Source organism: Podarcis vaucheri, assembly GCF_965113315.1.
Source record: "Podarcis vaucheri genome assembly, chromosome: 17".
Classification (NCBI taxonomy): domain Eukaryota; kingdom Metazoa; phylum Chordata; class Lepidosauria; order Squamata; family Lacertidae; genus Podarcis; species Podarcis vaucheri.
The window spans coordinates 9,558,830-9,630,918 of NC_138755.1; the positions used below are offsets into that span (position 1 = coordinate 9,558,830).

A 72,089-nucleotide genomic window follows, 5' to 3' on the forward strand; every position below is an offset into this window, starting at 1 on the left:
TTTCAAACCAAACCAGATAAAACCTTTACAAATGTGAGTGGTAGAATGAGAGCAGAGGGAACATGTATCTAAAATTGGTCTACCACCTCTATTTTAATCAAGTAGTATGAAATATTTGGATAAAGAAGTGGGCTGCATATTTAGTAAATTTACAGGAGAAACGGAATTGTGAAGAGCTGCATAAACTTTAGAACATGTGTCCTTCAGGTGTTATTGGACCCCAACTCCCATAATCCCCAGCTAGCATGGCCAAAGATCAGGGATGGTAGGAGGAAAAATCTAGGAATTTCTGGAGGACTACAGGCCAGCCATCCCTGCTCTACAAGACAGCTGACATTTTTTATTTTAAAAATCTTAATTAAACTGGGCAGTAAACAATTGAATGGACTTTCACAAGTAAAATATGAAATGTTTTGCCTAGCAATGAAAAACCAAATGCAAAAGTGCCATGCAGTTAACAATTTGTAGCTTGTTATTTCTTAACGTATTTTCATACTAAGATGGGAGTGACTCATCACCCTGCATTCTTAAACTAATGCGAGAAAAGTCTGTTCTGCCTGCCACAGAAGTATGGATCAGAGGCCAAGACCTGCTTTTCTGCCAGGTTGGGTATGATCTCAGGAATGCCAGCCATTTTGTTTGCTTTTTTGGTGACCCTGTTCATACAAAACTGCCCTGGGCATGGGATATGATAGGAGACCATCTTATCTCTGCATGAAGAATGGTTGAAACTGGTTCTGTGTTCCAAGGATGCAATTGCCACATGCAGTTGGTGCTGCCACAGTCACTGACCCCGTTCTCAGCCAGAAGCAGAAGGCACAGTGTCCTGCCCAAGGCAACATTGGAAGTCCATGGCAGAGCCAGGAATTGCATCCAGATTTCCCAGTTCAGCAGTACAATCTTACAGTGAGGGGGGAAGGTATTTGATCCCCTGCTAAATTTGCCAATTTGCCCTCTGACGAAGAAATGACTTTTCTGTCAGACAATCTCTGACTTTTGTCTCCTGGGTTTCTGGGGGTTTTTCCTGTTGTTATTCTGTCTCTCATGGCTACAAAAACCTACCATTAAAATTATGGACTGGTCCTTTCTTCGTCTGGGAGCAAACAGGCAAATTTAGCAGGGGATCAAATACTTCCCCCCACTGTACTAGTCTCCCATGCAAACAATGGAAATCCACTGAATCGTTTGATTGGCCTTCTCTGTGCGGACCGAGTTGGACACAAATGCCTGGATCAGTCCCTACCGAGTGTTTATCCTTCATTAGCTAGTTCTTCCGAAGCAAGAGTAAGGAGGAGCACTACTGCTTACATGCTGCAGAAAAACCTCTTAACGCTTTTAATTGCCTCTGCAAATCCTGAGCGGATGGCATCCAAAATGCCCTGAAATGCTTTTCTATTCAGTGGTGGGGGGGGGTTGAGGGCGGATGCAAAAGGGAATATTTCCCCAACCTGCGCAGACGCTGCAGATTTCTTGCCTCGGAGCCCAGTGTGGTTGGAATGATATTTTCGCTCATGAGTGTGTGTGTGTGTGCGTGTGTGTGTGTTTTAATTCATTTCCCAAAGAAGATGTAATGTCTTCACAGAGCACTTGACTCCTACATCTGTGTCTGCAATATGGCATCCTGGCACATCTGTTGGAGCTGAGGCTTGTACTACAAATACAGCCGGCTCCGGCCATCTGGAGTGTGGTTTCCTCCCCCCTCACACACACACACACACCTCCTCTTCTTGCCCGGTGGGTCTCAGGGAGAAGAGATAGATCCATCCCAGGGATAACTGGAGGCATATGGATGTTACTTAAGATGAGCGCCTGGCGCCAGCAGCCACGGCTCTCGCAAGAAGCTTTCGGCAGGTTGGTTGCGTCTATGCCCAGCAGAGCCCTTGCACAAAACACAGCAAACACATGTGCCTGCATGAAAGCACATGGACTTAGATGGCAGGCTTACAGCCATATGCATGTGAGCCATCTGAAATTCTGAATGCACCTGCGTGCAGGGACAGACGTTGCCTCAGTAAGCCAATTCACTTTTTAAGTTGTCTGCCACAGTATACTGGGTCATCGCTCTGCCCCAGATTCACATTGCTGCTCTCCTGGAGCACCCTTAATTCTACATGCAATTAAAACTAACGCATCCTGTAGCAGAATGTGTGGTAATGTTAAGGAAGGTAGGAGAGGATATCTTGTTTTGATATTGTCCCTCCTCACTCACGCTAGTGAGTAAACAGCAGAGCACATTCCCTTTGCTACTTATTGGAAGCAAGTTGGTGATTCATTAGAATCCTTTAATTAAGCAATCCAGTCTGGCTTTTCCAGTCTGGATTGTTCCTGGTAAGTTTTCCCTTTATTTCCCTCTTAAAATAATAATAAGACAACACGGTCTTATTTAAAAGTAAGAATCAAGTTTTACTTACATTCAGTTCACAGCGATAATCTGAAGGCATGCTTTATCTTGTGTTTACAGTGAAGCGAAGTCTGAGCTACATCCCAGACTTTCTGTTTGTGGGCTCCACCCTATGTGAAGGTTGATCCATGCTCTGGCTAAGAGCCAGGAGGGTGAGAGTCCAAGAGTGAGAGTAAGAAAGTAAGAGTCCAAGAGAGAGATGGTTGCATGGCCAACCCTTTTAGCTGGTCAGCTAGGGTCAGGGACATCTACCAGGTCACACACTCAGGGGGAGGAAGCCCCAGAGCAGGTATGACAGGAAGTCCTCCCTGTCTGGAGCCACATTCCCCAGTGTGTCCATTCTAGGCAACAAGAAAATGTTGTACAGTCATACCTTGGGTTACAGACACTTCAGGTTGTGCATTTTTGGGTTGCGCACTGCACCGAACCCCGAGGTACCGGAACGGGTTACTTCCAGGTTTCAGCGCTCGCACATGCACAGAAGCACTAAATCACGCTTTGCACATGCACAGAAGCGCCAAATCATGACCTGCACATGCACATGGGTTGTGAACGTGCCTCCCGCATGGATCACGTTCGCAACCCAAGCATTCACTGTACTAGTAATAATACATCTCACAGAATGCAGATTTGCATACAATGAGGGGCTGCATACACATAGTCAAAAGGGCTCACATATATACACATAGGCAAATGTGTAGATCCCACCTGCTGGGATAGTTCAGTTGATAGAGCATGAAACTCTTAATCTCAGGGTTGTGGGTTCGAGCCCCATGTTGGGCAAAAGATTCCTGCGTGGCAGGGGGTTGGACTAGATGACCCTCAGGGTCCCCTTCAAACTCTACAAGTCTTTGAATACATTCACATCTCAACAGGTCTCATATCGGGGCTGCAGGCAGCATAGGAGGACTCAAGTACCTTACTCACTGCACGGACATGGCGGCTTGTCAGATGGGCGCTGCTGCCTTAGTCTCCACAGTACTTCTGCTTCACCCTCTGATTAGAGGGTGCTATATAGCAGTTACCTGCTTAGCAAGGGTCAGGTGACTCAAGGAGGCCAATTGGACCTGGACTTTCAAAAGCTTCTGACTCTGGCCTAACTTCTTCGAGTGAATTGTTTCTGTCAGGTCTTCCTTGTAACTGACGCCAGGTGGGTGGGGACTGTTTAATGGGCTCCCCAACATCGTTGGCCTCCCTCCCCAAGCAGGTGGGCAGCATCAGTGGGCAGCAGCAGCTTGTCACCGTCTGGAGGGCCAAAAACGCCCTATAACTGCTTTTGTGTTTTGCTTTTTTAGCCTGGGGTTATTGCCTATCTACTCAAAATAGGCTAAACCTAACAGGCAGTGCTAAGCCACAGTGGCGTAGCGTGGGTTGTCAGCACCCGGGGCAAGGCAAGTAATTTGCGTCCCCTAACCCGTGGATTTGCACCCCCTAACCTGTGGATTTGCACCCCCTAACCCCCAGACGTTGCGCCCGGTGCAGCCGGGGCCCCCTGTAACCCCCCCGCTACGCCACTGCTAAGCCATGAAGGTGATTAAAAGTTTGGCACCATGGCAGGTGATGCTATGGAAGAAGCCATGTGTGTGTTGTGGTGCAGAGCAAGGAAGAATGTGAGGCAAGACATTTGCCTTGCCTTAGGTAGGACTTGTTTGAACTCCCTATGACCAGAGATGGAACATATTGTTCTCTCACATTGTTCACAGGTCATCCTGTTCTCTCGAGAGAGGTTTTGCCCCATTGCAACAGATGTTGCAACGGATCCGTTCCAGGTTACATGCAGCTTTGAAACTCGTTGCCATCCTAAGCAATTGCCTAGGTTGCTTTTCCACTCAGGCTGGATTCCACAGCTGATGCAACGGGGATGGTGTCACGAATTCCTCGCGGCGCTTTTAGCAGAACGCTCAGAGTCCCAGGTTCTTTAGTGCAGTCTTGTTTAATGTGAGCTATATACAAGTATTTACAAAAGCAGTTCATACAGAGTACCTGCACCTTGAGGCAAACGAATACTCTCCACCACTCCACCACAGCACAACAACACCACAATTACTGTTGAACAGGCTTTCTTTTTAAAACAGGTGACAGCCAATCACATTACTGCTGAGTCATTCTGACCCAGCACTTCACAGAGTATTGCACCAGCCTGTTGCAAACTGAAGCCTGCAGACTTACTCAGCATCCTGCGAATCCCAACAGATGGCCCATGGTATCTTGGTGCTTGAGGTGGAAAAATCAAGATGTCACTCACCTTTCCACGAATGTGTTGGGAAGCATTCCTGTGGAGCTGTGAAAGAGCTGTGATCTTGAGTAACTTAATAATTCCTACAGGTCAAGGATGGGGAACATGCGGACCTCTGTATAAAAGGTAAAGGTACCCCTGCCCGTACGGGCCAGTCTTGACAGACTCTAGGGTTGTGCGCCCATCTCACTCAAGAGGCCGGGGGCCAGCGCTGTCCGGAGACACTTCCGGGTCACGTGGCCAGCGTGTCATCGCTGCTCTGGCGAGCCAGAGCCGCAAACGGAAACGCCGTTTACCTTCCCGCTAGTAAGCGGTCCCTATTTATCTACTTGCACCCGAGGGTGCTTTCGAACTGCTAGGTTGGCAGGCGCTGGGACCGAACAACGGGAGCTCACCCCGTTGTGGGGATTCGAACCGCCGACCTTTCGATCGGCAAGCCCTAGGCACTGAGGCTTTTACCCACAGCGCCACCCGCGTCCCGGACCTCTGTATATTGCTGGACTAAAACTGCCATCACTTCTGGCCATTAGCCATACTGACTGTGGCCCATGGGAACAGGAATCCAACAACATTGAATGGTGACATAGTTCCTATCCTTGCTATAGGGTTTGCAAAGAACAACTTCCCAACTGATCATGCCACTTGGGTGAAGAAGAAGAAGAAGAAGAAGAAGAAGAAGAAGAAGAAGAAGAAGAAGAGTAGTAGTAGTAGTAGTAGTAGTAGTAGTAGTAGTAGTAGTAGTTTGGATTTGATATCCTGCTTTATCACTACCCTAAGGAGTCTCAAAGCGGCTAACAATCTCCTTTCCTTTCCTCCCCCACAACAAACAATCTGTGAAGTGAGTGAGACTGAGAGACTTCAGAGAACTGTGACCAGCCCAAGGTCACTCAGCAGCATAGCTGTCAATGTTTCCCTTTTTAAAAGGGAAATTCCCTTATTCCGAATAGGATTCCTCGCAAGAAAAGGGGAAAGTGGACAGCTATGGCCAGCAGCTGCATGTGGAGGAGCGGGGACGCGAACCTGGTTCACCGGATTACGAGTCCACCGCTCTTAACCACTACACCACACTGGTGAGATTTGTCTGTCTTTTATTCTGCCACCTTTAAAGGCCCCCAAATCCATATGACTTTGCTTTGTGATACTGTTGTCTTTGTGATGCAGAAATGGCACCTCTAACATAAGTATTGCCTCCAATACTGTACTTATGGTGTTTTCACTGCTCCTTATGCACAGAGATCAGGCAGAGCATCTGGAATATGTAACTTGCAACTCGTAATTCAAGGAAGCTCACACAAAGAGCTGAGCAGATGAGATATGGGAGATCCATTATTAGATTTCCTGACACCTTTTTCTAAGCTTAAAAGCAGCTTGATGGGAATGGAACCACAGTGCAGGGTTTTCCCAATATAAACCCCTCCACCTGACATATCGTTGCCTGTGGTTATATAATGCATGCAGTTCCTGTACCTGCTGTAGTGTCTAATGGTGTAAGAAACCATTAAGTTCTGCTCTGTCACTCTTGGAAGAGCCAAGAGTGATGGAAGCATGAACATTGTATTTTGTGTGTCTACACACACACACACACACACACACACACACACACACACACGATGGATAGATCAATATCATACATGTATGCAGTGGCATTAATGTGTATCAGGAATAGCTAATCTGGTGTCATCCAGACATTATTAGGCGACATCTCCCATCATTCCTAACCATTGGTGATGCTGGTCATTGTTGATGTGTGTCCAGCAACATTTGGGGGTGACCATTTTGGCTACCCCTGATGTGACTTGGTAAAAAAAATGCAAACCATTCAAACAAATACTGACTCTTGCCCGACGAGGGGCTTAAAAGCTTTTTCTCAACAATGAGAGAAACAACTCAAGAATAAAGTGGGAGAGCCAAGGTTTAGCAAAGGATAAATTTGAGCAAATGCAGTTGTAAGATTTTAAGAAGTTAGGCTTTGTTTCAGCCAAGGGTGAGGACTAAGGCTGTAATTAGATATTACAGCACATGTGAGCCTTCCACCAAGAGCAACAGCACCACTTCTCCTCTTTCTTTCCTAATGTCTAGTAATAAAATAATAAAAAAGTGACATGATGAAATTATATTACGAGTTCCACTGCCTCATTTCAGCTTATTGGCCCATTAGAGGGGCATTGGACAGGGAAATGTGCAGTGTGATGACATCACATCACATCTTTTGTACTATGAAACATTGGGGAGGGGATGCAATGCTACTGGTTATAGTGGCACCTGTGTGTGTGTGTGCCGTAATGTCTGCTTTTGGGCTCAGGATTAAGCCAGACATGATCATCTGGGATAGCTCTGTCAGTAGAGCTTGAGACTCTTAAACTCAGGGTTTTGGGGTTGTGGGTTCAAGCCCCACAATAGGCAAAAGATTCCTGCGTTGCAGAGAGTTGTACTAGATGACCCCCACGGTCCCTTCCAACTCTACAGTTCTATGATTCTGTGCTGCAAATAGGTTTTGACACAGGACCCCACAGGGGTGAGATAGAGCAGTGGAACTTGAAGCAAGATCCGCAAAGCAGTTGTGTTCTAGGAATGAAATAGCCAGCATTTGCTTCTGCTGTAAAAAAATTGTGGGAATGTTCAGGGTGGCAGGAGAGGATATATGTGTATTAATATCCGTTTTGAGGGATGTGGGTGGCGCTGTGGGTTAAACCACTGAGCCTAGGACTTGCCGATCAGAAGATCGGTGGTTCGAATCCCCATGACGGGGTGAGCTCCCGTTACCCGGTCCCTGCTCCTGCCAAAATAGCAGTTCAAAAGCATGTCAAAGTGCAAGTAGATAAATAGATACCACTCCAGCTGGAAGGTAAACGGCGTTTCTGTGCGCTGCTCTGGTTTGCCAGAAGTGGCTTAGTCATGCTGGCCACATGACCCGGAAGCTGTATGCCGGCTCCCTCAGCCAATAAAGCGGGACGAGCGCCACAACCCCAGAGTCAGTCATGACTGGACTTAATGGTCAGGGGTCCTTTAATATCCTTTTTAACTTGCGCTAGCAGGTTCCTTTACTTAGCAGAGTGCATTCCCCTTTACACAGCAGAAAACTTGTTTCAAACTCTTGTGAGTTTCTTAAGACAATACGCAATTCAACCTGGCTTTTCCAGATTGAAATGTGTTCTAATATTTTCCTGGTAAGACCCATTGAATCCCTCCTAAAAGAATAAAGACGCCACAGTCTTATTCATAAGCAATAAAAAGAAAGTTTACTCACGATCAGGCAGAGCCTAGTTTGATCCCTGAAGGCAGGCTTAAGGCTTAAAGTTACAAACATGTACAAACAGGTTTACCCCATATGTGGGTTGACCTAATGACTGCAGTTTGCAATCTGGGAAGTTCTCAGGACGAAGGGAAGATGGAAAAGAGAGAGAGTGGCCAGTGGCAGAGTTAGCTGCATGGGTGCCCAGAGCGGCGGCCATGCTGTGCACCCCTGCGGAGTGCCTTTTTGTCACACCCACCCACTCACACACCCCAGGATGACACCCAGGGCGGCCCACCACCACCGCCCCCCCCTACGCCCCTGAGAGTGGCAGCATGCCTTGGGCATTTACCAGGTCTGGAAAGGTCATGCCCACCCACTAGTCACATGCAAGGAAGGATGCTCCAGGCCAGGAGGAACAGGAAATTTGATTGGCTGGACCAAACATTCTCCTGCATGTCCACTCTAGCAAAACAAGGAATGTTGTACTTGACTGCTCCCAGTGTATTACATCCAACAAAAATTAACAAACGCTCTAGATGAATGAGTGCATGGGTGCAACTTGCCATTGAAAAGTAAGAGAGAAACTAAAGGAAAGGGCTTCATTAATGAAGGCATTAAGCTGGTCAGTTCTTTCCAGGCTGTTGCAGGTGAGTTTCTGCCTCTTGTATTAGGGACGAGCTTTTGCATGAGAAAACCAGGAAGGTGGAGGGCAAATGCAGATCATGGAACGCAGTGCAGACTGCATCTTTTCCTTCTTTTCCTCCTGGTTCAGCAGAGAGGAGACAGCGACTCTACTTGGCTGGGCATTTAACATAGCATTAGCCTTATGTGCCTCAGCATCACACTGTTGGCTCATACTCAATTTCTTACTCTCCATAACTCCTATATCTTTTATAGAAGCAATGTAGCTGCTTCTGACAGTATATTTGCTTCATTTTCCCTGCACATGCCTTTTACATTTATCCTCATTGATTCATTCTGCTTCTGCCTACCCAGCTAACCCGTTTGTTAAGACCATTCTGAATGCTTCGGGTTTTAATCCTTTCCAATTCTGAATCTACTGCAGATCTGAGAGGTGTCCTTTCTCACCCAAATCCATTATGGGGATATTAAATTACAATTGCAAAGTTACACCCAAACTGTGCATGTAGCTGTTTTGGTGGTGGCGTGCTTTGCTGCTGAGGCTGTTATGTCTGGGTTATATGTGGAAATGGAAGTAGAGCAATGGGAGAAATGTAGAAAAAGTTCAAGGGGGAAATTGCAATTCCACTTTTGATGGGTCAGTCAGGGCTAAACATCAGTTCATGTTTTCTTTTGCTCTGTTATTGGCAGAGCAGCAACATGGGGACAAAAAACAAACCAGTAAAACAGGTATTTTTTTGGGGGGGGCAATAGTCAAATTCCTATTTGGTTGTTTCAAAAATTCTTTACCATCGATTAAGGCACCTGTCCTATCCACTAACAATTCAGTTTCTGGGGATTAAATGGCACATCCTGATATGCTGAAGAGAACCATCATAACAAGAGCCAGTGTGGTGTAGTGGTTAAGAGCAGTGGACTCGTAATCTGGTGAACCGGGTTCGCGTCTCCGCTCCCCCACATGCAGCTGCTGGGTGACCTTGGGCCAGTCACACTTCTCTGAAGTCTCTCAGCTCCACTCACCTCACAGAGTGTTTGTTGTGGGGGAGGAAAGGAAAGGAGAATGTTAGCCGCTTTGAGACTCCTTAAAGGGAGTGAAAGGTGGGATATCAAATCCAAACTCTTCTTCTTCTTCTTCTTCTTCTTCAAGACATGGGTGGGTCAGTCAAGATCAGCCTCCCAGTCCCTGACCTGTTCTGGAAGAGACGGGCTTATAAACCAGCACTCACCCCAGTACCAATTCAGGGCAAGGCTGTAGGCCACAATCCAGCATGTCATTCTGGATCCCAGTGCAATAAACTCTGGGCTGGATTGTAGCCATGATGTACAGAAACACTTGGACAGTAGCTGAATCTGAAGCTGGTTTGAAGGGCAGAAGATAGGCCTGGTGAGTATAGGCAGTGAAGACAGCTTCACTAAATAGGAGCTGGGAGGGGAAGGGTTGTGGAAACGGGGGAAGCAAATCAGGTAATGCACATCAGGTGAAGACACCCCCTTCTTCCCTCTGGTGAGTAAAGCAACGGGGGGGGGGGGAAGCAACTTGAAATACAGCAAGGGGAAATGACCTCTCTGCATTTTAAGCCACTAATGTGTATGTACTCCTCAAAATTCAGCAGTAGAGAGCATTCTCTGCATCCATGTCTTGCATCCATTCTCTCTCTCTCTCTCTCTCTCTCTCTCTCTCTCTCTCTCTCTCACACACACACACACACACACACACACACACACACACCTCAAATGAGGCCACCAGGGGTTATTTGTTTTGGAGGGCCAACCACAAAAGTAAGAATTCTGATGTACAAATATCCCTGTGTGTCTTCTGAACCAGTGGATCAATTCCTGGAAACCCCGGATGGTGTGCTGGTGATGTAGACTTTGGAAAGAATCAAGGATCTGCATCTGGATGTATAAATTTACACAGAGAAAATTAATAACGTTGTACTGGAGCAAACCCAACACTTTTCTCTTTTCATTAATGCAACAGAGCATAAGGTTTGCCAGTGATCCCTTAAGTCATAGAAGAACCCATTATATTAACACTAGGATTCACTAAGCAGGCCATGGACCATAATCTTGAGCCACAAGTAGGTCCTTTGCTTTAAAGGTGACACCCTTGTAGGTCCTAGGAAGCATCTCATACTCTGCACCCCTTCAAAAGCCTATGCAGATCAGATATCTGTAAAGATAAAGGGACCCCTGACCATTAGGTCCAGTCGTGGCTGACTCTGGGGTTGCAGTGCTCATCTCGTGTTATTGGCCAAGGGAGCCGGCATACAGCTTCCAGGTCATGTGGCCAGCATGACTAAGCCTCTTCTAGTGAACCAAAGCAGCGCACAGAAACACCGTTTACCTTCCCGCCGGAGCGGTACCTATTTATCTACTTGCACTTTGACATCCTTTCGAACTGCTAGGTTGGCAGGAACAGGGACCGAGCAATGGGAGCTCACCCCGTCGCAGGGATTCGAACCGCCGACCTTCTGATCAGCAAGTCCTAGGCTCTGTGGTTTAACCCACAGCGCCACCCGCGTCCCAGATATCTGTAAGTGGTAATAATAACCCCTTTTCTCACTTTCCCCCAGTTCTTTCTCCACCATAGGAAGACGGCATTAATATTGGCTTTGCGAGACCTCCCACTGCTTCAGAGCTAAGCAATTCTGGAGGCACCTATGAAGGCACCTGCATTCATTGTCTGAAGATGCAAAAGAGCCCTGGAGAACAGGCAGAAATGGGAAGAAGGTGGAATGGGGGAAGGAGATTTTGCCCATCTACTTTGACTAAGGGCTTGTCCACATTTCTGCTTGTCCTGTGCCTAGAAAGCACAGGTTGAAGCAGTTTCCCCCTTGCCCTTTGTGCTAAATCGGAGCAAACATCAATCCAGAGAAAAGCCCAAATTGCCATTTCCCCCCAGTTAAATTCAGGAAAAATCACACTTAAGTAGCAGGACATGAAGAAATGTAGATAAGCCCTAACAAGTCTCTCCCTGGCTCGAAGCTCGGATAACCCGTAAGCGACCTTTTCACTGATCATTTTGTTTCTAGATTCATAGACTTGGAATGGTTCTTGGCAATTGTCTCTAATCTGACCCTCTGCTTGATACAGGGGGAAGGAATTCAACGTTGAGTGGACACAGTACAACAGATGCAGCCCAGACAACGCAGAACAGCGTGAAACTATTACTTCTCATGACCTGGACACTATGCATTTGCATACATTGGCTAGGACTGATGGGAGTTGTAGTCCAATTCACCAGGAGCGCATCAGATTGGTGAAAGCTGCCCTGGTGCAAAAAATAAATAAATCCATTTTAACAAATCCTAACATTTTGCAGTTAGGAAAGTGATTGGGAAATGCATTGAAAAGGACAGAGTGGATGAATGGTTAATGGGAACACCCCACAAGCAAGTCAAGATGACTCCTTGGTGAATGTTCATTGTTGTATAACCGCTCCATAAACAAATCAGAATTAAGAAAGACTGGGTTTAATCTAACCTCTGCCTTAGCATTCTGCAAGCAAATCAGGATAAATAGGTCACCTGCAGGAGTCTCTGGTTGGAACTCCTCATAAAACCAGATGGTGCTCCAGAACTTCTAAGGCCTTAGGGAACAGGGGCCAGTGAGCTAGCAAGGAAAATGGATTCTCTGTTTGCTCTCACCTTTGTCTGCTCCTTACCTTTGTTGATAGCAGTGTCATTCTTTCAAGATTCCATATATATTAACCAGAAAAGAAACGGGTTCCACGCTGCAGTCTTTACACCAATGGCTTACACCATTCTGCAATGAGAATCTGTTCCCGTTGGAAGCACTTAATAATAAATCTCGCGCCAAACATATGGCCCATCACGATTGTTCAGTCATTAACTGCCCTCGTAGCTGGACACAATTTCTGCTAATGAAGCACTAATAAATGAGTGTGCTGATTGTTTTACCTGTTACTGCCACTATTATGAAAATGAAAAGGCCCTAGTGACTTTGAGAGTGAATTTGTACAGCAGGTAAAAGTTGTTGCGATAGAAAGAGCTCAAGCTTGGGAAAAGCTGAAGGGTGTTTTGCACCACTGAGCCGCAGAATGGGGCGGGCTTTCTTCACTACGTGGGCCCTATCCATTCCAGAGTGCAACTAGAAGCACTCAGCATTTCTGCAAAGCAAAGACATCTGTAATTCTCTTCTCGTTTGGCAGATGACCATTTACACGAGGAATGTGGAAATAAAAGATCGCTGTCTGGTTCAGTGTTGTTCAGGCAAAAATTAAAAGATAAAATTGCTTGCATGTATAGGGATAATAGGGACGTGGGTGGCGCTGTGGGTTAAACCACAGAGCCTAGGACTTGCGGATCAGAAGGTTGGCGGTTCGAATCCCTGTGATGGGGTGAGCTCCCGTTGCTCGGTCCCTGCTCCTGCCCACCTAGCAGTTCGAAAGCACGTCAAAGTGCAAGTAGATAAATAGGTACTGCTCCAGCAGGAAGGTAAACGGCATTTCTGTGCGCTGCTCTGGTTCGCCAGAAGCGGCTTAGTCATGCTGGCCACATGACCCGGAAGCTGTATGCCGGCTCCCTCGGCCAATAAAGCGAGATGAGCGCCGCAACCCCTGAGTCGGCCACGACTGGACCTAATGGTCAGGAATCCCTTTACCTTTATGGGGATAATAGATGGGCAGCAGTAGCTTGACCCTAACAACAACAACAAAATGGCAAACTAGAGCAGAGCTGGCCAAAGACCTTTTTGGTGCAAGAGGCAGAAACCTCAAATTTCTCCTCTCTTGTTAATGAACCTGGGCTCACAATCTGCCAGAGAGTTCTCCTGTGCCAGCCCCACTGAAATGAAGAGGGGCTGTGCAAGAATGTGCTCTTATTTCTTTCCATGGGGTTTGCTGAGGGGAAAAACAACAACTCCGTGGGTCAGAACTGCCTGACTCTCACACAGCTGTCTTTACTGTCATTCAAGCTAGTGATGCCCTTGATTTGGAATGTTATGGAAAGGAGACTCGTGTTCTTTCTGGATCTCTGGTCCCATGGGACTCCTGTGGTCCCATAAGAGAAGAGAAGCTATGAGTTGGGGGGTGCGGTATTTGTTACAGCAACAGTTTGGGGTGGTGGCCGCAATGGTGGTGGCATCTGCAGTGCTGCTGCGAGGCGAGATTCTCGTTTCACATAGCCAGCTCTGGGAAGGACTTGATGCGGCCTTCTCTATTTACAGATGTTTAGAAGCCTCAGATTGAAGCAACGCAAAGGCTGTTTGCAGACCAGCAGATGTTTTTTTGAGGAAAGAAAAGGGACAGATTCTTATCTCGGCCACGTTTTGGATCAATGCAGGTCAGGCATCCCCTTGACATCCTGCCTCGTTTCTGGCCGGGTCTTGATACACGACCTGGGGGTGGGTGCAGGAATGAAGCAGGCCTTTACGCGCGCATGTGTGTGTGTGTGTACACTCACACACACACTTCAGTGAACAGCCACAGATTGGGGGGGAGCAAGGGGGGTTAGAACTGGAAGCAGATGGTCACTTTGGCAGGGCGCCGGAAAAAAGAATCTGTTCCATACATCGCACACAGCAGTCTCGGCAGAGGCCTCTGCCAGGAAAAACAGAATTACCTCTCTGATTACAGCAAGCGGGCGCAAGCGCTCTTCCTGTAACACTGGGTTTTGTGAGCCAGCCAGGCCAAATATGGGCTGCTTTGGTGTGTTTTTTTTAAAGTGCAAAATAAAGCAATAGTGCTGCACAGCTCAGGCATGGCCTGTAGAAGAGAGATGGTTTTTTTCCCTTGCCCTCAGCTTCAGTACAGACCCTTTTCTAAAAAAGAAAAAGAGAAAGTTTCAGTACAAAGGGGTGAGCGTGATCCGTTGTCACCCCTCTTCCCTTTGCTTTAGTGCTACCCTCCCCAACACATACTTTTGTCCTTGGAGCAACAAGTTCCAATTTTCAAAAATAAAAATTTCTCTCAATCAAAGAAGACTTGATGTTACAAAAATACATTCAAGAGATTATTTATTATTAAATCCAGCTAACCACCATTTATGTGGGGCTTTGGGTCTGGCTTTGGAATGGAAAGTTCTTTTGTTGCTCTGATGGATGACCTCTTCCAAGAGCGAGTCACGGAGAGTGTGCTTCTTTTGGTTCTCTTGCACTTCTCAGCACGTGGTATCCTTCTGGATAGTCTCTCTGGGTTGAGTTCTGGAGCCACAGTGTTGCAGTGGTTCGGCTCCTGCAAAGAAGGCCAATTTTAGAAGGTGGGGCAGAGTTACCTCCTTGCAGTTAGGCTATGCAGTTCCTCAGGGAACTGCAGGTTTTATCCCCGCTATTTAATACCGTATTTTTCTGTGTATAAGACGAGAGGTTTGTATTATTAAAAGATGTTTAAAATTGGGGGTCATCTTATACACGGATAGTGCAGAGGGGGGACAGGCGATTGGAGGCAGATGATTGGTGGCTTCGTGAATGTGTGCAATTGGCAGTGGTGGTTAGCTCAACAACTCTGCACATCCCCTCCAAAAAAGCTTAACAACTTTGGGCAATCTCCCATTTCCTTAATTTGGAGTCCCAAAAAATAAGGGTCATCTTATACACTGAAAAATACGGTATCTATAGGAAAAGACTGGGATTAACCAGAGATGTAGACTTGACTGTCACCAATATGCAGATGGTACCCAACTCCATCCCTCAATTAAATACAATCGTGTAATGACTGTATATGTGATGTATTCGTACAGCCGTACCTTGGAAGCCGAACACCTCGGGAGTCGAACATTTTGGCTCCTGAATGCCGCAAACCCAGAAGTGAGTGTTCCGGTTTGCGAACGTTCTTTGGAAGCCAAATGTCTGACGCTGCTAACATGGCTTCCAATTGTGTGCAGGAAGTTCCTGCAGACTATCGAAAGCCGTGCCTTGGTTGTCAAACATTTTCGGAAGTCAAACGGACTTCCAGAACAGATTCTGTTCAACAACCAAGGTACGACTGTATTGCTAAAGGGGTTTGGGAAATTGCATGGACACTAAGAAGAGCTCTCTGAGTACCTGATGGGTTGATAATTAACTGTGCATGTGTCTCTGCTATCTCTCACGTGGTATCTAACCTAGATCACATGACATTCAGTTGCAAATCTCCATATTGGGTGTGTGAGTTGCTCTTTGTCTCTCAAGCCACTGAAGACAAAGGTGCGCATACATGTGTCCCCTGGAGAAAACCGCCTCGGGCTGGAATGCAGGCTAATGAACTTAGTGGGAGATACAGCTCTGATGATAATACTTCACATTGGTAATACGATGTACAACTGGGAGATGCCATGGGTTCCCCGTTTCTACAAAAAGGCCTTATGTGTCTTCCATCAGAAAAAAAGGTACTGAAGAAGAATCATTTGGATTCACTACCCGAAGGATACTCAAAGAGGCTAACATTCTCCTTTCCCTTCCTCCCCCACAACAAACACTCTGTGAGGTGAGTGGGGCTGAGAGACTTGAGAGAATTGTGAGTAGCCCAAGGTCACCCAGCAGCTGCAAGTGGAGGAGTGGGGAATCAAACCCAGTTCACCAGATTATGAGTCTACTGCTCTTAACCACTACACCACACTGGATATTGAGTGAGGCCAGAGGCGCCAGCTTCTCCAGAATTGAGGGGGCCTGGCCCCCTTAAAAAAAAGATTGGGAGCCATTGTGCCTCAGCCACCAGGAGCCAGCATCTTTGAGTGAGGCTCAGCCCTTGCTTAATACAATTGAGCAGCTTCGCTAGTGGAGGGTGGCTCTGCCAGAGAGGAGACCCAAGTAGGCTCTATGCTATCATACTCTCCGTGTCCCTATTTTCCAGGGACAGTCCCGGAATTATGAAAAAAACAACAACCTCCCTTCAACTTCTGATTTTATCTTGGAATGTCCCCATCTCCCCTGCCAGTGCTGCCACTGCTGAGCTCAGGGACAATGATGAGCCGGCGCTTGTCCCAGGCAGCATCAGTGGCGTGGCGTGGGGGGTGCAGGGGGGGCCGGCCGCACCGGGCGCAACATCTGGGGGTTAGGGTTAGGGGGTGCAAATCCACGGGTTAGGGGGCGCAAATTACTTGCCTTGCCCAGGGTGCTGACAACCCACGCTACGCCACTGGGCAGCAGCAGTGAAGGAGCATCCTATTGCCTCTCCGTAGTCTCTCCATGGCCACTGCTGCAGGCCTCCTCCCTTGGGCAGCTCAAAGCGCTTGCTGGAGAGCAGGCGATGAGGGAAAAGAGGTTGCCACCACCAAGGGGCCGTCAGAAGGCAGGGCTGCCCTGGGCAGGATGAAAGGAGGAACAGAGCAGAACGCAAGGAGTATTTGATTCATTCATTAATTTTTTAAAAAAATGTGTGTCTGAGTTTAACCCCTTTATAAAATTTATGGGTGTGTGTTTTTCTTTTCGTAAATCAGAATTAAGGGGTTCTCTCAGGACAGTGGAGGTCATATGTGTTGTGTCCCATTGGTGTGTAGTGTTTAGTTGCAATCACCCTTCTTCTGATAGGAAATGCTTGGGGTGGGGGCAAGAAATGGGGGTCGAGGAGGGTCAGTTGTGTGGGAGTGAGAAATGACCCTTTTTTCATCAGAGGGATGTTGGCGGAGGGTTATGCGCTATCACAAGTGGTCCTCCCTGCAGTTCTAGCCAGTTTGGGATATATTTGTCTGGCAGGACATTAGGATTTCCTTTTCTGGAACGCTTTGCTCCCAGACATTTTGGAGGGCGATATAATCAGAGACCCTTTTGTATTCTCTTGATCGTGAGTTGATGTTTAGGGAGTTTGTCCTGAGCAGGACCCAGCAGTTGAGAAGGAGGAGAAAGGAAATATGCTAAGGATGTGAACCATGTCTTACTCATAGGCACTAGGGGTGAGGTGCACCCTGGCACCGGACTCTCAGGGGCACCAGGCCGAGAGTCCAGGGCCTGAGAGTTGAGTCCAGGGAATAGCCTGCCCGTTGGCTCTGCACCGTGAGTTTGGGAGCTACCAAGCCAGCAAGATGCTGAGGCGGTCGGCTGGCTCCACTCTCCTGCGTGCCTGGGACTGCACCCTGGCACCGCATATGTTTAAGACAGCCCTTGATGTGAATGAATTTTATGAATAAAGGTCTCCTTAAGCATTATTTGAATCCATTCTTCAGGAACAAAGGGGGAAATACAGAACACACTTTGTTTTGTTTTTTTTATAATAATTTTTATTACATTTTTCCAAATTACAAAAAGAACAGAAAGAAAAAGCAGAATAGAAGAAAAAAAGGAAAAAGAACAGAAAATCACATCCATTTCAACAGCTTATTTCAAATTTCCATTGGACTTCCCCACATCTCCCGCATAATGCATTCTTGATAATAAAGTCATCAGCAAATTATACCCTTATTTCGTGTGTTTCTTTATATTTTCAGTTGCAATTTAAGTTTAGATCTCTTATTCTCCATTTACTCTAAAAATATCATTTTTACCCATTTAAACTTTGATTCTTTCACAAATGTTAGCAATTTCATAGATAATTAAATTTCATTGCTGGGGCTAACGTTCCAAATCATACGACGTCTTATGTTTCATACAGCTTATAATACTTTTGCAAATAGTCTTTAAATTTTTTCCAGTCCTCCTCCATTGCCTCTTCTCCCAGGTCTCGGATTCTTGCAGTCATCTCGGCCAGTTCCATGTAGTTCATCAATTGCGTCTGCCACTCCTCCAGTGTGGGCAAATCTTGGGTCTTCCAATGCTTGGCGATAAGAATTCTTGCTGCAGTTGTAGCATACATAAAAAAAGTTCTATCCTTTTTTAACACCTTCTGGCCGACAATGCCCAGAAGGAAGGCCTCTGGTTTCTTGGGAAAGGTGTACTTAAACACCTTTTTTAACTCGTTATAGATCATTTCCCAAAAGGCCTTCAATCTTGGACAAGTCCACCAGAGGTGAAAGAATGTCCCTTCAGCCTCCTTGCATTTCCAACATTTATTATCAGACAAATGGTATATCTTAGCAAGCTTGACTGGGGTCATGTACCACCTGTATACCATTTTCATAATGTTTTCTTTCAAGGCATTACATGCCGTAAACTTCATACCGGTGGTCCATAACCTTTCCCAGTCCTCAGACATAATATTGTAACCAATGTCTTGAGCCCATTTTATCATGGCTGATTTAACTGTCTCATCCTGAGTGTTCCATTTAAGCAGCAAGTTGTACATTCTCGATATTACCTTGGTCTTTGGTTCTAACAACTCTGTCTCAAGTTTCGATTTTTCCACCTGGAATCCTATTTTTTTATCTAGCTTAAAAACCTCATTAATTTGGGCATAATGTAGCCAATTTTGCACCTTATCCTTTAATTTTTCAAAGCTCTGCAACCTCCAATTACCTCCAATGTTTTCTATTATTTCCCAATATTTCGGCCAATATGCCTCCATATTGGATGTTTTCCGAGCTTTGGCCTCTATTGGTGAAATCCACCTCGGGGTTTTACTTTCCAATAAGTCTTTGTATTTTTTCCAGACCATAAATATTGCTTTTCTGACAATATGGTTTTTAAACATTCCATGTGTTTTCCCCTTGTCATACCACAAATACGCATGCCAACCTAACGAATTATTAAAGCCTTCCAGATCTAGGACATCAGTATTTTCCAATAAAATCCAATCTTTCATCCAGCAGAAGGCCGCAGCTTCATAGTATAACCTTAAGTCCGGCAGGGCAAACCCCCCTCTCTCCTTTGCATCAGTTAGTATTTTAAACTTTATTCGGGGCTTTTTGCCCTGCCAGACAAATTTAGAAATGTCCTTCTGCCACTTTCCGAAACAATCCACTCTGTCCACAATCTGCAAGGCCTGGAACAAAAACAACATTTTTGGCAAAACGTTCATTTTTATAGCTGCAATTCGGCCTAACAAGGATAGTTTCAATCTTGACCAAATTTCTAAATCTTTTTTGACTTCTGACCAACATTTTTCATAGTTATCTTTAAATAGATTCAAATTCTTAGAAGACAGATTGACCCCCAGGTATTTCACTTTTTTAACAATGTTTAGTTCTGTTTCCTTCTGAAACCCCTCTGTTTCAGTAACCCATTTCAGTAACAGAACACACTTTGGAGTATCTTCCTTCAAGGGTCTAACAAAGCTACTACCAAACAGGTAGTATTATATCTGAATGTTGCAAAACCACTTAGACCTGCTGCGATTGTTAGCTACTAACCTGTCAGCTTTGTTCTCCTGAGGCTGTAGGTTTCTATTTGTTTTTTAATACTACTTTTTTAATGGCTGGTTGGCCATAATAAATATTTGGTTTATATTGATGGGTCTGAAATGGGACTATATTCAAACAAGCCATCTGGAAATTACCTTCGTTTATTAAGTTGCAAGCAACTTAGAATCATAGAATCATAGAATCATAGAGTTGGAAGAGACCACAAGGGCCATCAAGTCCAACCCCCTGCCAAGCAGGAAACACCGTCAGAGCACTCCTGACATATGGTTGTCAAGCCTCTGCTTAAAGACCTCCAAAGTAGGAGACTCCACCACACTCCTTGGCAGCAAATTCCACTGTCAAACAGCTCTTACTGTCAGGAAGTTCTTCCTAATGTTTAGGTGGAATCTTCTTTCTTGTAGTTTGAATCCATTGCTCCGTGTCCGCTTCTCTGGAGCAGCAGAAAACAACCTTTCTCCCTCCTCTATGTGACATCCTTTTATATATTTGAACATGGCTATCATATCACCCCTTAACCTCCTCTTCTCCAGGCTGAACATGCCCAGCTCCAACTTGCATCATACAACGAAATTTCGGTTCCAAGGGTTACATGTATACACGGAAATTGCATAGAACCAAAATTACATTTGGAGCAACCCTGCAGCTAGCTAGCCCGCTATCTATATGGCAGCCCATATTGGGGAGAATCAGAGGTGGGAGGAAGCTGGAAGCCCCAAGTTGACCTGGCATGAAAACAGCTTTAAATAGCTTGGCCTTTCTTTCTAGACCAGTCCTACTTCAGTGTCTGTGCAGAGTGCAATGGCTCTGGGAATGGTGGGGTGGTTCTTGTGAGATCTTGCGGGAAGTTGGATTTCCCAGTGGGATCTCATAAGAGCATCCACACCATTCCCAGATCCACTACGCCACTGGCTAAAGGTGCCCTGCACTCAAGGTTCTCCACGTGGGATTTGCCCAGGTGAAAAGGCTGAGAGCGTAAGCTCTTTTTTGTGCCAGATTTACTTGGGGTTTCCACCTTGCACCCACCTCTAATCCTTGCCCTCGCTAGCCTGCCTTCAGCCGCTGTGGCTGAAATCACAACATCAGACTCTCCAAGTGTCCCTATTTTCCAGGGGCAGTCCCAGATTTACAAAAGCCGTCCCAGTTTCTGATTTGATCCCGGAATGTCCCGCTTTTCCTTAGGATGTCCCGATTTTCATATGGGGGATATGGAGTTCTGTGATCCCTCAGCCAAGAAGATAAGTAACTAGCCACCCTTTAGAAGAGACCTGAAGGCAGTCCTGTATAGGGAAGCTTTTAAATGTTTAATGTTTTATTATGTTTTTCTATTTGTTGAAAGGTGCCCAGAGTCAGATGGGCAGGGCATTATTATTATTATTATTTACATCCCTATTTTCATCAGAGAAATGTTGGTGGGTATGTCACATACAGGCAATGCACATAAAATACAAGTTTGCTGTACATGATATTTGTAGCTACTTTCCTTCTTATTTGTTCATTTAGCTTGGTTTATGGCTAAGGTTTTATTTTTTTCATTGGTCTATTTGATCTTTGTTAATACACAACAATTGTTTACATCAATTAGAACAGGAAGGGAAATATAAATCTGCATCCCACAAAGCTGCAATACGTGAATGTGAAGTTGTTCTCGCCACGTTTGCGAAGACCCCATTAGAATAACACAAAGGGGTTTTGTTATATTGCTCTTTGTTCTTTTATAGCTTTGCACTTTGTAATCTGTGACTTTGCCGTTTTAACCTGTTACTCTGACATCTAAATTGAAAAGCTGTCAGCCTTTATAGCATGCATAGCTGTGTGGATGTTTCAAAATAACACATTGCTAAGTCACACATTACAAACTGCAGAGTCATGAATAATGAACTGAGAAATCTTGACTAATCAACCTCAAAAATGAACCCAACTGCCAAATAAAGAAGAAAGATGTTCTGTGAAAAGGAAACTCCCAAATACTTTTAAGGTTAATACAACTAAAAACGGTCCATTATTATTGCTGCTTCTGTTGTTGTTGTTATTGTTATTGTTATTTAATAATAACATTATTAAGGGATATATTGGCTGTGAGCCCTGGAAGACCTGTTCCCTGCTTCGCAGCCTTTTCCACCTGGCTTGGGAGTGTGGGGCCTAGACTGACTCCAGCTACAAAAGCTGAGGCTGTTGAACAGACACTTGGGCTGGGGTATTGTTTTGGGGTTTTGTTGGGGGGGGATGTTGCTGTTGGCTTTTTGTATATTTTAGATCTTGTGATTTATGCAGAAATCGTTCCATTTGCCTGTGTATTTTCTGATGTTTTATTTATTGCTTACGACTACTTTTGTAACTTGCAGTTATGCTTTTTTGCACGTTGTAAGCAGCCTTGAGCAAGTTTTGAACTGTGGAAAGGCAGCATACTGTACAAATAAAATTATGTATGCATGCATGCATGTATATTTATTTATATACCACTTAATTGCCAAGATGGTTTCTGTGTACACAATAAACCAATTTGATCAAAACATTAAATTTAACATTCACAAATAAAATGTACCATAAAACTAGCCATTAAAAAAACAATTTAAAGATTTAAAATAGCAGATTAAAGCATTTTAAAACAGTAGGTTCAAGTCAAGAGATCAGGGGAATCCTTGTGTAAACAGGAACGTCTTCAAGAGATGGTGCGATGCCAATAAGGCTAGCCTTGCATGGGCTTCCGCTCGTGGGAACAGTTAATTGAATAAAAACACCAGCAATGTTATTCATTTATTTTAAAATATGTGTATGCCACCTGTCATGTGATCATATCTAGGCATCTACAAATAAATTATTATTAAGCATTATTATTATTTGTTCTATCCCAGTTTTCTTCTGGGATATTCATTTTTAGAATTACTTTGATATTAAAGTTCCTAAGGACTACTTCCACTTGGTCAAAATGAACCTTGATTCGCTATAATGCCTACGGGGGGGGGCAAAGGGATTCTGATTCCCCTTAACTTTATAATGGCCCCTTTACTTACCACTGTTTACTGGGTTTGGCTAGAACAGAGCAATTGGGGTGGCTTTCATTAAAGAGCCCTCCCCTACTCCCATGATTCACATGCTGACTCAGTTGTTTCACGAATATAAATGGACCTTGATAGATGGAAGCCACGGGTGTTCAGCCTCTTCAGGGAAGTAAATATAATTAAAATTAATATTCACCCCCTCACACTTTGCCTGCACCCTCAGGGATGTACGGCATCGCACACTGCATTCAAACTAAATACCATCCTTCCCAGCTTCTCATTGTGTGGGACCAATAATATTCCCTGAAGAAACTGCACCTTTCGCATGAAGGAGGTTTTTAATTTTCTTTGCCTTGCCTCATACTATAGAGTTTCCCTAGTATCCCATGCCCTAAAGGGGAAACTTCACCCTACTGAGCAACTGCTACAAGGGCAGCAAAGCTAGCTCTGCCAGAAGCTGATAGATCCGTGTGGAGCTCCTCGTGAGGTGGGGCATGCAACTTATGGGTGGCTGCTTCACAGTAAAACACCTTCAGGCCCTGGACTAACTTTGCCCACACAGAGTGAGATCTTTGGATCCTTCCATGTAGAAAAGAGCATAAAGGGTTTATTAAATAGTGGGTGGACATAGCAGACGACACAGAGATTTCTCCAAGTACAGTGGTACCTCGGGTTACAGACGCTTCAGGTTACAGACTCTGCTAACCCAGAAATAGTACCTTGGGTTAAGAACTTTGCTTCAGGATGAGAACATAAATTGTGTGGTGGCGGCACAGCGGCAGCAGGAGGCCCCATTAGCTAAAGTGGTGCCTCAGGTTAAGAACAGTTTCAGGTTAAGAACAGACCTCCAGAACGAATTAAGTTCTTAACCCAAGGTACCACTGTAGTTCTTTATAAGTAAGCTGGAACTGAACTGAACAGCAAACAGCTCAGCCGGCCTGCTTTTATAGGCAGCCAGCTGTCAACATTGTAACAACAACAACCCAAGGTTTCCTGCCTAAATTAACTGACGTGGACCTGAGTGAAAACTTTATACATGATACCCCTGGTGGCCAGGGTGAGAACTTCAGTACATAACAGAGTTTCCTGTTCCAGCTGAGCCTTGCTTAAGTAACAAAATAAGAAAATTCCTTCCAGTAGCACCTTAAAGACCAACTAAGTTAGTTCTTGGTATGAGCTTTTGTGTGCATGCACGTATCTGAAGAAGTGTGCATGCACACGAAAGCTCATACCAAGAACTAACTTAGTTGGTCTTTAAGGTGCTACTGGAAGGAATTTTCTTATTTTGACTATGGCAGACCAATACGGCTACCTATCTGTAACTTAAGTAACAAAGTCTTCCTGAGCTTCAGTGCATTCCGGCATTCTTTGGCCCTAACTAGCGGCTTGCTCCTTGACTCAGTCTCCTGGCTCTGGCTTCTTCCGTCTCGACTACAGGCTGCTCTTAGCTCCCACTTCACCACTGCTACCCTGTCATAACTTTGTCTCATGCAGCTGATCTTGGGTGTCGTGAAAGGGCAATATATATATATTATTTCTGTTATTATTATTACTGCAAGAGAAAGGCACCTGTGGGGTTTTCTCCCCTGGGTACCAAAACTGTCATTGAAAGTCTACTCAATATTGATCCAGAGTAGATTCCAATGTATAGTTAGCAGAGTAAAAACTTAAACACGTTGCAGGATTCTCAAAAGTAGACTGGAGGCAATATTTCATCCAGCAGAGCTTTACTGCTACTGAAGGCAAATGAGCATAATGGTCACAAATCCAATACTGCAAGACTGGCACCGTCCATAAGAAATCTAGTTGCAGCAGACTTAACAAACTTACAACTTAATTAAAACTTAACACTATATACCATGGCTAGGCAAACTAAGGCCCGGGGACTGGATGTGACCCAATTGACCCAATTCTAAATCCGGCCTGCGGATGGTCCAGGAATCAGCATGCTTTTACATGAGTAGAATATGTCCTTTTATTTAAAAAGCATCTCTGGGTTATTTGTGGGGCATAGGAATCCATTCTTTCCCCCAAAAAAATATAGTCCACCCCCCCCACAAGGTCTGAGGGACAGTGGACCGGCCCCCTGCTGAAAAAGTTTGCTGACCCCTGCTGTATACAGTACACTGGGACGAAAGAGAGACAGAAAGAGAAAGTGAGTGAAACTTGAGCAACCTCTTGGGTATTATGCACCTTTACTGGGGAATGAGATACTGCCATTTGCCGCTCCATCTTTGGCAACAGTACATTGTAGACTGACCCTGATGCGTGCTGCTGGAGACTCATTAACAATACTTGCATTGTGGGTGGATAGCTCTTTGTTCCACTCATATAACATTCACCGAAAACAGGGCCAGCCCTACCATTAGGCAGTTGCTTCAGGTGGCAGACACTGCAGGGAGATGCTGGAGAACAGAGCTGTGTTGTACCTCCTAAGATAACCTGTTTACCTGTAGGAGGTGTTGTCTTGCCAGCATCCAAGTCCATTTCAGCTCCCAGTCCAACTGGCCTCTGTGGAGCCATATGTGGAATATGAGTGAGGAGGCACAACCTGGTCTTTCACCTCGGGCAATGAAATAGGTCAGTCCTGTCAACTAATAATCTGACCACAATTGTGGGAGCCAGAGAGGGGCCCCCCTCCAATTTCCTTCCACTTTTTCTTACCATATTATTGCTACTCGGTGGTCTTACTTGTTGAAGACTTTACTCTTTATGTTACAATTACTGGATTCTTCCTATATTAGTTTAAGGGTGGGGTGGGGAATATATAAAGAAGTTCCTTTTTAAAGCATCAGCCAGCATGTTTCCAGTAAAAATGCCATGTTGGCATAGCTGTCCACTGTTCCCTTTTTTAAAGGGAAATTCCCTTATTCCGAATAGGATTCCTCACAAGAAAATGGAAAAGTTGACAGTTATGCATGTTGGCCAGTTTGATACTACTCTTCCTGCTTCTATTTTGGGGGTGTCACTTTTTTACTAGATAGGCTGTGCGTTTTGGAATACGAACACTTTGATCTGGTGCTCCCGTGACTGCTGTTCATAGCCATGTTGCCGTCATTATACAACTCAATGTCGCCGCATATTTCCTTTAGATAAAAAATAAAAAATTGTACAGTTAACATCCTAGGTGGCTATCTGCCTCCCTGCTGCGCATCTCGATTGTGAGATGATGAGGACAATTATTTTCTGTACAAAAAGCAGCAGCACTCACTCCCACTCTCTAACCTGCCCTCCTGTCATTTTAGGAGCCTTTACATTTTTATTTTTAAACATCCTTCTTGGCTATGTGCTTCCCATTTTTAAAAATAACCATTAAAGGAAAGAAGTAAAGAAGTAAAGAAAACGGGGAGTTAGAGGACATAAAAACAGTGAACAGACAAGCTGGAGACAGTCACTGTACTTCCTATTTTTAAACAAGAACATTTGTGAATAGCAGCCTGGTTTAGCGGCGGTTGGGGCATCCCTTTCTCTCTCCCACCCCCACCCCCCGAAAACACAGAGAGAGGCTCTCAAATCTCTTATTTCGGGACAGACCTCACCATGACCTCACCATTCATCAGTGCATTCTGGCTATATATGAAACATCTTTTCCGTATTGTGAAGGCAATGTCACACTTTGCTTTACGCACAGAGCGGTTTCCTTTTACCTACAGCCCTGTTCGCCCTGTTCCACACCCTCCTTTTAATAATATTTTTTAAAGCATTATATACAGGAAGACTGGGACACACAGTCAAACGGAGTGCCAAGAATACCCCAGTCGCCCACGATTTTAATTTGCCCAGGTGTAGGCAGATTGGTGCCATGGGCCTGTGCCCCTGAGTCCTTTAAGCGCCAAGCAATGTGCCTGCGTTATTTCACACCAGCATTGTGCCCCACAGAACCTAATATTGACTACTAACAAACAAGCAAAAGGGAAGATCCCCGCTCCCACAAGCTTACAATCTAACTTTTGCCATGGGGGAGACAAAGGAACGGAGGAGAGACAAGGAAGAGGCTTCTGTAGGTAACTATGGATAAATACAGGCATTAAGGCTGAGCTGTCCGCTCTCAGTTCTAGCACAGCTCTTGCTAGCCCACTAAGTATTGCACGCAAATGTGTGTAACTGAACAGCCACAGCTCCCCTTTCCCTGCCGCGCTGATAAAGCTGCTTTGGGAGAGGGTGATGTGAAATGGAGAGGCAGCAGGTGGGAAAGGGTTAAGCATCCCCTCCTAATGTGGTTTTCCTTGACTGGGGGGTGGGAGTGCTGAAGGCCGCAAGGGTTTGGTCACGTATGTTTGCATGTAGGCATCGTTTTGTGGGCCAAAGTAGTGTAACCTAAGCCATATCTTTGGCTCCTGTGATGGAGGTTCTCTCCTATTTAGATGAATAGGTGGGTGCACCTGATGAGGACTAGGACCATGCGGCGTCCGGATTAATTAAAAAACATTTCTCCTGTGCCATTTTCCTGCTGGAAATCACCTCCCTCGCAACCTGCACACACACACACACACCTCGAAACAGCTATTTACCCCTGGAGCTCAGACCAGGGGGAGAGTCGTGGAGGACCCAAGAAAGGAGGGAAGACACTGAAGGCAACTTTTTAGATCCTCAGACCTTCCCTGGTATCACAAGCAGCTTCAAGGTGCTATAATCAGTGCTTTTTTTCTAAAAAAAAATGTTTAGGGGTACTCTCATTTTCCTACTCATATTGAAATACTGCCCCTCAATGAGGCCCAACTTAGATTCACAAAATGTTTAGGGGTATGCGTACCCCCAGAAAAAAGCACTGGCTATAATAATCTGCACCCCGTTACTCTGTAGACAGCTGTTCCTCAAAGAATGGATATGATTATTGCAGAAGCAACAATATCAGCATTTTCCCCTCAAAAGTGTCAAAAGGGTATATTTAGATTCAAACATTGCTTTCCATTTTTGCTCGCATGTGAATTGCCAGTATTCTTCTAATATTTTTTTTTCTAATTTACTCATTTTTAAAAAAATAATAATTAGCATACCACTGATTGATTTAACACATGTAATTTTATATTCCTCATTAATTTCCCACTCTGTATATGATACATTGTAAACGTTGATATTTTTAATTCAACAATTGTGTAGCTTTTGAATTGATAGCCTAAATTTTTCTACAGAGCATAATTTTTGATTGGGTGAATGCCTTTTAATTACGGCGACATTCCAATTAGCTTAGTGTATTTAAAATAATTTCACAAAACCTGTTTTTTCTTTTAAAACAATCAAATGACAGAAGATAAGCATCTTTATATATATGTAAAGCTAAAGCAGCTTCAAGCCTCATTTTCTGTTGTAAAGGAATAATATATAGTTGAATATGTTTACAAGGAACTTGTCTCTTGTTTTTATATATACAGATATTTAGAAAGATAATAACAGTGATAAAAAAACCACCATAATTTGAGGGGGAAGAACAATGGCTAAGCTATGGGAAAACTAAAGGCTAATTTAATTTTCCTTCAGGAAACTTCATATAAAAATAAGATAATGAAAATTATCTACAATTGTGAGACATGTTTCTAGCATTGGGGCTGAACTTTTCCGAGGGTGTAGCTTTTACTATGAAATAACTACTACTATTATTTTTCTACTTAAGATCTCTGACGATAAGATGATGATGAATCCTTAGGGAATCCATTTTGAATAAAAATGTTTTCATTGTATCTGTGGACTCTTCTAAGGGACAAAATACCTTCTGTATAAAAAACTTTAAAGTCATGGGTGAGTTCACATTAGAAATACTTAGTAGGGACCTTAAAAGGGCCATTGATATGAGTTATTTTTATTAATTTAAATCAAATTTATATACACCCTTCATCTGAGGATCACAGGGCAGTTTATAGTATAAAGTTGGAGAACTTTCAAACCCCTTCTTTTAAAATATTGATAAATACTGACATATGGCTATTTGGAGATACTGTAGTCCAAAGGGCTCGGATTCATATTCCTGAATAATTGTTTAGCAACACCAGTCTTTGCTCAATAGGCTCTTCAGGTAAAATGTACTCTTATGCTTATTGTTGATCAGAGTACTGTTGATAGTAATTGCATATGGACAACATTTCCAAAGTACTCAAGTTACACACGTTTGGCCGTTTCAAATGTAGCACTATGCCATAGTTCGACATTATGAGAGTTTGTACTCTCCCTTTTTTTCTGGTGCAAAGAGGCTTTGGAAGGTTTCACTCCCATTTTAGATTAACCACAGCTTTTCATTCCATCTAAACCCAGACAAACTAAGGTTAATCTTAACTAGGTATTGTTGGAATCAAGCTCTTTTTCAAACCATAGTTTATGAAGTGGGCTTGTTTCTGTTATCCATAGTTAAGATTAGCCCCTGTTTAGAGTCCAGAGAACACACAAAAGCAAAGAACACAAAAAACCACGGCATGACACCACCACAACCCTGTATTTGTACTTGAGAAACTAATGGTGAGTCTAGACCTTTCGTTAAAAATCGGAAAGCGGTAGCCTACACAAATCATGAATTAGGCTCCTCTTTTGAAAGCAGAGAAAGAAAATATGAGAGGGGTTTTTGTTAACAAAGCAACATTTTGCTGGCTGCTGATAAACAGGTAATGTTGAGTGTGGGAAAGGGGTTGTTTTAGGAAGTTGTGAGTGGGTGAGGGATCTTGATGGGAGTTATTTCTCTGTATTAAAAAACTAAATCTTTACATTTAAAAAGTATGTCTCACATGGCCCTTTCCCTACACAGAACTAACCTTAAAGAAAAATGCATATATATATATATATATATATATATATATATATATATATCCAGTAGCACCTCAGAGACTGACTAAGTTTGTTCTTGGTATAAGCTTTCGTGCGCATGCACACGAAAGCTTATACCAAGAACAAACTTAGTCGGTCTCTGAGGTGCTACTGGACAATTTTTTAATTTTTTTAATATACTTTGACTGCGTCAGACCAACACGCCTGCCTAGCTTAATCTCTTTTGCTGCAATTGCAGAGGCCAAAAGCTGCGGCAGCATAATCGTAGCCAAAGAGATACTTGTATGATTTTCATACCTGACGACGAACGCGGTTATATACTACTTTTCATTCCTAGCAGTTGTCTTCATGAATAATTTTTCTTTATACATGAAGCAGTCCGAAAAACCACTCCTTGTCGGACACCATGGAGCTCCTTCGTTGATTAAGGAAAGTAAGACTCGCCTTTACTTCAGTGGAAAGGGAGGTTGGTAAGCAGATTGCTTTGTCTTTGGGCTGGGCTGGAAGGGGCTACAATAACCTTACAGCTCTTTTATTCCTTATCCTGTGGGGAATAATGTGGGGGGAACCTCATGCTTCAAGCAGGCGCCTCTATCTAGCCCCTGGGCAGTGGCGCCGGCTTGCACCCCACAACTGCAGGTGCCTGGGGCTGCACACTGTCTCCAGGGTGCACATGCATGCTGCCAGGCGCACGTACTATGTCATCACACCCATTGTGGTGGGTGCGCACTACTACGCCATCAAGCCATCAAGCTACTACGCCATCAAGCGAGATGACGTTACTTGCACACGTAGCAGGGCGCACTGACGTAGTGTTGTCACCACTCTGGGGGTGGGTGGGCATGATGATGCCGTCTCACTGCACTTTATGGGTGCCCTGCACCCTCATTCAACATTTTGTGGGAGCCAGCACCTGTGCCCCCAGGCCTACGTCTTGTCCACACTCTGCATAAGCCAGCCTTTGTGTTTTTCCCAAGGGCTTTTGCCTGGCTGCAATGTGCCTTCAATCTGCAAGAAAGCATCTTGCTGGCCTGGATGTAGTATGGAGAGCAGTGGCGTAGCGTGGGGGGTGCCAGGGGTGCCGGCCGCACTGGGCGCAACATTTGTGGGGCGCGTTTGGCCGGCCCCCCTCGAGGAAGCGGGAACCTCTCCAAGGCGCAGCGCGCCGTCGGTGGAGGAAAAGAGCCGCGCAGCAGCAGCAGCAAAGCCGGGAGGAGGTGGAGCGAGCCTGCTAATTGCTTGCTGGGAATTAAGCGGAAGGCTGCTCCAAAGCCTGGCGGCGGGAGGAGGTCTCTCCGCCCCACCGCCAGCCTTCAGAAGGCTCCTCCAAAGGCTGGCGGTGGGGCGGAGAGACCTTCTCCCGCCGCCAGCCTTCGGAAGGCTGTCCTGAAGACTTGTGGTGGGAGCAGTGGCGTAGCGTGGGGGGTGCAGGGGAGGCCTGCCGCACCTGGCGCAACATCTGGGGGGGCGCGGAAGAGACTCGAGTGCTAAAATCCACGGGTTAGGGGGCGCAAATTACTTGCCTTGCCCCGGGTGCTGAGAACCCACGCTACGCCACTGATGGAGAGATATGTGGGTGTAGTAACCACTGGGGTGGGGGGGGCTGGAATTCAACCTACTGTGCAAAAGAGTCACATCCTTTGCCCTCCCCAGTTTTGCCTGTGACCCAACTCACCATTGGCATATGGCAGGGGTCGTCAGCAAACTTTTTCAGCAGGGGGCTGGTCAGACCTTGTGGTGGGGCCGGACTAAATTTTTTTTTGGGGGGGGAATGAACGAATTCCTATGCCCCACAAATAACTCAGAGATGTATTTTAAATAAAAGCACGCATTCTGCTCGCGTAAAAACACCAGGCAGGCCCCACAAATAACCCAGAGATGCATTTTAAATAAAAGGACACATTCTACTCATGTAAAAACACGCTGATTCCCGGACCGTCCGCTGCCCGGATTTAGAAGGCGACTGGGCCGGATCCGGGCCTTGGTTTGCCTACCCATGGCATATGGCCCCCACAAGGTTGCTCACTAGACAATGTGGCTCTCCAGGCTCAAAAAGAGCTCCCCCCCCCCCCCGCGAAATAGAGTTGTGCTTTTGAGATTCTTCTGTGGCCTCCGCTCCAGCAGGCAGCCATTTATTCCTCTGGACTCTTCTGCAATGTGCCAAGATTAGTAGGCCTTCCTTTCCTCTCTCTCCATTGGGGTTGCCTGTTCTGAGGCAGCCACAGGTGAGAGAGAGGACAAGGCTCCTCCGTCACCATGAATAATTGTGCAAAAGAGGGGAAGTTCTGCAGACCTGGCTTGGCCTATAAGCGTACCCTCCTTCCCCTCTCTGAAAAATGGTCACTCTTCCTATGCAATACCCCATCCTGACCCCACACCCGCCAACATTTCTCAAATGAATATAGGGACATTCTCCTCTACATCAGGAAGCTTCTCCCGTGTTTGATCTTGCCTCACACATCTGTCACCTTGAGGCAATTACAACCTCTCAGTCTAACCTCCCTCACCGGAATGTTGTAAGGAAAAAAATGTACAAGCAAATGTACAACGCTTTCAATAGATAAATGGAATGAAATAAAATGCTAGCTGTGAGCTGCTTTGAGTCCTTGTCAGAGAAAAAGGTAGGTTTTATAATGTGTCTTGATTTTATGATGTGAACTGCCCTGAGAGCCCAGGGTATAGGACGGTATATTAAATCAATCAATCAATCAATCAATCAATAGAAACTGTGAAAATGATCAGGGACATACCAGAGAGTAAATCCTATTTAATTCAGCGAGAGTTAGTTCTGAGTAAAAATGCTTAGGATTGCAATGTAAGGCCGCACAGTCTTTACCCAGTTACCTGGGAGTAAGTTCCATTGAATACAGTAGGACTTACTTCTGAGTAGACAGGGTCAGGCTCCATTTTCCAATAAAGGAATAAACACTCTAAACGTTTCCTTAAAAAAAAATGGCTGGCTCAGGAAGCATTGCAATTGAAGAATTTAAAGTGGATAAGTTACCTTTGCCTTCGAAATTATAGGAAGGACTTTGTATGCCAGCTTCACTGTTTCCTTCATTTGGTGCAGGTATTTTGTTTTCAGTATAAACAGGACTCCATTTTTCACACACACCCCCACACCACTTTTAATTGTTCTCCAAGTTGTGGACAGGGCAACTGGGCATCAGAGCAGAAACCGGGATGGCTTTTGTAATTCTGGGATTGTCCCTGGAAAGCTGGGACACTTGGAGGGGATGTGTAAGCAACACCTGCACACGATTCAAGGTGGAAGCACCTGCCCCATTGTAACCCAGGCCCTTTACTGCACAAACACAGCCACTGCCAGTGAATGATGCCTCTGTGGTCCCTGTGGCAATGGGAAATTTGAGGGAGAAATCTTCAGGAAAGGGCTGAGCAGCAAGCCTCGTTGCAGTTAGGCCGTGGCTCCATTCGGCAGCAGATTTTGGGGTGCCATTAAAGTACAGGGAATTGTGGGTTAGATATTATTATTATTATTATTATTATTATTATTATTATTATTATTATTATTATTTTGCCATTGCTGGGAATGGGTAGAGGAGGCAGATTGTTCTGCCAAAATGTCTCTGAGTGTCTCTTTGCTATTGAGCGGGGACAGAGCTAGGTCTTTAGAGCAGAAAGAGTGTCTGACAGACTGGAGATATTGGCGGGCGGGTGGGGTGGGGGGTTGGATGTCTGGAGTCCTGGCAGGGGTGGGGGCTATATTGGGCTTAGGGATCTCCCCTCAGCCGCCTCTCATGTCCTGAAATTCCAGTTTCAAGGGGTAGAACTTTGAACAAAGCCTCGATTGACGAGGTGCCCGCTGGTGCCATGGCAACGCCGGCTCTGTCTTGCATGGGCAGAGTGTGCCAAGAAGGTGCCATGGTGACGCCCGAGAGGCGCGCGTAAACCTGTGAAATCCCCGCAGCCGAGGAGGACGGCAATTGTCTGCCCTGGGCGCTCTCCTTAAAGAAGGCACATCCCCTTCCCCACCCCATGCCCCTGGGTAGGGATAGCTTGGCAGCGGTTTCCTCTCCTAAGCCGTCTCTGTGCAGCTGTTATTTGGGGAGAGGGAAGCTCAATAGGGTGCCCCCCTCAGTTGGCACAGGCTGTGTGCTGGGCCATTGTTGTGCTCTATACCAGCTTGCTGAATAGGAGGTGGCATCTGTTTTCTTCCAGCGATGGGAACTTCATCTCCAAAGCCCTGGCATCAGATTAGGGGGCGATTGGGTTGGGGGAGAGAACACTTTTATTGTCCGAAGGGGGCATTGCGTTTCTATCACTAATGCAGCTCACACAGAGAAGGCAGAGACTCGGTGCCAACAGCCATGACCCAGTCTGCCCCTGGCTGGCAGCTTTGCCAGTCTCCTTGTACCACCCCCTTCCCTTCTACCCATGCCAACATGCCCACCCCACCCCCACCCCTCCTGGATAGGCTTTCCGTGGGGAACGGGGCGAGTGCTAGCAGGCAGCAGAGCAGACGAAACAAGAAAAGCCGATCTTAGGAGTGAAAGCAAGTGAAAGAGAAAGGGCAGGTGGGGGGGAAAGGAGTGCAGTGGAATGAGGCAAAGCTGACACCAGGACTCCTGGGTTCTCTCCCATATTCTGGAAAAGCAGAGAAGGGGGTCTAAGTGGGCTGTCCAAAGTCCGTTTCAGGGGCCTAATCCGGCCCGCCAGTCGGTTTAATCATTGGCTTCTGTGGCAGTTTTATTTCCTGGGGTAAAATCCTAAAGAAAACCTTGTCAACTTAAACCATAAAAAAAGCTTAACAACTTCAATCCTAAAAAAAAGGTCAACAGCTTTGGTCGGCCCTCACAGCCCTCCACTTCATCAAATCTGGCTCTCTTTGAAAAAAGTTTGGACACCACTTTAAGCAGTGGGGCAGGAACTGGTGTCCCCAATCCATTATTAAGGAAAACACTATCCCTGATTTCTGCACCCATTTCTGTTTCTCTATGTATTAACAGGACAATTAGTGCCACAATTGCGAGGTTTTAAATAAGCGAAATATATAGCTCAGGTACTACTGCGTCCATGGTTTGTTCACAATATATCATATAATGGTGTCACCTTATGCTAGATTGTAAAGCAACATAATATACTAAATCCTGCCACACAATCTTCCTGCTACACAATCACCTATTTCATTTTGGAAACTAGTGTTAATAGGCGATTAATAAATGTAAGTTATAATCAAATTAATAAGCCGCCTAGTTCTGAAGGGTCTCTAATACTGGTTGGGGACAACTTTTGCATGTCAGGCTCTACATTTGGTGTTCAGCTCTGCGGTGGTCAAGGGAGTTTTTGGATTTCCCCCAAAATTAAAGAAATAACTCCTTTTCCAAATTTGAGAAAGATGTTTTAATTATTAGTGGCACTGTTTAAGTTGTTGTTATTATTGTTGTTATTGGCCTTTATTGGCATAAGTTTAAACAATAAAATTGTAAAATCACCCAAAGTCGTCCAAATACGTTAATAATCCAAACACATACAATATGTAAAAGACTAGATAGCCACCACTGAGAAAAGAAGGCAACTTTAGATTTCACTTAAAAAATCTCAGCACTGAATATGCATCAACAAGGTGTCTGATTTATCAAAAATGGTGGGACCGCATCATCAGCAAAGCCCCAAACATCGGAGGCTTCTCTGGAAGACAGAAAGAAGATTTCCAGTATCAGACAAATGAAGGTGATATGCATGGATTATAATCTAAACAATCTAGCAGGATAGAACTTTCCATGTTATTCATCCTTTTCAGGTAGCAAAAGGGAACTGGAAATCTCCATACCCTGCTATATGACATATCAAGCATGATTCCACACCCATCGCCCTTTAGTTTGCCTGCTCTGGGATTCTTTAGAAATGGCATTAACACGAGCGCACCCCCAGTGTCCCTCCCTAACAAGTGGGAAGGCTTTGTGATAAAGCCGTATAGAAGTGGGAACTGTCTTTGTAACGTGAATTTCCTTCCGTATGTTGTTATTATGAATGCCTTATAAAACCACCGCTGGTTTTATTTGGTCAGCCCTTTTTTGGTATTAAGAAAATAGATTAAAATCATTACACAGATCCGATTTATGACTTTTTAATTGGATATTGTACTGTGTACTTTTATGTGTTAACACTGTGCTTTGGGAAAGGAGTCAGCATGGAATATGAGTAAGTTAAACTATTTGGATCAGTGAGTGAAACGTTGGCTGCATCCCCTCCCAAACCACCTACACAAAAGCAAACAGTCGTGTGTGTGTGTGTGAGGGTTTTCTCCATCTTTCACCTCCCTCCTTTTTTGCCCGCTCCATGCCCACTTAGGTCCTTGACCCTCCATCTCAATTCAGACTTCCCTTCCCACCTCTTCTTGCCCCCCAAATTTGGTCCTTTCCTGCTGTGCCTTGCAACACATGTCTTCTGCGCCTCTTTGTGTTCTGCCTCCCCAACCTTTCAAGTGAAGAAGGATTGAACTCTTATTCCTGACAACCAGTTTTCTATGTACAGTGCTATATCTATATAGTTCAATTATGCGACACACACCCCATGAGACAGCCCAAACAGAGGTTCACTACCTCATCTGCCTGTGAGAGCCGATCCGTGTACACACCAAACATTGAAAGCCTGTTATTTCCCTCTAGAAACTCTGGAAACTGTAGTTTACCTCTCAAAGAGCTATAATTCCCAGCATCCTTAACTATTTGACGGTGCAACCGTGCTTGTTCTCATGTCTGCCTCCAGCTGTATGTTTAAAAGTGGAAGGTTGTGAACTGACATACATATAATGGCTGTCAAAGGGTGGAGAGTGTGTAATGTTAACTTCAAAAGAGGCCATAAATGGGGGGGGGGGGCAATCCCAGCCCTCCAATTGCTTGGGGTATTTTTCTGCCTTAGCTGGTGGTTCACTTCCAATTTTGGAGGTGGGGAGAGAAGTGCCTGAGGCAACCGAAGCCTCCCACACCACTTTCTGCATTATCAACGAAGATACATTTAACAGCCAATGCACGCCCTCTAACATTTCTCTGATGAAAATAGGGACGTCCCATTCCATAGTAATAAGTTTACAGTGGTGCCTCGCAAGACGAAATTAATTCGTTCCGCAAGTTTTTTCTTCTTGCAAGTTTTTCGTCTTGCGAAGCACGGTTTCCCATAGGAATGCATTGAAAATCAATCAATGCGTTCCTATGGAGACCGTCTGGGGACAGAGGGGAAGCGCCGCTCTGTCCCCTCTTTTGAAGCAAGGGGCTGCGGGGAGAAGATCGCTTCTCCCCGCCGCCCCTTGCTTCAAAAGAGGTCCGGGGACAGCGGGGAAGACGCGCTGCGCTTCCCGCTGTCCCCGGAGCTTGCGGGGCAAGCTTCGTTTTGCGAAGCAAGCCCATAGGGAAATTCGTCTTGCGAAGCAACTCGAAAACGAAAAAACCTTTCGTTTTGCGAGTTTTTTGTCTCGCGAGGCGTTCGTCTCGCGGGGCACCACTGTACTATTTTTACCTCACACATCTTACTGGGTTGCTCCAGCCACTCTGGAGCACTTCCAACATATATTAAAACATAGTAAAACAGTAAACTTTTTTTTTTTTTTAAACACCTTCCCTATAAAGGATTGCTTTCAGAAAGTTCGGGGATCAGATAACATACCCTCCAACTTTCCCCATTGAAAATAGGGACATCCTAAGGAAAAGTGGGACATTCCTGGATGAAACCAGGACTCAGCTATACTGCTGCAAATAAAATGCTTTAAATGTGTTGTAAAGTGCAATATACAAATGTGACACTAGGTGGCGATGGTGAGCTATGGCAAATTCAATATATTTTTCAGAACTTTTTTTTAAAAAGCATTATCACAGCGATTTTTATATGTGTATAGATCCCACCTCAGAAACTGGGACGGCTTCTACAAATCAGGGATGACCCTAGAAAATAGGGACAGTTGGAGGAACTGCTAATGAAGATTCTCCTCTCAATCCTGAGGAGGCCTGTACTTCTGTATCTCTTTGATATACTTGCCATACTGTATTTGCCATACATATTCAGAAAAGTGAAAATGCTGCCTATTTACCCATGTGCATATACACACAGACGTGAATTGTGAGAGTGAGAAAAATCTCTCTTCCTCCAAGCACCGTCATTTGAGTCGCATTTGTAAGGAGCATAACTGCACCTGAACATCTGCAAATTCTGACACCCCTTCCAGACAGCTGCTTCCTCTAGCAATGTTTTATCAGTGACAGGTTGCTGAATTAATATACCTGACATACTTTAGCCACATTTGGACTGTGCCAATCTTTATGTGCATCACTGTTAGTCAAAAATGACTTGTGGGATAATTGCGGGTGGCACAGAATAGATAGCAGCACCAAACAAGCAGACCATCGCCCTTGGAGTTTGGTTGTCAGCTTTTGAAAGCTGCTACCTCAGCGCTGTTTTGATCTCCATGATCACATTTGCAGGTGATCTTGCTTATCTCCATGCCATGAAATGCTTTATGGGCTGATCTCTGCAGATAAATCCCTGTTAAAGGCGCAAGAGAAGGCTGGGCCAGCTTTCTTCAAAGCGCTCCCTGTCAAACTCCTTGTGCCGGCAACTGCATTTGCAAATAGCATTGCGTGCTAATGCAATACCTGGCTTAGAGTGCAATCTCAAACAGAGAGGAAGGAAATTCGTGTTTTGAAAGTTGCTCAATTTAGAATTAAGTTGATCAAGAATTTAAAATACTTATTAAATAAAGGGACCTGCAAATGTTCAAATTCTCCGAAAACAGCATGAAAATATTCTATTTTAAAAGCATTTTTATTTTATCTATCTGCAAACAGTTAATATTTACTCTGGCATCTCTGTAATTTTTTTTAATTGTGTGTACACAGCGGTGTTTTGTATGTGCATGCGGATAATGGTTTGGTGTGGTGCTACAAGTAATACCTACTTGTTTTTTTTGTACCGAACGATGATCACGTCATATTTTTCATCTCCAGTTCCCATTGCTAACTATTTCAATACTTTGGGCCTTTTCACCCGACAGGTGGCTTCTCTTCCTTTTGGTGCAGCTGGCTCCAATTGTTTACAATTTACTTGATCATCTATATTTTGTCTGCTCCCTAATACACTCCATGTGGCTTTACATGCATCCACAGTGTCCACGTACCTTAGAATTAAACTGGAGAAACTGGGCTGCCCTGGGAATGCACAGACAAATTATGCACACCTGCCACCCTAGGGTTTTAGAGGGTCTTTTGCTGCATGTGGGGTTTTTTGATTTTTTTTTTAATGATTTAAGATAATTGCAATGGTGCAATGTTACCACACTTGCAGTGAAATTATGCTGCAGTTTTGCACAGATGTGCAAGAGATTGTTATGAAGTAAAAGGAGGTAAATGGCACTATCTATGTCACCTTTTGTGCCAGAGAGTGTATAGGCACAGGAAGAACAAACAGGTACACAGTCAGCCCCTAGGTTTTCAGCATGGATGTAGATCAGCTGTCCAAACTACCTGTTAGAGCTACGCCTGGCATTTTCACTGTACAGTTTTTGACAAATGCTGAAGACTCACTTCTCTACCCAGGCTTTGACGTATGAGATGTATGCTTTCAAGACCCACCCTATTCCTGTGACTGTAATTTATTTTATCTTTCTTAATACTGAATTTTAAATGGTTGGAAACAGGGCTGTCTTTAGCATATGCAAAGATCCGCCCAGCGCCCCCAAATTTAGTTTAGCCAACCTCCAAATTAACTTTAATTGAGCTTTTTTTTTTTAGGGAACTCAAAGTTGTTGAGGAGGGGTGAAGGGACTTTCGATCCATTGCTTTTCACTGCCGCCGATCGAGAGGGACCAGTATACAGTAGGTATACATTTGGCCTCCCCCCAAATTTGGGGCCCGGGTGTCCCGCACCCCTTGCACCCCTGGGTAAAGATGGCCCTGGCTGTAAACCACCCTCAGTTCTGCTGGTGAAGGGCAGGTAATTTATTGTTAAAATTACTACTACTACTACTACTTATGTTACTATTAATTTACTGAGCATATTGTTTAATATTTCATGTATCTATTTCTCACTGCAAACAGCAGCTGCTGGGTTCCCTATTTAGGACTGGGGCTGCAGCCTGTGGGGAGAGAAGGGCTTGACATTTTCCATCGGGGCACCGATCCTAATGGAGCCCCACCCCCACAGCAGCAAACTGCTATTTGGCATGGGAGCTGACGCTCTGTTTCGGTTTGGCACTGGCTCAAAGAAAGTCCAACGTTTGACAACAAGCGTAAGTTTCACAAAGAGTCCTGTAGCAGGGAGAACTTTCACAGACTGTACGTTCGCACCAGCCTAAGACAATTTGATGCCTGAGGCTGTGTACACATTACCATTTTCTCTAGCTCCAGTGCACACCCAGCACAGGCTTTTGAATCTGTGTGCACACAACACTGCCCATGATGCATAGCTGTCTTGTAGCTTCTTGGGAAATACCTTAAGAAATACCGCATTGCACATGGCGCAGGTGGCAGCTTCATGAACAGGAGTTTGGGGGCAGGGGGACCAAGCAGGTAATGTGCATCAGGTAAAGGCATCTACGTTCCCTTTCTAGTGTGCACAACAATGTGCAACTGCACTGACCTCGTTGTGTTTTAAGTCGCTAATATGTATGTAACGTCAGACTGGGAATCCAAATGGTGTTCCTGCTAACTCGCCCCGACTTGGTGGAACGCTCTGTCACAAGAGACTAGGGCCCTGTGGGACTTGACATCTTTCCGTAGGGCCTGCAAGACAGAGCTGTTCTGCCTGGCCTTTGGTTTGGACTCAGTCTGACCCTTATGTTTTCCCTCACCTTACGGTTTTGATACATGGGCTACTTTTAAAATGAGACTGCATTTTAAATTGCATTTTAACCTGTATTTTAAATTGTCCCCCCCCCCCATTATGTTTTTATTGTAATTTTACTGGTGTTAACCGCCCTGAGTCCAGCTCTGGCCGGGGAGAGCAGGGTATGAATTATTATTATTATTATTATTATTATTATTATTATTATTAACTAACATAGGGCAGTTATGAGCTAGCCTTACTGAATAGCAACTTCCAGGACCAGTTCCTGGTTCAAGCCCCCACTCAGCCTGGCAGTTTCCATTCGTTCCAATGCAGCTTGGCCAGAAGTGGGTGACTCCCCTTATCTCATGGTCAAGGCACCTCTGAATCTAGAATATAAACTGCCCACGTCACCCCATATTCGGTTAAACCAGTGGTTTTCAACCAGTGTGCCGTGGCACCCTGGGGTGCCTTGAATGATGGTCAGGGGTGCCGTGGGCAACACTGGCCTCTGTCCCTCTTTCCTTCCCTCCCTCCTTTGATGCCCTCTTGCATCTCTGCCTACCAAAGGCTTGCACAGGTGTTTGTTGCAGCAGCCCTGGCTACAAGCTGTGCAGGTGAGTGGTGCCTCTGGGGCTGGTCAGGGGGCAGCTCAGAGACCAGGGGCAGCAGTAGCGGCTGCCCAGAGGACTCCCAAGGAGAGGGGAGAGGGGAGGAAGTTGAGGAAACACTTCACAAGGGCGGGTGTTCAGAGAAGTGTGAGAGGTTGCCAGCTCTGCAGGCAAGAGGTGACAGAACTGGGCTCCTGATCCCCACAGGTGCACCACAGGAAGAAGGTGGTTGGTCAAGGGAGCCGTGGAGTCAAAAAGGTTGAAAACATCTGGGTTAAACTATTGTGGGATGGTACTCAATAATTCTGAAATGCTATGGGCTACTTTAAAATGAGGGAGACACACACTGAAATTTGACATTTGTGGGTTTTTGAAGCAGAGGTACTTAGGTGACCATGAACAGAAATCAGTTGCTGTTCAGCCATTCGTTTTGCCTGTCTCTAGCACCTGTTTGGACAACTTGTATCGGTGGTAGAGGCAACCAGTGGCAAGAACACAGCTGGCAATGTATGCAGTAGGTTATCTCACATGGGTTGCCGCATGGCAATGTGTGTGGAAGATATGGCAGCATTTGTGTAGATGTCACATGGTTCCCTAGATTATGTTAGAGAAGTCACTGTCTCTGGTTACTGACTTACAAAATGTGGGGGAGTGGAAGTGTCCTACCGCATCGGGTGGTGAATGAAGACCGAATGCAAAGCACTTTACTGTAGAAAAAACACACACCCAATAATCATCGTATTTTTTGTTTGATTTGAAATTATCTCATGGACAAACCAGAGGGACAAAGTAGGAGTTGTCAAATTGATGTGCGACTCAAGTGCTATGGGAGTAGTGCTCAAGAACCGCGATGAGTTAGTAGCTGGAAGAATGGTGATGTAGATTATCATCATGATAAAGGCATCAAACACCAGCTATTACTTCCCCTACTTCTAATATTTTTTTATTATTGTTATTGTTATTAATCATTTTTCTGAAAAAAAACATAAGGCAGTGTACAAAATTTAAAACACAAAAATGAAGAATCAGTATCGTTACTTTTCAATAGATTTGCTATAATTGATAGCAGCATAAAAGTCTAATGAAATAACAGAATCTCAATCAGGAAATACAAAACCTATAAAAATAGCAGATTTAAAATCACAGTAGCCAACCAAGCCTGCTGAAACAGAAATGTCCTTATAAGACACCTGAAGACCTACAACAGATTACTAGTGAGCGCAGAAAATGACGTCAAGGTACTAAATCAATAAAATGTATTTCTGTACCAGATATATATATAAACTTGTTGGCCACACGAGACATACAAAAATAAGCCATAATATTAACATTATGATTTATATTTGTACATCTCATTGGCCAATTAGATTATCCTTGTAAAGTCATTTTTAAACACACACACGCGCACACACACACACACACACACACACACGGTAAAGGAATATATTTTAATTACTGAGTATCTTGACTTCATTTTGAGTACCTCTTCTATTGTCAGGAAATATGTCCTCTAGGTTTGTTAGAATTCTAATGAGAACATTTCATAAATTGGTACCCACTGCCATGGAGAATACGCACTCCGATGTGATTTCACATATCTACAAGATTTCCATCCTTGCTTGCTTAATTGCTAATGAGTCCTGGTCCATTTAGGAGTCTTAATACTAACATCAACACTATAAAGTTGATATAAACGAGGTCCAGAAACAAATAGGAAACCAACGAAGGTAGAAGTAATATGTCACCAATGCAAAATGCCACCAAAAATTTCCCTCCTTGTTGTAGAGAAACAAGGTTTAGAACAGTGGGGGGTGGGATTTCCTTTAGCCCACTGACTTATAGAACTCTTGTAGGCAGTGTAAAGCCTGACTAGCAGCTGGCAAGTTCCTAATAGTTATTTTAAAAAACAAAACAAACCTCAGCACAGCCACATACTCACTGGTTGGATTTAGGTGAGCCAGCACAATTCAACCCGAGCCCCACATCTGCAAGACAGGGAATAATAATACTGGCCTACTTTACATGGTTGTTGCAATGATTATTGAGAGTATGTATGCAGAGCACTCAGAACACATAAAATTACCTGTGCAAATTCTACCTATTTTAGTGGTATTATTGATATTAAAGCTCGCCCTTCCTATACACAACTTTCAGCATCTGAGGTCCTACTCTGTGTGCCCCTGCGGACTGAAGGTGCGTAATAGGAGCAGGGCCTTTTCAGTGGTGATACCAAATTTATGGAATGCCCTCCCCATAGAGTCTAGCTTGGCCCAACACCAAGCACTCTCAGCATCAGGCAAAAGAACCAGTTTTTCAAGAAGTCCTTCAGAAGCAGCTTTAATATTAATATATATATATTGCAAGGTTGAGGAAGGAGAATTTTACATGCAAAAGTTCCAAAGTTCAATCAGTCACTAAACACAATTGTCTGACTCAGTATGGCAGCTTCCTGTGTTCCTGTGGTGGATTAAGCAGCTGTTTTGCTGCTGGAATGAGGTTTGTTTCCCTGTTTTATTGATTGCTTCTGTTTTTTTATTGTTCTGGGACTTTTATTTTCATTCGATTATTCTCTTTTGCTGTTGTCTGTCTTTTAGTTTACTGGTTTGCAGTTTAATGTTTACTATTTAAATAGTTGGTTGTAAGTCACATTGACTTCACTTTAAAACAAAACAAAACCCTGAACAAGTCAATGAATGGATGGATTTTCTGACCAGGTTCTGAGCCTTAAAGCCCCACAATGCATCTGATGTGGCTGGTGTTAGGAATTCTTCATTTGAACAGCAGAAAGCAGGAGAAAGGAGGACTTGGGGATCATAATGCACACCATCAGGAAGAGTGAGGCAGACTGCTCCAGGTAGAAAATTTGGGAGTACCACCGGGATGGGGAATTTGGATTGTACGCCACCAGCACCAACACTTTTGGCTGATTGCCTCTGCTATCATCATTTCTACAAAGGGATTGGCATGCTCAACATCACTTGAGATGCAGCCTTTTCACCATATGTACACACTGTTCAGCATGGCAAACATGTACATGGGAATACATGCAGATTTCCTATATTTCTGTCACATGTGAGGGAGCCCTCACACCACCCAAATACATTTCAGGGTGGACCAGAATGTGTCAGGCTGACACTACTGGGCTTGGAGTCATTGTTCCCAAATTTATAAAAAGAGAAAGACAGAGACAGAGAGAGTTGGGGGAGGGGGGTTATGACTCTCTCAAGCTAGCATGTCACTTTAAGAAAATGTTTCTGTTCAATGATTTTCATAGTTAACAAGGGTACCTACAACATCTTTGTTTTCAATTCATAGAGTCCTTTCTACAAGTCAGTTGTATTCAGTGTGAGGCACTGCTGTCATAGACCTTGTGAGGTTGTAGGAGAGCAAATTGGGGAGGGGGGAAGAGAAAGAAGGCGGGTAATGATCTTTCATTCTTTCGCTTAGTAGGATGTGACTTTTTTGACAGCCTTCTCACAGAGACCACTTTTCCGCGCTCTCTTTGCATGCTGTGGGAGAGTCCAGCGTTCAAAGCACCAGCCATTTCCCCTCCCCTCCTTCTCAGAGGTATGTCACTGGAGTAAATAAACAGTAGGGCTAGGCTTGAGCATCTCAATCAATCCCTCCCCCAGGCATGACAACGCCCACCTGTGCCCCACAGTGCCTGTGTTGTACTGACACCAGCAAAGTGGCGCCTTTAACATTATAGAATTGTTTTACTTTTTGTGTGTGACAGTGAACTGCCTTTGGTCATTCAGAAGTGAGACAGAAAGTTGGGAATGAAATATATATCTATATATTTAAAGCACAAATAAAATACCCGTCCCAAACCACCCCGTCCCCCTAGCACTGCCCCTTCTACCTACCTAGCTACAGCGTTGGCCCAGGTGGTCCCTTCCTGCCCTTGCAAACGTCTGCAGCAGTCAGGAGCCAGACAATTCTGCCTGCAGGAGGACTGCCAACAAGCCAACACCAGTTACAACAGCCCTCCCCTTGTCCCACCCTGCTGCTGCCAGTGCCAGCCCCCTCTCCTCCCTTGACAGGGCAGCACAGTGGAATTCTTCTTCGCTGGACAAAAAAACAACACCCCTTGTAGTGCTCCATAATCCCTATTCCCCCTCCTGGTGCCCCTCTCTTCCCAAAGCTGCTGTTGTTTCTCAGGGGCTGCTGGGGACCAGGGACCACATTCTCTCCCCTCACTTTGCAAACTAGTGTCGTCTTCTAAGTGGCTGTTTGTCTTGAAGCCATCGCATCTGCCACACCAGGGAGGCTGCTCTCTCTTGCCAGTTGCTTTCGCTCTCCCAAGCTGTGCTGGGCTCGCCTTTCCCCCTGCCACAACTGACCTGGAATCCACAGGTGCCCTTCCACACCACCCTTGTTCTTTAAACCAGGACAGATTTCCGGGCTCGTCATCCTTGACGTTCGCTGCTCGGCGGCAGTAAAGCACTTGCTTTGCACTCCCAAGGAGGGCCATAGGCTCAACACCCCACCGCACCTGCCTGTGCCTGCAGTTTAAAAGGGTTGTCAGAAAGTATGGCAGTCTAGAAAATAGCCTTCCTTGCCTGAGGCCTTGGAGAGCCACTGCTAGCCAGAGCTAGGTGGACCTGTGGTATAAGGTAGGACCATACCTCCATCAATAGTCATCAAGGAAAGGCAAATGGCACCTCCAAAACAGATGGTGCAACTTTTTGCTGGTGTACTTGGTTTTTTTGTTTCGTTTTTGTTTTTTTGTAAGTGCTGCCCTTACTTACCTGAACAACCTTGCAGGGCTCTAAGGAAGGACCTGTGCCTCTCGCCTCTTAACTTACACTGGTATCTGAAGAGGTGTGCATGCACACAAAAGCTCATACCAATAACAAACTTAGTTGGTCTCTAAGGTGCTACTGGAAGGAATTTTTTTATTTTGTTTCGACTGGATGAAGAGTTGGGGTTGCTCAGCCCCAACATTTGAAACACAGCAAGCCCCCTTCCACTTGAGGCAAGCCGATGGCTCCTTGCTAGGGTTGCTATATTTCAAAAAGTAAAAACCAGGACACCCCGGTTGAGCTTTTTAAAAATCTTTTTTTTACAATAATGCGATTTTTCACCCGCCTTTCTGAAATTCCCCCCAGACATCACTTCCGCCTTTGAAATCCCAGATGTATGGCAATCCTTTCCTTGACTCAAGCAACAAGTTCTGAGTCCTATTGCAGGCCAGCAAACCTTCAGTTACTTACTTTATTTCCTTATTTGTTCTGTTATCAAGAGTGTCATTTGGAGAGAGGGCCACATTACATGTGATGCGATGAATCCACGATCAGATCCTCTGGTGCCATTATTATTATTATTATTATTATTATTATTATTATTATTATTAGTTTGTTTAAAAAGAGCTGTCAAGAGGCAATTGGCTCAAAGAAGCTGTACTGGCCTGGGTACATTTGCCCCCTCATCTCCGTCCCACTTTCCAGATCAACTTGGGCCTTCCTCCAAGCAGACAATAACCACTTTGGGAGCATAATGGGGGCACCTGTCTTTTCCCTCAGTGGGGCTGATATCTGCTGGTGAAGACCATCAAAGGAGCCGACTCCTAGGAGCCGAGGTCCCTTCGCCCTCCCACCAATAAAATATTTGAGGGGGCAGAGGCACCCCTAAGTTGATGAACATTGCCATTCATATGCTGTGTGCATATGCACATATGCGCCATGTCATGTGGTGGATTATGCTGGGCGGGGCTTATCTGCCATCCCAATAATTTATTCTAGTTGGCATCTCTGAAGACCATTAAGCAGGTAAATGGTGCTTTGAGAAGGTATTCAAAACAGAGGAGGTGGAATCAGCAGAAGGAAAAGTGGAAAAAACACCAGAGCCAAAAGTGGGCTGGCACCGCTTCTCCCTCCCTCCCTCTGTCACCCCTCCCTGCTGTTTCCCCCCTTCTTGTTACCTGCATGAAATTAGGCTGAGCCTAAGGTCTCAGGATGCTCACCTCTGGGTTAGGCACAGCTGCTGCCCTGGGCCAATTCATCCAGCCCCCACAGCTACTTTTGAATTTCTCTGAACAGGGACCTCCTATGATAGGCTTCCTCAACGTCAGCCCTCCAGATGTTTTGAGACTACAATTCCTACCATCCCTGACCACTGCTTCTGCTAGCCAGGGATCATGGGAGTTGTAGGCCAAAAACATCTGGAGGGCCGAGGTTGAGGAAGCCTGTCCTATGACATCTGCAGGCAAATTGCCTTGGTTGTTGTACCTTCTCTGCCCCAAACACAATGCATGGATCACGCAGCCCCCACAGCAACTGCCCCGCCACCGCCACACGCACGTGAGGCTGCAAATCTGTTCTAGGGAGGGCCCCTTTATCAGCTGTGTTATGCCCACCACCAGAAAGAGACTTGTTTTCTGTCTCCAAGCCCAGCAAGGGAACCCCAGGGGAAATAGCCACCCCTCCTCCTGCCCCGCCTTTGCCCCATGCCTGGTGAAGGGGGGTTGTCTTCCAATGCTGGGCGAAATAATTTTGCTTCCTTAACCTCATTGAACAAAAGGTTCTTGAGGAAAGGAAGCTATTTTGGTCTCTCTGAGGTTTATTTATAGGCCCTTTCAATGCCTGAAAGGGAAAGTGATTCATCCCCCAACACAGTGTATTTGCTGAGCTGCTCCCCTCCCCCCACTTCCACCAAATCCCTCCTGATCTGGCCTTTACGCTCTGTGGATAATAACACGGTTTCTAACCTCAGTGCTGTGTGATCATCACAGCACCTTTTTGCCTCATTATCAGGGAGTGGGTCCCATTGGAGAGTTAGTCCCCCTGCTAGCTTGTTAACACATTACGTGGCCCTACCCTCCTCACAGTGACATCCATTGAGGCAGATGTGGGAGGTGAAGGGAATAACACACACTCACAACCAGTCGGCTGGTGCCCTGAGGCAGATAATTTGAGGGGCTAAGTCGACTCCAGAATGAGGCAAGCTGAGGAATATGCTTCAAGAGGCAGATAGACTTTGCAGAATACAAAAGGATGGGTCCCTTCCATCAAGTAAAAAAAAAAAAAGGTAAAGGACCCCGAACAGTTAATTCCAGTCACAAACGACTCTGGGGTTGTGGCGCTCATCTCGCTTTACTGGCCGAGGGAGCCAATGTTTGTCCGCAGACAGTTTTTCCATGTCATGTGGCCAACATGACTAAGCTGCTTCTGGTGAACCAGAGTAGTGCACGGAAACACCGTTTACTTTCCCGCTGGAGCGGTACCTATTTATCTGCTTGCACTGGTGTGCTTTTGAACTGCTAGGTTGGCAGGAGCTGGGACAGAGCAATGGGAGCTCACCCCATCCCAGGGATTTGAACCGCCGACCTTCCGATCGGAAAGCCCAAGGCTCAGTGGTTTACACCACAGAGCCACCTGCGTCCCCTTCCATCAAGTAACTTCCATCTAAAATTCAGTGTGAGAAAGTCACAAAAACAGGGGGCGGAGTGCAGAGAGTGGCCAACCCGCTCCCCTGCAATCCCCTGCTGCCAAGCAGGGCCACGCCATGCTGTGCCCCTGCCTGCCCACAGCCCTTGGTGGGCACAACAGGCATTCACCTGAATGGCACATTCACGCTGCCTTCCAGCCCTGAGCTACATTGTGGTGTTGCAAGGCTGCATGAGGAGGATGCAACAGGCATGGGCCCTGAACAGGAAGGGTGCATGTCCTCCTTACTCAGCCCTGCATGGGGCTGGCAGGGTGACAAAGAGTAAAATGTGTCTCCCCAATGCACTCGGGGCCACCACCCCTGGCTCTCCCCACACAATGCCACTGACAGAAGCAGAGGAGGAAGCTGCTGGCAAGAGTAAACAGGGAAGGAATGTGGAATGCAAACCATCAGGAAGTTCTCCTGCAGAAGGAGGCGTTGTGTGAGAGAACGGCAGTGAACTTTGCAGTTGGTGCTGGAACTCAGCATAAACCCTCGTTCTCTTAGGGTGGCAATGGCATCCACCTAAGAAGGGCTGGAACTGATTTCTAGTGGGGGGGAAAACCCTGGTTGCACCCCATTTTAAGAAGTGGGAAAGGTGTCATTTGTTTTTTTCTATTTGAAGGCCAGCTGTTCCAGCACTTGCCATTTCTGTTCCCCCTTCACACAAGAGTTGCTCCCAGGGCTATTGCATGGATTTTCTCACACTGAGAACAGCTCTTTGGATATCTTCATGGGGTGTGGGAGGGGGTGGAGCAGGGGTGCTAAAATATGAGTAAAATTAAATCATGGTCAGTTTGTCCCTGACTTTTCTGTTTGACAACGTTCAACAGCTCAGACTGTGAGATATTCTGCAGCATGGCTGTGCAATTTTTCTTTGTATTTGTTTTTGTTTTGACAAGCTAATGCTGTTCTTGGCTGCATCAGCAGAAGTATAATGTCCAGATCAAGGGAAGTAATTGTTGTTGTTGTTTAGTCGTTTAGTCGTGTCTGACTCTTCGTGACCCTATGGACCAGAGCACGCCAGGCACTCCTGTCTTCCACTGCCTCCCACAGTTTGGTCAAACTCATGCTGGTAGCTTCAAGAACACCATCCAACCATCTCGTCCTCTGTCGTCCCCTTCTCCTTGTGCCCTCAATATTTCCCAACATCAGGGTCTTTTCCAGGGAGTCTTCTCTTCTCATGAGGTGGCCAAAGTATTGGAGCCTCAGCTTCAGGATCTGTCCTTCCAGTTGGAGAACAGCCTTTACCAAAGGTGTCATGGACTTTGAAGATACTCAAACTCAGAACGCAAGGGAGAAATGTGCTAAGAGAAAGCCATGCTTGGCAAATCCACACTGTGCTCCCACCCGGGACTCCCACCCGGGAACCAACATCCCCACTGTGGAAGGACGTGTGGGTCCAGAATTGGCCTCCACACTCACTTATGGGCTCATTGTTAAAACTGTGTTTATGGAAGACAATCTTACTCGGCTACAAGTGATCACCAAAGAAGAAAGAGGTGACAGATCCCAACACAACTTGGCGAGACCCCTCAAAATGGTGAGACCCTCCTTCCACTGATGAGGGAACCTGCTGGGAAGTGGGACCCACAAGGATCCCCAGTGAGATCTTCTCAGTTTCTGGCACCGGAAATCCTGCTTCACTTTCTGGCAGATGCCTGACTGCACTTGGTAGCTCTGAGGCAAAGACAGGAATGGTTTTCTCTTTAAGAGAACCCTGTTCAAGATTATCTTGCCTTATAGAAGTGCCTTGGCGTAGCTCAGGCAGGGCCAGCGCCAGACTTGGGAGCCTTGGCATGGTGCCACTGATTGTCCTCCACCTCACAAAGTATAGTTCCTTGCTCTAACTATAGGCCAAGGCATTGCAATATGAGCTGGCTGGAAGCCACAGGTGAGAACTGAGCTTTGCTCTTGTTCAAAAGCAGCGTTGCTGCCAGCCCACTACTGAAATGGCCATCAAGGGGAGACCAGTGAGTGGAGGCATGGCCAGATCAGGCTGATAAGAGGCTCTTCTGTCTGCTGGCACTGGGCTTGTGTGGCTGCCATTCATGGAATTCCTCTGCCCACATGAGGTGGTGATGGCTAATGAATTGATCATTGCCACTGAATACCATTCCTGTCCTTTGGATTTGCATGAGAGCCATTAGAGTCTATGGCAGTGGTTCTCAACCTGTGGGTCCCCAGATGTTGTTGGACTACAACTCCCATCATCCCTAAGCCAAAGCTGGCTAAGAATGATGGGAGTTGTAGTCAGTGGCATAGCGTGGGTTGTCAGCACCCGGGGCAAGGCAAGTAATTTGCGCCCCCGAACCCGTGGATTTGCGCCCCCGAACCCGTGGATTTGCGCCCCCGAACCCTAACCCCCAGATGTTGCGCCCGGTGCGGCCGGCCCCCCCTGCACCCCCACGCTACACCACTGGTTGTAGTCCAACAACATCTGGGGACCCACAGGTTGAGAACCACTGGCCTAAGGCTTAGATAATGAGTGGAGCCATGCCTCTCTGCTGGAGCCTACACCTTGCATGCAGAAAGATCCAAGTTCAGTCCTTGGCTTCTCCTCTTGGGATGATCTGGGTAGTAGCAGGTGATAGGAGAGACCCTTCTCTGCCTGAAAACCTGGAGAGCTCCTCCCAGCCAGAGAATATGATATTGGATTAAAATAGATAACTAAGGCCGTTTCCTATGTTCCTGCAGCAGTCTCCACTGAAATGAGCGAGGCAGATGAACAAACCAGTCAATTTAGTCATCTGTTGTGCATTTTGCAGTGTTGACAACCTTTCTGACGTAGCCAAGATAGTTTTAATAGATGCAGAGATGCATTTTGAAGCAAAAAAAAAGGTTTGCCGTGAAATCTCAAAAGCCTTGTTTTCCATCAGGAGGATGGGTGTTCTTTCATTCCAGCTCGAATGGGTGCAAATACGATTGGAGAGCGGATCCAACGTAGGCTCAGAACAAGAGCGAAGCAAATGGGTCCGTTGGCTCTTTTCAAAGTGTCTCATGACTGTCGGACAGTCTCACACTGCTCGATTTGCCGACACTTGGGACTGGCCGCTCAGTCCTTTTGTGGAAGAATCAGTAGAGGGCAGCACAGGTACAGCAGTGGTGCTGGCCTGGTGCCTTGAGATGCAGTCAGCACAGCTGCAGGGAGCTTGGCCCTGGAGGTGGGACACGGCGGGGAAGGAGATGGCAGGCGTGGCCTGCAGCTGCTCTAGGGCTTGCCAGAAAAGAGCTGGCTAGCCCAGGCCAGGCCCAGATCTTCTGAATTGCTTTCCAGTCATCTGGTGGTTGGTTGGTGGGCATTCCTGAAAGCAGAAAGAGGCGCTCCCTTTGCCCCCTTCACCCCAGAGCAGCAGAGCCATGCAAGGTGTCCGTTGCATGTCAAGATCCAGGAGACGTTTTGGCATGAACTCTTTTCCTCTCAATTCATTGGAACTTCTTCTGTCACCAGAGTTAGGAGCAGGGTAGTGGGTGCGGGGAAGAGGAGAATCTAAGCATTCTCTCCATCTGTAAGCTACCCGAGACTGTAAAAAATGCAGCCAGAATGTCCCAACTGTTAAGCTTCCACACAGACGCATCTCTTCCACTTGCTCCCAGCCATGCCCCAGCTCCAGCTAATCACTTTGGGATCGGGAATTTATTTTTAAAATGGATTTATCCTGAGATTGTCTTGTGGTTGTCAATATGTTGCGGCCTGACTTGTGCTGCAGTTGTAAGAATGCAAGGGCCTTGGAAGAGCCTGTTGGGGCAGGTGGGCCCATCTAGCCTTGCATACAAATTTTCACAGTGGCCATCCAGATGCCTCTGGGACTCCCTGCAACTGTTATTCAGAGAGATATTGCCTCCAACACTGGGGGTTGTACACAGGCATTGCGGCTAGAGGCCACTGATAGCCTTATCCTCCAGACACACACACCCCAGGTTGGTGGCCCAGAAGGAGCGTTTCCACACCCATCGTTCAGCCCGGACACTGAGGTCCAGCTCTGAGGGCCTTCTGTGGAACACCATCAGATGTCAAGTAAATAAACAACTACCTGATTTTTAGAATACATCTGAAGGCAGCCCTGTTTAGGGAAGTTTTTAATGTTTGATGTTTTATCGTGTTTTAAATATTCTGTTGGGAGCTGGGGAAACCCAGCTAGATGGGTGGAGTATAAATAAATGTTTATCATCATCATCATCAACATTACTACAGCTTGTGGTGATGAACTCCATGCTGAACTGTTTGAAGAAGTGTTTGATTGTGTCCACCTTGAATATTCCAACATTAAGTTCATTGGGTGGCCCCAGATTCCATGCAAGGATAGTAAGGCACAATGAAGATCCAGAAAAGTGAATAAAAGCCATGTTTCCTCCAAGAATGGAATCCATCCCTTTTTATTTCCTGCCCCTTTGAACTGTGTGTCCAGGAAGTCCTGGGCCAGCTGGAGTGACAGTGCGAGCAGCCCTTGGATTCAGGTGAATCCGGGAAGAATAACAGCCATCCATTCTTGTTCTGACATATTAGAAGGAGATAAGGTCAGTTGTAGCTGGGGCAACTTTGAGTAGCTGTGTCCACATGTGTAGAGGCAAGGGTACCCAGGTAACCTAAAAAAGAGCTATAGTCAGTTGCAAATGGGGGAATCTTGGCAAGGATTTAATGTGAGGAGGATGTGGGTACAGCTAGGCACGTAAGGGTTGTAGGGGAGGATGTAATTGTTGTACATTTGAGTGCAACTCAGCATGCAAAAGAAGGGTTTGAATGGAGTTCAGACAGAGTTAGGAACCTCCAGATCCCAAGCTATCCCCGTACTTTTATCTCTAGGCTGACTTCTCTCTCTTTGTTCTTTAGACTGATACATCTTAGGTTACATTCTGTTTGCAATTTCTTTCTCCTCCTCATTGTCTCTTGGACCTCAAGATGAGAAGTCACCTTTCAGCTGTCCTTTGAGAGAGTAAAGGATTGAGCATGGCTGCCGTGTCCTTCTCGTTAGACTAGAACTATAAACCTTTTCTGTCCAAGTTATATATTTCCTACAATAAACAACTTTATTATTTTCTTACCTACAAGCATCTCTCTCTGTGTTTAATTGCAATAAGTAAAGTCTGCTCTCTAACCAAAGTTCACAAGCCAGGCACTGCTTACTGTGAATACTAATGGACTTCAGTAGATAATTGGCCCAGATAGCCCAATAGTGACAACGTGATAATTAAAGATGCAAAGCACCCCTTAATTGCTGGAGTGCTAGATGTATGTGGCATATCCAGGCGCTGATGCCTAAAACCCAAGTCAGTCAAAATTTTATATTTAGAACTTCTAACCAAGCCCAACCAGACTCCACAAGCGACCAAAAGAGTTATTCAATTGGCTATATTTTAAAGGGTATGAACAAACAATGTGCAGTTTGAAAGGTGTGTCCCAACCAGGATCCTGTTTACATTTAAGAGGATGCTTGGATGTGGATTGTTGGATAATGTGCAGATTGTGGAGCTGTAGAGTAGACTTAAGAGTCATATCCAAGCAGTCTGAAGCATTACAAAGGATCATGGGACCACATTTGTGCAACCATGCTTGAGAGTGCTGCAGCACTGGATTTCTCATCCTCTAAACAATTTTTAAGGAACCCTATAAACGTTGCAACATGGCACAGGCATTGACGCAATGGATTGAGCTGCTATTGCCTGCTGATTTTATAGGCATTATCCAAGGATAGTTGTGCAACTGCGTTCCACTGTGCAATGACAATTAGAATTACATGGCTCGAGGAAGAACACATTTCCCCAGAAACTTTCTAAAACTTAGTCATTTCATGCCATGAAGATCCAACCATCTGCTCTCGAGGATGAACTTCTGTTATGGGAAGCCTGAATTTTTAAAGCACTCAAACTGCAATATTTTTGTCGCTGGGATGAATACTATTGCCCCCGCCCCCCAATCTCAGCCTTGAGGATTCCCCACAGCAAATGAGTAACAAACTGCTCATTTATTACACTATAAATGGATCATCTGTCAAAGTAAAGAGGGGGTATTGGGCTGGGACAGGACTCTGCAGGCTGCTACCTGTCAGGGGTGTGAGAGTTGTGGAGTGGGGTGGAGTTATGGGGAGCCATAGGCTGAAATCATTCAGAGGCTGTGTATGGCACTCTCTGCATCCTGCACTCCCTTGTCTGCAGAAGATTAATCTTCTGCATTTTCTGAGTAAATAACCCTGTTGGTGGTCCAGCACTGAAATCAGTACAGTGGTACCTTGGGTTACAGATGCTTCAGATTACAGACGCTTCAGGTTACAGACTCCGCTAACCCAGAAATAGTACCTCGGGTTAAGAACTTTGCTTCAGGATGAGAACAGAAATTGTGCTCCGGTGGCACGGCGGCAGCAGGAGGCCCCATTAGCTAAAGTGGTGCTTCAGGTTAAGAACAGTTTCAGGTTAAGAACGGACCTCCAGAACGAATTAAGTTCTTAACCCGAGGTACCACTGTACCTGCAAAACAACATGTCAGTGTTCTTTGGGGTTTTGTGGACAAACAGCTGCCTGAAACTTCTCTTTGTTGAATCCTGGAAGCCAAGACCCAAATTTGGGGCAAGTACTCTTCAGCAAGAGCCTCAATACACCCCTCTGCCCAGTCCAAATGGATCAGAAATTGTTTCCTGTTGGATAGTACAAAGGGGAGGAAACCATCTGCAGGCTGCAGGCTGACAACTTTGGAAACAGGTCACCTTGACCGTGCCTTCCCAAGTGCCTCCATTGTGAAAGAAATAAAGGGCATATATTTTTAAAATTGCATTCATTCAAATAATATACTGCAAGACGTGCTGCAATCAGTGACATCAAGATGCTTCCGACTGCCGGCTTGAAAGCACAAGCATCAGTTCTACTCTTTGTTATTTATTTAGGCATCTAAGAACCTTGCATCTAAGCTAATTGGCAGCTTAGGTTTAGCAACATTCATTTAAATTAACTGATAAAGGGCATAGTTATGAAGACTGATGCTTTGATCTAGCTCATGAATGGAAAATTGTCTCAACTGCCAATAACAATGTTTGGGAAACCTCGGTGATGGTGGATCTGGTGCAGAACATCTGCAAAGCTGAGAAGCAACCTGACGAGGTCACACTGGATACAGGTTTAAATCCCTGCTCTGTCATGAAGCTTCTTGGTTAACCTGTCGGGTCAGTCAGTACCTTCAGCCTCCAACAGTTGTTGTGAGGATAAAATGGGGGCTTCCTGGAGGAAGACTGGATAGGTGACTCAATGTGATAAAATGGATAGGTGACTCATGTGATAATCAGATTGCCGCTCTTCTTGTTGGTGTGAAGGTAAGCTTCAACCTAACAAGGAGATATAGGCCAGATAATATTGTTATGAGTTGTGGGGGAGGAAGTAGACTGCAAATGAGGTCATTCTAACCCCTGGATCCAGTACGTTTTGATGCTGTGAATCCCTCCCTCATAGGCTCCAGTTGTGTAGATATGTGTAAATAAACCATGTATCAGAAACACCATAGTCTCTGCTGTGCCTCATTCCCAAAAGGAAAAGGAAACCCCTGCAGTCTCACACCACTTGGAGTGGCATGCAACAATATTAATATATTTATATTAATGAATCAGGGCCTCTCTTTTTTTAATCAGGAGAGGAGTAGAACACTCACTTGCTCTCTCGTGCTGCGGCTGAGGATTGCAGCAGTCTCTAGGGCATGCGGCTTGCAGTAACACATTGGTTGCCACAGCAGAGTAACATGGAAGCCCTGGAAACTGGCCCAGGACTCTTTCCTCAAGAGTTTATCTGATGCCAAGGAGGCAGAGGAAAGCCATTAACAGTAAATGACTGTTCTTGATGAAAGCAGAGCCCTCGCACGGTGTGTTCTTTCTCGGGGCCCCAGGCCTCTTCCCCCACAGTCTTCCTGCATAATCCACAAAACAGGGACTTGGCAAACGTTTGCTACTTGCAAAGGTTACATGATTTCTTGAGTCATGCCCATACCTTTTCCCTGAGCCACCAGAAATCCCCCTGCAGCTGCTTTTCCACACATCCGGCTCTGCCTCACTCTCTGGAAGCAACCTGGCATCTCTCTATGATGATGGCAAGTGCGCTGAGGACCAGCAAAACAATCTTTTGGTTCCTGGGAAATGGTGTGTGAATGGTTTTTACAACACAAAGTGAGAAGCAGGCCTGTGTGGAATTCATTGCTACGTTGTGCAAGTTCAGAAACTGGCATTGAGCACAGAGAGTGCTATTGTGAGAACCTCAGCAATTTTGTTTCTAGCCCTTTTGAAAGTGGAGGTGGACTGGAAGTGACATGCGTCATGCCTGATGACATCTCAGCTTCCAGAGAGTGGTGAGCTGATCAGAGTGTAGGGTTATGATCAGTGCCAGATTTACGTATAAACTAAACAGTCTATAGCTTAGGGCGCCACTCTCTCGGGGGGCCCCCAAAAAATTTAAAGAAAAAAAACCTGGATGTACATTTCTAAAATATAAGATAAAAAACAAATAAAATAAAACCTACATACAGTTAGAGCTTAATAATTATTTCACTATTAATATACTTCTTCTTAATTGTAGTTCAGTTCAACAATTACTTTGATAAAATGCATATTTTGTTATGTGCAAATGGCTTTAGATATCTATTAGGTCCATAAATGACCATATAGCATATATTCAACACAAAAAACAGCGACAATTTGTTGTTGACAAAGGACAGCTGGACATATAAATGGTCCCATTACCTTCAGTAGCTTAGGGCCTCATCAAATCTAAATCTGGCCCTAGTTTCAATACCGTAACATTATTCTTTGCCCTTTACCAAGACTAGAAGAAGCAGGAAAAAAATGTGGAAAATAAGCAGAAGTACACACATTTGCTGTTTTATATAACACAGCATTCTGTTTTTCTTGGTGCAGAATTTGTTTTACCTTGGCATGAAGTTACACTGGTTTCATTATAGTTCCATGGCATTTACGGTATTAACTTTTGTGTGTGGACAAAGTACCTTACAGTTTTATCTTCACAACAGCTCCGTGAAGTAAGCCAACAATGATTGATTGATTGATTTCTCCATGCTTGATGATGATCAGCAGCTGCTTTTGTTCATGATTTGTGAGGTGGCCTGAACATTGTTTCAGTTGCATTATTTCCATGAAGGCTCATTTGCACAAGCAACTTGTCACTTGATATTGCAGTCATCAGTGAGAAGCATGCATCTGTGTATATCAGCCAAAGGTTTAGTGTGAATCGGAAGCTTACATGTGGGGAGAGGCCTGGCCGTGGCCATTTCCATGACTGCAAAGAGCAAAATAATTGCAGTTTGTGCAAACTAGCCCCATTTCTGCGGCAGATGTTAGATTCTACATTCACGTTTACATAGTGAATCTGTGGCTAAATGAAATTTCCTCTGCTCTGGCTGTACCTTTTTTGCCATATTGATTTTAGATTATGAGAGATACAAATAGCTACAGTGCAAAATTGAAATGTATGGCCCCAACAAAAGCCAAAAGTCATGACTGGAATAAAGATTTCAGCATCTTCTTTTTGGACCAGAAAAACATTTCCAAGCAACTCTTTGATGTCCTAATGTTTTTGTGATTAAGGCACTGCTTTTCTCCATTTCAGAAATTCCCCAGAACTGTAAATCATGAGATTCCTGGTGAAATAATGGTTAACTTTTGAAATATTTAATAACTTCTAGTCTTTGTGGTTGCTCAATAACAACCGTCTCCCAATGTGCTAAAGGAAACACACTCTCTCTCTCTCTCTCTCTCTCTCTCTCTCTCTCTCTCTCTCACACACACACACACACACACATTTAAATAGGTTATTTCTTAAGTCTTACCATATTGCAGATTTAGGGGCATAACTTGCATCATTTAGACATTAAAGCATGATCTTAAGACTTGCCATTCTAACAAATAAGTGCTTGGAAGCAGGATGTCTCTCTGAGCAAATATTACAGGGCAAATGTTTAAGATCAAGTGCCCAAATATTTGTGGAAACAAATAAATGGGCCACATTCTTATGCCTCATGCATATTCTTCATGACCAGAGTTTGCTCTGTTTCGCCTTCTCTCTTTTAAAATACCCTTACCTCATTTTCTATTTTGCAGATATCAGGAGCAAAACAGATCCTCATGACTGAGGCTGAAATCAATTGCCCACCAGAGGTATTGGTATCACCGAATCGCATCCCTAAAACACCACCTAAGCCCAACCCACCTACCCCAGGTGCCCTCCTCCATCGATCATTCACTGAGACAATGCAGTCCATTCCACAGCATCATGAGTGGAGAGCAATTCACTTGTCTGCACTTGAGTTGTCCTCTTGAAGTAAGCCCAGTCACACACACTACAGGGGAGATTGGAGGAGGACTTGGGGTCACAAGATAATATGGCTTGTAAGAAATTTTCTTCCCAGTCCCAGATACAGTGTACAGTTGAAACATGGGTATGAAGGAATGCCACAAACCAAGTCATCAAAGGGAAAGTTAATCAAGCCCACTCTGATCTCAGCAAATGTCTTTATTGTGGCATTTATTGAGATGTACCCCTTGCTCCCTGGAAGTGGGACAAAGCCCAGAATATGAGGGCAGAGGTGAGACCTCCTTCCTCTCCCTGCTGAGTGAGTTCACCCAGCCTTCCAAACCTGGTGTCTTCCAGATGTTGTTGTACTCCAATTCTCATCACCCAAATACCAGCCTGGCCAATGATCAGAGATGATGGGAGTTGTAAGATATCAGCTTGGGGAAGGCTGTGCAACACAACTGAAACCCAGTGAGACCCCTCTTCCTGGAACAGGTCAGACACAGCCCTGGAAAGACTGCTTCTGTCTGATTGCTGATCAGGCTACTAACAGAAGTGGGGTCTCTGAAGACTTCCAATGGACAGTCAAGTAGTGCATGTAACAGGGGTCCATTCTTGAAATTCAGGTAGCTTGAGTAGCCTGCAATGATAGCCTTTTGTTCAAGCAAAGGGGGAAATCCCTGCAACTCACATTCTTGTCTACTGAGACACCTGCTGGGAGCCCAGAGATGGCCACCAGCACTTATATAAAGAATGTCTTCTTTGACACTGGTTTCCAGTTCCAAATCTTCACCAAAGGAAGGAATAATAGTCTAGCTGCCCATTCAATCCATCTGATAAAGGAAGGAAGGAAGGAAGGAAGGAAGGAAGGAAGGAAGGAAGGAAGGAGAAAGAAAGAAAGAAAGAAAGAAAGAAAGAAAGAAAGAAAGAAAGAAAGAAAGAAAGAAAGAAGAGTTAAATTTATTATACACACTCTGGACTGATCACACAGTCAGAATCTGTTGCATATCACTTCAGATCAGTCACATAAAAATAGATTTCATCTCACAAATTTTTGTTCAAACCCACACGTTTTCTTTCCAAGGAAACAAATGATCTTTGTGAAGTTTGATTTGGCTAAATGCCCAGCTACCTGATTGCAATTTTTAATTACAAAATTTATGTAGAAGAACTCCTGGTCCAGAAATGCCAACATGCAATTAAAAATGAACTATGGGATGCCCATGAGCACAGCCTACACAGGCAGCTCCAGCAAATTCCAGGAATTGCATCATGGTTTTGGATTTCTCAATAGCTTGCCTGGTTCAAATGTTATTATACACTTCCCCCTTCCTCTATCTGGTATGCCTATCTTCAGATTTAATTGTAGTAATGCTCGTGTGAGACTTGGAATACTTAGGCTTGTGTCTGGTATTGGATATGGTACAGAGTCCTGACTGAAAATTTAGCATGATGCAGTATCTGCAAAACACTTCAGGGGGAGGATTAAAGATGGCATAACTTATAAATCTCAATAAGTAGCTGTAAATGCCAAATTATAACTCAGATTATCATGTACAGGAAAAAACCTCCAGAAGTCAAGGAGCTGGAGTTCCTTTTCTAGGAGGAAAGGCTAAAACATTGATGACATTTTAGTTTATATAGAGGACGGCTGACTAGGTGTACTGGAGAGACCTGGCAGAGCTTACACCATTATGATTGATGTGGAAAGAGGAGTCTCTCTCCCTGTCTCTAATACTAGCGTTCAGGATCACCCAGTGAAATTGATTGGTAGTAGATTCAGGACAAACCAAACCACTGTGAGAACAAAATGTTGAAACAGATACTCCTTTGGTCTGACCGCGCAGGGCTCCTCTTCTGCATATCTTCACACAACCATCTTTTATAGGATTTGCTGCCACAAAGTACTGTGATTAGTTTAGGGGGATAAAGTCATGGAAAGGTATCATGGAAAGCTGTGATGGAGCCTCCATATTCAAGGGTAGTGTACCTCTTCATCCTTGGTGCTGGGGACAAATAAAAGAGGAGGGCTTCACACCCTTCTTGCGCCTGGCTGGTCACTGCCAGGAACTGGAAATAGGACAACAGAAGAGAGAAGGAAATAATTAAATGGTTTTGTTTGTTGAACCCACCCACCCTGTGCTCTGTAGCCTTGCACAGCTGCTTTTTTGAAAAACGATTGCACTGAAACAGAGTATGCTGCAAATAAGAAAAAAGCATCACATGCAGTTGTGGTTTGAAGTAAATGTAGCCCAAGGTGTTTTGCTGCCTGAGGCCAAGAGAAAGATGGTGCCCTCCCCTCATTCCTCATACAGACACCAACTGGACATGTTAGCTTAGGGGGCACAGGGTGGCCTACATGGAACACAGCTCTGTCTTCCAATCCCTTACTATCATTCACTCACCACTCTGCCTGGCTCCTGTTTAATAATAATAATAATAATTTTATTTATACCCCACCCATCTGGCTGGGTTTCCCCAGCCATTCTGGGCAGCTTAAATTGTAAAACATTAGACATTAAAAACTTCCCTAAACAGGGCTGCCTTCAGATGTCTTCTAAAAGTTAGTTCGTTGTTTATTTCCTTACATCTGATGGGAGGGCGTTCCACAGGGCGGGCGCCACCACCAAGAAGGCCCTCTGCCTGCTTCCCTGTAACCTCACTTCTCACAGTGAGGGAACCGCCAGAAGGCCCTCGGCGCTGGACCTCAGTGTCCAGGCAGAACGATGGGGGTGGAGGTGCTGCTTCAGGTATACTGGGCTGAGGCCATATAGGGCTTTAAAGGTCAGCACCAACACTTTGAATTGTGCTCGGAAATGTACTGGGAGCCAATGTAGGTTTTACAGGACTAGTGTTATATGATCTCTAGCTGCCGTATTCTGGATTAGTTGTAATTTCCGAGTGACCTTCAAAGGCAGCCCCATGTAGAGCGCATTGCAGTAGTCCAAGCGGGAGATAACCAGAGCATGCACCACTCTGTTCAGACAGTCCGCAGGCAAGTAGGGTCTCAGCCTGCATACCAGATGGAGCTGGTAGACAGCTGCCCTGGACACAGAATTGACCTGTGCCTCCATGGACAGCTGTGGGTTCATTCAGACAAATGCTTCAGTGCAGCATCAACAGAACCACCAGGGTTAGTGTCAGACAGACAGACAGCCAAGAATAGCAACAAGCCAGGTGTTGTGAGTTGCTTTTGGGGTGGTGGGGTGATTAGGCTGTATGCCTGCATCCCTTCTAATTCCTGGATCCAGCAAGAGTTAAAACCATTAGGAGGCTTGCAAGGTTGGTGTCAGCAGCAGCATTCACCATCAATAAGTTGGCAAAGGTTGCCACTTAGGCAACCTAAGCCATATGAAGTAGGGTGTGTGTGTGTGTGTGTGTGTGTGTGTGTGTGTGTGTGTGTGTGTGCTTTGCCTTTTGAATAAACTAGAATCCAAAGAACCCTAGTGGTGATGGTCACATCCCATGTGTCAAGGCAACACTGGCAATGATGGGTTACTACTCTCTTGACCACCAGTCAAATCTTTGTAAGAGCTATTATAAACTATTATAAACTTGATGAAGTTTAGAATGTCGAGATTCTACAGAGAGAAAGGGTTGCAGTAATATAAGATTAGATTAAGAAAGGACCAGGAGGAATTAGGATGGGAAAAAACATTTATAAGTTGCTATAAAATTTGGACATGAGGATGCAGAAAGGGGAGGTATGGGGAAGTCCGAGGAAAGAAGTTTATGAAAGGATATCTTGAAATTATATTTGTTTGTTTGTCTGTTTTTCTTTTATGTTTGTTTGTTATAAAAACTCTTGTAAAACCAATAAAAAATTTTATAAAAAAAAAAAAAATAGAATTCCGGACTGTACTGTTTTAGACCGCAATGGAAGGTAGCCATTCTAAGTCTGGAATAATATCTTAAGGAAGAGGTCCTACTAATTAGTATAGGGTGGTGGCAGTTATGCTGATTTTGTCATGATTTGTAACTGTGCTGTCCACAATGATCATGGTAACCATCACAGGTGCCAGGCTGCGCCCAACTTTGTGGGGGCCTATCATGCGAGTGTGACATCACGTGTCGGGAGAAGGCCTGGAAGGGTCTGGTGTGGACCCTCAACCCCCCCTCCCCAGATGGCACCCCTGGTAGCCATGAAAAATATTAGTGACCAACACAGTCTGTTTTCATCAGCGCAGAGGCACCCGTAACACACTGCACAAGGGGCAATAATTGCACCAATCCTTGCACATGCTTAAAAGAAGCAAATTAAAGATCATGGAAATAGTTTCAGCTATATGGTTAGGATTGACAGGGGACTGAGACACACACAGAGAGACTGACCTGACCCTGTGCCTTGCGCAAGACCTTGATCCACAGAGATAAAAGGTGAAGTTTGCTTTGCATTCTGGTGGTAAATGTCATCATTTTTAATTCCCGAATTTCAAGGGCCATGGCCCAGCTGGAAAATTGCCACAATATATGGGAATAACAAATATTTTGGCAATTGGCATTCCGCAATCCAGCTGACCGTGGGGAAAAGGAGATCAAGGGAGAGAACACAGGGCAAGGCCCACAGTGTGCTTGGAATTCCCTGAGGACAAACACCCCAGAGAACCATGAAAAGTTGGGAGTGGTACCACACCCTCATTGCTCATGCAAGCTGTGCCCTTTTGAGGGAATTCACTTATTGTAGGGCTGGAAGGGAGAACCAACAGGCACAACCATAAGTGGGAAGGGGACAGAGGGTGATTTGGGCCTTTGCCAGCAACTGTGTCTCCTTAGAGGCACTGCAGACTGAGGATTTGTGGCTTCAGAGGAAGGATGCAAAGATCTTCCCACCTCACATTGCCCCACAAAGAGCCTTAATCATGCAGCAACTAGTAATTTCTACTCCCAGTAGTGTCACCGAGGATAACAACCTATGGTAATGAGTTGCCAGTTGCCTGGACGGACACTGTCTCTTATGTTTAGTGTGCCTTATAGCTTTCCAATATGCCTTATGGCGGGCAAACCCACCAGGTGTCTTCTTCCTTGTCATTGTGTCCTGGGCCAACAATAAAGACACTTGTAGATCTAGAATACTGGACTGGACAGGATGTTGGGCTGGGGCTGGCTGGAGAGAATTGGGTTCTAGCCCTTCCTATTCCCCAAACTCACAAAATGGCTTTGGACCAGTCACGCTCAGCTTAATGCAGTCTGCCTCACAAGAGTGTTGTGATGTTATTATAAAGGTAACCGGAGCTCATTGGAGAATAGACAAGACACACATTTGATTTATTATTATTTTTCTACTCAGAGACTTCTCTGTGTGTGCATCTCTTATTAAAACTTTGACAAGTTTTTAAGAAGTAATTCTGTGACCCCCCCACTCCATCAAGGGTGCTTCTCAGCCAAAAGAACGCACCTGGCAGATATTTAACTATTTATTGTTAAAAATAGCACAGTTGCTTCTACAGCTCTGGATATCTATGCACAACAATCTAATGGCTAGGCAGCTATTCCCAGGTCCACATTTCATGGAACAGTTGCAGGAACGGGGGGCCACTCCCCCTCCACCAGTTTTGGTACCTTCCCCTGCTGGGCTGTGCACAAGTAGCCAGTGGCGTAGCGTGGGTTGTCAGCACCCGGGGCAAGGCAAGTAATTTGCGCCCCCTAACCCATGGATTTGCGCCCCCTAACCCTAACCCCCAGATGTTGCGCCCGGTGCGGCCGGCCCCCCCTGCACCCCCCACGCTACGCCACTGCAAGTAGCCAGAGACTGGGCCTGTATGGAAACTTCCTATGCTCATCCCTTTTCAATCCCCACCTGGTTCTGGGAGGCAGTGGTGCAGGAGAGGGTAAGGATATACATGGCTCTTCATTCACCTGGCCTTCCTCTTTCTTTTCTTCTTACCCATCTTGTGCTCCACCTTCTAGCTCTGGAGCTTCGCCTGCCTCTGATTCATACCTCCTGGCCAGAACAGTTGCCCACATATCACTGACCCCCTCTCCCAAGTCAGACTCCAGCCCCTCATCAGCATCCTGCCAGTCCCTGGCACCCTCTTCATCATGCCCTGTCCCTTGCCAGTGCAATAAACTCCACACAGCAGCAGCATCCTTGATAGCTGAATGGCCTCCTCTCATGGGTGCTGTAAAAAGCAGCTTTCGTTCATCAGCAGGGGGTTGGACTAGAGGACCTTTTGAGATTCCTTTCCAAATCTATGGTTTTATATTTTAGCTCTGCAGTTGGGGGCTCGGAACCCAAAGGAGACCTCCTGATTCACAGCTCTCCGCCCATTCCCTGTTATACGCATTCCATTTCCAAACCGCAACTAGAGGCCCGGGGAGCGACTGACTCGTGGCTTGCAAAGACCTGTACCAGACTGAGGCTATCTGCAAGGCTGGGCTGCGTGTTCCCATGATGTGCAGGAAGGAAGCGGCAAGCTCAGCCGGGCCTGTGGGGAATATTCCCCCCCGTCCCTTAGAGGAGAGGCCCTTTGGCCGCTGGGCAGAGCAGCGAACAACATTGCGCGTGTGTTTTTAACAAAACAACAAAATTAGGAGACATCATTGCATGGCGTTCAGCATCTGCTGAACGGGGGCACTGCCAGCTTTGGCCGTGGTGGGGGAAGACTCCCTTGGTAGTCCAGAGATAGAGAGAGGGACCAGCTGGCTAAAGTACTGCTGAGAGTGACCCAGCTGGGTCCGTCCTCTTGGCCTCCAGCCCCGCAGGGAGATCATCTTGCTGCCTTGCCCTATATAAGCAGCCACAGAATGCGCGCAGGGCGGGGAGTCGCGTTGCGTTGCGGAGGCACTGCGCGCGCGCTGGGGTGGGGGAGACGCAGGCCAGGAGCGCGGACCCCAGAGCGCTTCCATTGACTCCCCTGCCTCCGTATTCCCATCCAACAGCGGCAATGGGTCACTTGGCAATCGCTGTGCAAAATACGCGCAGGACTCCGTTGTTTCCTTAGGCAATGGCGGAGAGACAGGCGGACAGACACTGCCACTCAAAAGGCAGTATCGGTTCAAATAGGCTGATAGCAAGGAGGCTTAGCTGGATGAGTCACTTTCTCCACTTTCCACGCGCATTATGCGTTTCACAATTTGTTTTTCTAGCCGTGGCTCTATGGCTTTTTCTCCTCTCCTCTTTCCCCTCTTTTTGCTATTCAAATGGCAAATGCGGATCAGATATTTCTTCTGGGGCGACTCCTTTCCCTGGCACTTTCGAAAATCAACCAGGCACAGCAAATCCAAGCCCACAACAGGTCTCTGCGCAAACGGGCTGCCGCCCCTGCCTTGTGTCCCTGCTGAGATTAGGAGGGTGGTTGTGGTTTTTTCTCAGAAGTGGGACACACACACACACACACGAATGTCACACACCCAAAGTGTCATTTCGCTGCGTTTATTGGTGCAGAGAGGCGCACCTTCCGAAATAAATAAAATCTGCTTTCCTGTGTGCAAGCCCCGCTGAGATCACTGGGACTTACTCCCAGGTAGGCGTCCCGAAGACGGCCCCCACCCCCTGTCCCACCACGCCGCCCTCGCATCCGAAATGTTTAGATTTACCCTGGAAAGCAGGAAAATGTCTATTTCGTTGTAGAAAGAAATGGGAATGCTCAAGTGAAAAGTGTGACGCGCTGCTTTAAAACAAACACCTGAACAAAAAGCAAAGGCCGTGATGAAACTGGCCAGCAAAGATACTGTTTTAAATTAAAACTTACTTTGATTTCAATTTAGTACTTCCGTGTGTGTGTGTGTAAATCTATGCACTGTTTAGTTTTTGCTTTGGTAGGGGTCGGGGGAAGGAAATTTCCGTGATTTGACTTAGTTTCGATGGTTTGATGATTCCTAAATTCTAACTAATGCTGGAATATCCGTTTTCTTTAATATATATATTTTTTTAATGGTTTTTCACCCTCAGGGAAAGGGGGGAAATGTTGTAATTAAAGCACATCAGCCAACAAAACCACATAAGTCTTGCCTTAGGAAGTTGCGAATACTTGGGGAAACAAACAAACAGATAAAAATGTCATAGATTTATGGGGGAGCGCCGGCTTTTTAATTTGGGGGGTTTGGAGGAAATAAACGCAGCATCTAAAGGCTCACTTTCCCCAATTCGTACAAAACGCTGAACTCTTCCTTATAGGAAAGAAAGGCTGGAGCTAATTGCCCAGCGCCTTTTTCTTGTGCAACGTTAAAATCGTGAAGAATAAGAATGTAATTATTGTTGGCTCTGATTCACTATTATTTTTTAAATTCCCGACTGCCAGATCTCCGTTTAAATGCTGCAAATGACCAACTTCTAGTGGAAGTTCTTTTCGGCTAAATATATCATGAAAACAGAACACGGGTCTCAGTCCGGCAAGGTCTGCTGCGCAAGCCCCACTGAAATGAACGCGAACTCTGCGAGAGCCGCCTCTCTCCCAGGGCTGCAAGTTGCATCGCGTTAGAAACGGATCCCTGCTGCGCTCCTTACCAAAGTTACTTTGGGGGAAACGTTTCTTTTCCGATCCGCTTTCAGACTTCTTTTTGCGCTTCCTGAAAAGTGTGGGGCATGGGGAATAGAGAGCAGGATGCAGACAGACAAACCGAAATTCCTTCAAGTCTCAGGGATTTCAGTGAGATGGGTAAAGAGTGGCAACAACTGGGCTCTCCCCTTTGAAAGGGCTTCCCTCTGGGTGGGTGGGCCGCTCCCAGGGCATTTTCCTGCTCCCCACAACCCTGTCCCTGCCTGAATCACCCAGGGAAATTGCGCGGAAGCTTCCAGGAAATGAAACGGGACCCAAGCAGCTGCTTTGCAAATTCTGCAGAGGCTGAACTGGTCAGTGGGGTGGGCGCCCAGAGGCAAAGGTAAAGAAGGCAACTCTTGGCAAAGCAGCGCCCTTCTCTGCTGTGTGCGCAATGCTTCCAGCGTAAGGAGTTGGTGTTGTTAATATTAATATTATTAAGCGCATCAAATACGTTAGCGCTCCCCACAACTCGCTTAAACCAAGGAAGGAAGAGGTTGGAGATGGGGGCGCTTGCTCTCCTTAGAGACTGAAAGAGAGAGCGACCCCCCAAAACGCGCTTCCTTGAAACGGATGGGACTTGCGCGCAGAGCGATCCTAGGCGGGATGGCGACTAAGCCAGCCATCCCCACTTAATGCCTGGAGGCTTAGCTTCCCCAGTCGGGTTGCTTAGGAGGAGAATGTGCAACGTGGCTAGCTAGGATCGGGGCCTAAGAGGCAACTCGGGCTGCCTAGGCTCCGAAGGGAGATGCGGGTCGCGGCCCTCCCAGCAGCAGCTCGACTGCAGCGGCCCAGGCCGGGGACTAACAGGGAATCGCCGCCCGCCGTCCCTCTTTCTCCAAGCTGGGCGCTCCGCTTTGCAGCCGGGCTGTCTACACGGACTGGTTCCTTCGGAGCCATTTCAGCTGGAAATCCAAACCAAGTAGAGGGGAAACAAAAGAGCCGCTTGGAACCTGTTGCCGAAAGCAACGCCGGATCGAGCAGCGTCTTCGGAGCAGCTGGCCAATAGGACCGTGTAAAACCCAACTGTCTAGATCCAGATTAACCAGGTTGATTAGTCTAAGGTTGGGGGGCGCACGATGCGCCCGAAGAACATAGGGATTTAGCAGCCTGTGGAATTCATCCCACGCACCTGGGACTTGATGACGAGCACGTTAATAATTGTAATAATAACAACAATAAATTGGGTTTCTGATATTTATTTAATCGACGATTTTATTTTCGGGTAAGGGTGTGTGTGTGTGTGTGTGACGCCCGAAGGGAGCAAAACACAGAAACAACCACCCCCAAAAGCTTTTTCCAAAAAAGACGCTTGGAAGTTTCTCTTTGAGTTCTCTTTTTCTCTCCACCCTTGGGAGGGGGGTACGAAAACGGACTCGAGCCGAAGCCCTCCCCGCTCCTCCTCCTCTCTCTAAAGCTGACGCCGTGGTCCCGATCACTCGCGAAGCAAATGCGCGCTGGGTTCAACAGGCTCCCAAAATGACCGCCGCAGTCACTCCGCCTCTCTCGGACAGCGAAGGGCGCAGAACTTCCCGGCGACCAGCATTGGAGCGACCATTCCCACGAGACGGGGCATTTCCCGGGTTGGGGAAGCACGCGGCGAGCCCCGCGGGGAGCCTCTCTGTCCGTCCGTCCCTCCCTCCCCCGCCTATGAGTCACCTGCCTTGATTAGCATATTAGTCTCCACGTGACGGCGTTCGGCGCAGAGGCCGAAAGGCAAGCTTGGCGGCGCAGCGCCGCTCACAACGCCCTTGCGCTCGCGGCGGCGAGAGGCGAGGCGCGAAGGAGGCCGCCGGAGCGCGGGGCGCCAATGGAGCCGCTCGGAGCGACCGCGCCTCGGCCAGTTCCATGGCGAGCGGAGAGGCGGCCACAAGGCAGCACGTACACACGCCACAGACAAGTGTCCAGCCACGTCCCTGTCCGCCTGAGGCGCGCAAGCCTCGTCGGCAACCCCCACCCCGCAGCCCGGTCCAGCTGAAGGGGGAGGCTGGAGCTGGGCCCCAGCCAGCTGCCCGCGCCCCCGGCCCTGGGAGAAGAGCCAGGCAGGCGAAAGGCTCCCCCCGCCCGCTTGACCCCGCCAGCCTCGCGCCTGAACTTTTCCCTCAACGCTTGCTCGGGGAAGGGGCGCGGGGAGGTTCGGCGCGTTTGGTTCTGCCGCTTCCCTCCCGCCAAAAGAAAAGGGGGGGAAAATCCCGAAAGCTTGGCTCTTCTCTGGCTTCTGAAGGGAGGGAGGGAAGGTCTAAGCTATTGTTTCTGAATAGAGGAAAATGGGGCAGGACGTCTTTGTCCAGGCGCCCCCCACCTCCTGAAGAGAGGGGTCCGTGCGAAAGAAGCGGCGGGGTCGGGGCCGCCTCTCGTTATAACAAGACTGGCGCACGTTACGGAGGATCCCCGGAGCCATTCCTGTCTTTGGGGGCGGGGGAAGTGCCAAACGGGAGTCAGGCGGCGGCGGAGGAGTCAAAGCAGGGCCGGCCTAGATTTCCAGGGCAGCAAACGTGGCGGGTGGGGCGTTTCTCTCTCTCCCCCCCCCCCCATCCTCGGCCGCATCCGTTACCTAGTTTTGCTTTGGCTCAAACTCTTTTTCGACATAAAGGATGAAATCCCACCCTCACTCCCACGGGGGCGGGAGGAAACACAAGGAACCAGAGCGAAGTTTTTGTGCGTGCGCGCGCGGTGCTCGTTGCACAAGGCAAGGCCTGGGATCGGGGGGGGGGTGTTCCTCCTCCTTCCCCCTCCTCTCTTGAGATTTTCAGATCCCGGCGGGTCTCCCCGGGATCGATCCCTTACTGCGCCTCCAGCAGCAGCAGTCGAACTCCTCGGGCAATTTCCTCTCCACGTCCCCCGATTCCTGGCCACTCGGGGAAGACGCCCCTCTTCCACTCCAACCCCACCCACCCCCCGCCCCAGATCATTGGTTTCCTTCTCCCCCCGGTGCACACTCCCGAGGGGCCACGATGTTTGATCTCTCTCTAGCTTTCCATCCGCTTCTCGGAACCCCCAGATTTCCTTGCCTGTTCTCTCCCCCCCCCCCCCATCGCGCGCCTCCTTTCTTTTGGCTCAGGAGCGGCCTCGACTGAACTCCGAAGGCGGCGGCGGCGGCGGGCGCGATTTCGCTCAGTCACTCGGGAGCGCGCGGTTCCTTCGCGCTCTCTAACTCACACGCCCTCTCTCCCCACACCCAGAAATAGAGCAGTGGTGGGGCTGTAGGTCGGGGCAGGGAAAGGGAGGGAGGGAAGGAGCGAGGAGCCGAGACCCCGAAAGAGTGGAAAGCCCACGGGAGCTCCTAGCACACGGCGCGGCTCCGCTTGCTCGGTCTCTATCTCTCTCTCTCTCCCCCCCCCCCTTTCCCCACTTCTGCCTCTCTCCCCCCCCCCGCGCCCGGTTTCTCTCCCTCGCTCCGCCACCCTCCCTTCCGCTAAAGTGCACCGCTCCAGCTTGGAAGTGTTGCAAATCGGGCGGCACAGAAAGTGGCATTTCTCCAGTCTTTGGGAGGCCAATTTCCTTCCGACTCGAGCAGCGGCGCGAGTAAAACACGATCCAAGCGGGGTTGGGAAGATCGGCGAGCCCAGGCGCGGCCGGCGCGGTTTCCTCGCTTGCCCGTGGCCGGGCGAACGCTCGTCCCCTTTGGGCGGGTCGCTCCCCGCCTGCGCCGCGCCGGACTTTGCAGCCGCCGCTCGTCCACTTCGGGCCTTCGCCGAAGAGCCACACTTTGCGCCTCCTCCTCCGCCTGCTCCACTGCAGCAGCAGCAGCAGCAGCAAGAAGTCGAAGGGTTTGTGGAGAGAGATTGCGCTGTCCTCCTGCCTGCTCTTGCTGGTGCTTGGCTTTTTCCTTTTTTATTTTTGTCTGAGGATAAAAAAATATATATGGGATTCTGATGTTGGGCCAAATTCTCTCCACCGTCATGGTACGTGCCGTGGAAATCAATAATTTCCTCTCTGATTAATACTTTCCCTCCGAAGCAGCGGCGGACAATCCCGCCTTTGTGCTCGGCCTGCCAGAGCCCGGCCGCCGCCGCCCCTACCCGGGGGCTTCGACTTTGCAAAGTAACAGGCGAAATCAAAGCCTCCTTCGGGTCGGGGTGTGGCTAACCCTGGAGGCGCGCGAAGAGGGAGGTGGCGGCCGGATAGTCAGGATGAGCGAAGGTCACGACCGGGTCGAAGGCGCTGCTGCTTTCTCTGCGAACAAAGAACAAATTGGGGTGGGGGGTCCCGGAGGGTCCCCCTTCCTCTCCCTAGACTCATGTTTTCCCAGTGGCGACAGAAAAGACGCAGAGAGAACCAAACCTAGAGGTCCCCCTCCCCAAATACCCGCGCCTTTTCCTTTGAAGCGGTGTCAGGTCAAGCAAGTCCACAGGTGCCCCTCCGGCTTCTCCTTTCCTCTCCTCCCCCCGTTCTGTACAAATCGTGCCTTTAACAATTGTCAGCTTTGCGCAAGGGATCCGCGCCCGCCGTTATCTTACCCCAAAATGGGGGGAGAGGGTGACCCAGAGCGAGAGAGGCCAAAAGCCCTCCTTCCCTGGTAGGAAGATCTCGGAAGCCGCTCGGAGGAAAGTCCTTACTTAGGTTGCCGTTGTTGTCGTCGCCGTTCCATTTATTTATTGCTATTATTTCGCGCCGCGCGGTGCTTTTGCGAGCGGCGTAAAGAGGTCGCTGCCCGGAGGAGCTTACAGTCGATACTTCGGCCGTCGGGGAAAGAAAGGGTGAGGGAGAGACGGGAGAGGAGAGGAGCAGCAGCGGGGCACCGGGGGATGAGCGTGAGCGCAGGTACCGCCGCGAACCCGCCAGGGGTCCCTTCGGCGCGCGCGCGTGAACGTGTGAATGAGGCTCCAGCGCGATCCGTGTTCCCTCAACTTGTTGGTGGAACTGCTTAGCCATGTTAAATGCCCCCAGCCCATTTAAACTAGGCAATGACGTGCTTCTATCCACCAAGACTCCTCGAACTTACGTACCGGCCCTTGCTTCCGAATTTGGTGCTGTGGCGGGCCAAAGCGATCTTTGGGGATCTTCGATCGCTCTCTCTCTCGTTCCCACCTCCCCTCCCCCCGCCGGGCCTTTTCCTCTGTGCCAAAACAGAAAAGCTCCAAGCAGCGC

At 46.5% G+C, this 72,089-nt stretch overlaps 1 protein-coding gene and 1 long non-coding RNA gene across 4 annotated transcripts in view; one reads left to right on the forward strand and one right to left on the reverse strand.

Annotated features, from left to right (window-relative positions):
• Positions 1 to 9,672: 9,672 nt before the first annotated feature.
• LOC309522120 lies at positions 9,673 to 44,768 on the reverse strand. Of its 3 annotated transcripts, none has more exons than XR_014214863.1 (4): positions 44,685 to 44,768; positions 14,518 to 14,710; positions 14,100 to 14,298; positions 9,673 to 10,410 (listed from the first exon to the last, which is right to left on the reverse strand). It is a non-coding gene; the product is annotated as an uncharacterized lncRNA (long non-coding RNA). The 3 variants fall into 3 exon arrangements; XR_014214864.1 differs by having other exon boundaries at positions 14,515 to 14,710; XR_014214862.1 differs by lacking the exon at positions 14,100 to 14,298.
• A 25,994-nt stretch (positions 44,769 to 70,762) lies between these two features.
• NFIX (nuclear factor I X) overlaps positions 70,763 to 72,089 on the forward strand; it is a 257,068-nt gene continuing 255,741 nt past the window's right edge. The window contains exon 1 of the mRNA XM_082204973.1: positions 70,763 to 70,903. The gene's annotated coding sequence lies outside the window, so the exon portion shown is untranslated. The remainder of the gene's footprint in view (positions 70,904 to 72,089) is intronic.